At 42.8% G+C, this 56,952-nt stretch overlaps 4 protein-coding genes across 7 annotated transcripts; 2 read left to right on the top strand and 2 right to left on the bottom strand.

Moving 5' to 3' along the window:
- Nucleotides 1-494: 494 nt before the first annotated feature.
- LOC109907555 (intermediate filament family orphan 1) lies at nucleotides 495-13,381 on the top strand. Of its 2 annotated transcripts, none has more exons than XM_020505587.2 (9): nucleotides 495-1,822; nucleotides 4,093-4,153; nucleotides 5,455-5,550; nucleotides 5,773-5,913; nucleotides 6,208-6,389; nucleotides 6,696-6,816; nucleotides 7,414-7,509; nucleotides 8,068-8,255; nucleotides 8,829-13,381. In XM_020505587.2, the coding sequence occupies exons 1-9, from the start codon at nucleotides 807-809 to the stop codon at nucleotides 8,989-8,991; spliced, it is 2,064 nt and encodes a 687-aa protein (XP_020361176.1). In that variant the 5' UTR covers nucleotides 495-806; the 3' UTR covers nucleotides 8,992-13,381. The 2 variants fall into 2 exon arrangements, with proteins under 2 accessions (XP_020361176.1, XP_031649527.1); XM_031793667.1 differs by having other exon boundaries at nucleotides 496-1,822; nucleotides 8,068-8,198; nucleotides 8,829-13,034.
- A 326-nt stretch (nucleotides 13,382-13,707) lies between these two features.
- On the top strand, nucleotides 13,708-22,523 carry LOC109908669 (vesicle-associated membrane protein 2). The gene is made up of 5 exons (XM_020507322.2): nucleotides 13,708-14,331; nucleotides 15,287-15,404; nucleotides 16,843-17,001; nucleotides 19,948-19,999; nucleotides 22,124-22,523. Coding segments are annotated over exons 1-5 (348 nt in total). The 5' UTR covers nucleotides 13,708-14,329; the 3' UTR covers nucleotides 22,141-22,523.
- Nucleotides 22,524-25,610: 3,087 nt separating this feature from the next.
- On the bottom strand, nucleotides 25,611-36,017 carry LOC109907552 (uncharacterized). Of its 2 annotated transcripts, XM_020505580.2 has the most exons (8): nucleotides 35,441-36,017; nucleotides 32,536-32,738; nucleotides 31,803-31,907; nucleotides 31,629-31,721; nucleotides 31,265-31,375; nucleotides 30,994-31,117; nucleotides 27,994-29,481; nucleotides 25,611-27,797 (listed from the first exon to the last, which is right to left on the bottom strand). In XM_020505580.2, exons 1-8 carry the CDS (start codon nucleotides 35,778-35,780, stop codon nucleotides 25,915-25,917), a joined length of 4,347 nt encoding a protein of 1,448 aa, XP_020361169.1. In that variant the 5' UTR covers nucleotides 35,781-36,017; the 3' UTR covers nucleotides 25,611-25,914. The 2 variants fall into 2 exon arrangements, with proteins under 2 accessions (XP_020361169.1, XP_031649524.1); XM_031793664.1 differs by lacking the exons at nucleotides 25,611-27,797; nucleotides 27,994-29,481 and adding an exon at nucleotides 30,618-30,836 and having other exon boundaries at nucleotides 35,441-36,004.
- A 372-nt stretch (nucleotides 36,018-36,389) lies between these two features.
- On the bottom strand, nucleotides 36,390-51,647 carry LOC109887893 (zinc finger protein 133). Of its 2 annotated transcripts, none has more exons than XM_031793666.1 (8): nucleotides 49,475-51,647; nucleotides 44,324-44,526; nucleotides 43,143-43,247; nucleotides 42,969-43,061; nucleotides 41,339-41,449; nucleotides 41,068-41,191; nucleotides 39,580-40,234; nucleotides 36,390-39,445 (listed from the first exon to the last, which is right to left on the bottom strand). In XM_031793666.1, the coding sequence occupies exons 1-7, from the start codon at nucleotides 49,815-49,817 to the stop codon at nucleotides 39,951-39,953; spliced, it is 1,263 nt and encodes a 420-aa protein (XP_031649526.1). In that variant the 5' UTR covers nucleotides 49,818-51,647; the 3' UTR covers nucleotides 36,390-39,445; nucleotides 39,580-39,950. The 2 variants fall into 2 exon arrangements, with proteins under 2 accessions (XP_031649526.1, XP_031649525.1); XM_031793665.1 differs by having other exon boundaries at nucleotides 39,580-40,527; nucleotides 49,475-50,142.
- Nucleotides 51,648-56,952: the final 5,305 nt, after the last annotated feature.

The raw sequence follows: 56,952 nt of genomic DNA, 5'->3' as shown, positions 1-56,952 counted from the left end.
CAGTGAGTGAGCAATTGTTATATTACCAGTGAATAACTGGGGGGTATATGTACATGTGTAGCATATATTTCAACTAAGTGGAGGCTTACTTTTGCACAAAACACGGCCCAAAAATTCCAATAAACCAGTAGTAGCCCATAGCTTTTAGACAATATGAGCAGAGAACTTTACACACGATCTTTGCTGATGTAAACAAGCAGTCAAGACGAGGGCCAGGCAGAAATAAACAGGGTACTGCGGTTTTTAACTACCGCCATGACTGGAGTAAACCGGCAATAGACATCCTCACTTTGGATAGGCTACTGCTTGGCTTGAGTGAATTTCCCGACACTTTTAATTGATATCATGTGTGTTTAACACCAATAGCATTATTATTTGTTTCAATTATTTTGTTTCAATTCTTTATTTCAATCGAATATGGCTCACAATTTAGGAGTTTTACGGCACACTCAGCGTCACTTGAGGACGTCGGAGCACATAAGAGACTTATCTCCTACGCCAAAGTTAGTAGTTGCACTGCGGCCAGCCAGGTAGCTTACGTAGCCTTCACCGCTTGATTGCTGCGGCTCTTTCCATCACTGGCGCGTCTAATTTTAAGACCTGGAATAGGCTACTTGTCTAATAGCACCTATTTACCTATAGCCTAAAAATTATTTGATTTGTTTTCCGGTTTTCTTATTATGTCTTGGTGGAACGCATAAGCTAAGTCGTCATAGGTTAAGGCTATTTAGGGATAGTTTTAGAGCAAGTTAGCTATTATTTGCATCAGCAGTTAGCTTTCAAGCTAAATTAAGAAGTCTGTTTTGATGCCTGATTTTGAGCATTTCAGATTTTCATACTCAAGCATGAATCCATTATTGGGGGAGAACTCGTTCCTGGTTCAGCAACAGCAGCACAACCAGATGGGGAGCCATTCTGATTATTCCATGACAGGCCTAGACTCATACGGTGCAGCTGACTCAGGCTTCATCTTGGGCGAGCACAACGGGTTTGGACAAGATGGCATATCTGGCCTGGACATAAATTCGCTGCCAACTTCAGGACTCGCTTATTTGCACCAGAACAACATGCACCGTGCACCGCCGCCCCCCGCAGCGATGGCCCTGCGTAACGACTTGGGTTCCAACATCAGTGTTCTCAAAACCTTGAATTTGCGCTTCCGTTGCTTTTTGGCTAAAGTTCATGAACTGGAGCGTCGGAATAAAGCTTTGGAGAAGCAGCTTCAACAGGCTTTGGAAAACAATGAGGACAATTCAGAAGGACACGGGAAAAAGCCATTGACTAAGGAAATGGGAGTCCAGACTGGTTTCGTAGGGCCCATCGCAGTTAGGCCCGGACATATCCCACTCCAGAACGTCAATAACTCTGCATACCTGCCTGGGGGTCTTCTCTCTCCATCACTCAACAGGCCCACAACTCCCTCCTTTGAGTCCAACAGCAAATCAGTATTTAGGAACTTGACTCTGACTGACTCGAATTCCAACCTCAATTCCAACCAACTCACTCCACATATTTGCCTCAGTCCTTTATTAACCCCTACTGATACTTCCAACCCTATATCCAACATTAACGAGAAATATGTCAGTTCTGGGACTGGTATGTCTACTAACCCACCTCCCCGCTTCCTTCCCGGCACCGTTTGGTCCTACAACCACGACCGCAGGTTTGGCACGGGGAGGGAGTCGCGCGTAACTGATATGGGTGTGCCTTGTGCCCAAACGGACGGAGTAGGTGTACAAATCGACACCATCACCCCTGAGATACGGGCCCTGTACAACGTGTTGGGCAAGGTGAAACGAGAGAGGGATGAGTATAAATGCAGGTATGGATGAAGCGGTCTGGAGTATCATGGTTAAAGATCTGTGTCCTTAAGCCGATGTTATTGTCACTTGTAGAACTGATGTGTGATGTCACTTATTGTTTCTCTAGCCCATCATTATTAGGGCAACACCCCTAGCCCAGGATTGGCCAACCCTCCTCCTGGAGAGCGAAGGGGTGTGGAGGCTTTTGTTCCAGCCCTGCTCTAGTCACACATCCGGGTCTACTAATCAGTGATCCTGTTTTATAGCTACATGTCCATAACACCTCAGTGTCGTTCTGCCGACGTCTTGTCAGAATAGGAATAGAAAACTAGCAAAATGATTGCTTTAGAGTTATTTACAGTGGGTTCTCCTATAACAAATGTGGAGTGCAATGTATCTCAACTAACAGTAGCCTATTTTGAGCCCATTCAACCGTTGAGTGTTTTTGCTTTCTTCATACCAAATTACACCCCCAGAACCCAAGAAAATAACATTACATCACCATGCAAGGTCTAGATGAGCTGCATGCATATCTTGTAATATAAGGCAGAGCTTTATTACAGGCTCTGGGGTTGTCCAGCTGATGCTCATGCTGCAAAAGTACTGTGTAGCTTAGAGCTGAGTTGAAATGAAGAGACATCGGTTCTGTTGTTTTTGTCGTCATCATCCATCATCATCCTCGTCATCATCCTCCATAAAATGGCTTCTGGTTACTCTGTAAATCTTGGAAGTGTTTTAGCTGCTCTACTTGTCTTCAAATTGCCCCTGTACTCCCCAAATGATATGGCATCACAAGGCTTCACTATAGGCTTGTAGGGGATCATAGTTCAAACATAGTTGAGCACAGCATTTAAAAGAACAGCATTGGCCAATCTCTTATCCAATAGGAGGATTATCTAGAGAGGGCTGAATTGGCTAGAGTGAAGTCAGCAGTACACTTGTTTTTGTCTCTTACACCATCTCTCTCCCCCTCCTCCGCCCCTCTGCGTTTTGTCTCAGCACCTGCAATGCAGCACTGTGCTGAAAGCTGTGACCGCTAGTGGTGTCACCAAAGGCTCTCCACATTATTCTCTCTCTCTCTCTTTCACATTCTCTCTCTCTCTCTCACTCCATCTCTTTTTCACTCACCTCCCGCTCCCACTATTTCTCTCTCACACACACACAAACTCTCTTTTCTGTTGTCTCTCTCTCTCTCTCTCTCACACACCCCCTCTACCCATCCCATACGGCCACTCGCCCTCTGCAGCATCCGTGAGAAGATGCGGACATCACTAAATGACACCAGTAACCTTCCCTACAGCCTATAGTCCACTGTCTGAATGTTAATTGCGACAAGGCAGCGTCATCTCTCTGATTACAAGCCTCTATGACTTGCCAGTCGAAACACCCTCCTCTAATTCTCTTTTATGGAGAAGGTCAAATGGCTTAACAGGGAAACATTTCCAATCATTTGCCTCGGATCTCATTTAAAAGCAACTTTCTCATAACAATGCAATATCAGACAGTTGGTGTTTGTTTTTAATGAGTTTCCAGGGGGCTGTGGGAAGATGGAATAGAACTTAATTTTCCATTCAATTTATGAAGTGTATACTGTTAATGGCTTGTACAACTTGCAGTATAGGCTGCCCAAGTATACCATTAAAAACAGGCTACTGTATACACTGCATCCCCACTTGAGCAGACCGATAACAGTGCGTATAGGCAATGTGCAATATGGCACATGCGCCCTCCTGGGATAGACCACTTCTCACCTTCTGTAAGTGTCGCAGCCGCGTGCTCTACATGCATACTGCATCTGTTGCGTAACACAGCTGAGTAAGGGAGATCAGGCACACAACATGGATTCAAACACCGTCAAACTTTATTGAACCGCATGAACACAACACTGTAGCTTATAGTACATGGTATTAGGCTCTCTGTCTGATTTCTGTCTCTCTTGTATTTTTAGCAGTGTTATTATATTTGACTATTTTTGGCATTTGACAAAGTGATCTACCCTCAGTCACAGATGGTTGCAATAATTGAGGTTCTGGAGTACCCTAGTAGACAATAATGGCAATTGTGGGATTGAGCTGCTAAAATTGGGTGTCTAAGTGGAAGTTGTATCTTTGCGTCTGACACTGGCTGTCTGGAAGCAGTGTCGTTATAACAGTGAATACTTACGTCAATACTGTTCCTAAAAGAGAAGAGACAGTGATGATGGTGTGTGATGACTCCCTCATCAATCTCCATTCTCAACAATCGGGTGTGTGTGTGTGGTGTGTGTGTGTGTGTGTGTGTGTTTCAATAGATGGGAGGAAGAGTACACAGTCAGAGTGGACCTCCAGGAGAAAGTGGCTGAGCTGGAGGAGGTAAGCCCTTAGCTGTGTCAATGATAAAGGGCAATCTGCTACGTCCATTTTTTTTTTAAATTCATGATATAAAGCCATTGATTCTTGAATAATAAAACCTATAAATACCTCATGAGCTTAGTCCAACTGTCTAACCCCCTCAGAACCCAAAATACACTGAATAAAAATAGAATGCAACATGTGAACTGTTGGTCCCAGGTTTCATGAGCTGAAATAAAAGATCCCAGAAATGTTCCATATGCACAAAAAGCTTATTTCTCTCAAATGTTGGGCACAAATTTGTTAGTAAGAATTTGATCCTTTATCAAGATAATCCATCCACCTGACAGGTGTGACATATCAATAAGTTGATTAAATAGCATGATCATTACACAGGTGCACCTTATGCTGAGGACAATAAAAGCCCACTCTAAAATGTGCAGTTTAGTCACACAACACAATGCCACCGATGTCTCAAGTTTTGAGGGAGCGTGCAATTGGCATGCTGACTGCAGATATGTTGCCAGAGAATTTAATGTTCATTTCTCTACCATAAGCCACCAGACCAGGACCTCCACATCTGGCTTCTTCACCTGCGGGATCATCAGAGAGGGGAGAGCGATGGAGGTGTTGAGGAGTATTTCTGTCTGTCATAAAGCCCTTTTTGGGGAAAACATATTGGCTGGGCTGGCTCCCAAGTGGGTGGGCCTATGCCCTCCCAGGCCCAACCAGATTAGATTAGGACCTAATGAATTTATTTCAATTGACAGATTTTCTTATGTGAACTGTAACTCAGCAAAATATTAGAAATTGTTGCATGATGCGTCTTATATTTTTGTTCAGTGCATAAGCGTGTTTAACGCCATTGTTTGTAAACAATGTAATTGTAAACAACCCCTGTATAGCTTTAAAACATGGTCAAACTATCATTTTGAGCTCATGGATGGTCAGTCCTTGTGTCCATAGCGCTGTTTATGAATTTGATATTGGTTACATTTCTCCAGCCCCATCCCTAAGCTGTTTACCTAAACATGTGGCGGGTGGCTGCTTTGTTATTGTTTGAACTGCACACGATCCCTTTAATATTTCACACTAACATTATGATTCCACCTCAGATCAGCTGGGTTGATTGGAAAGCAGCAGTAGAGGGTGTATTTTGTAACTTTAGCTAGAAAGAACTACAAATGAACTATACAATACACCACCCATTTTGTTGATTTGGTGTACTTATACTCATAATCATATATGTTATGTCATAAGTGCTATGCAAATTAGGCTCTTTGTGTGTGTGTGTGTGTGTGTGTGTGTGTGTGTGTGTGCAGGACCTCCAGGAGAGTGAGGTGTGTCAGGATGAGCTGGCCCTCAGGGTGAAACAGCTGAAAGCTGAGCTGGTCCTCTTCAAAGGCCTTATGAGCAACGTGAGTCCCTCGTAGCACTGTTGGAATAGCTCACCCCAAAAGTTGTTGAGATTTGTATACTTCAAAAGTAGTCCCACCCGCTTTTGAGTTACAAAATCTTGAGCAAAATACTTTTATGGTATTGGTACAGTTTGCTTCGGAAATGTCTTCGAAAAATACAAAGAAGATTTGGGAACACATTTCCTTTTGCCAGTGTCACTCGCTCTCCGCTCTCTTTATCAGAACCTGTCGGATCTGGACAGTAAGATCCAGGAGAAAGCCATGAAGGTGGACATGGACATCTGTAGACGCATCGACATCACAGCTCGCCTGTGTGATGTGGCCCAGCAGAGGAACTGTGAAGACATGATCCAGATCTTCCAGGTCAGGACATCTCATAGGCCGCTATACTACTAACTATACTATCTGTTAAGTAGCCCCTAGACACGGATTTAAGTACAACTTAGCATTTACCACCGTAATGGTTACGTGTAGGATTTTTCCAGGGTAAGCTAATTCTAGCTAATTAGTATAATGACCGCGTGACCAAATCTTTGGAGGCAAGTCCACTCATATCTTCTAGGTCAACTCACACCTGTGTTATTACACCTTAATAACCATGTTCATTACACCTTTATTGCACTGCTATTACACAGTTGTTACACCTTTATCTAGCAGATGGCCACACCTCCTTCCACTCTGACCCGCCGGCCCCGGAAACAGGCAGCCCAATCGGTTAAAGGCGGCGACGGGGACGAACCAACCAGCATCTCTGAGAGCGAGGCGGGCAAGGATGAGGAGTCGTGTAGCACGTCAGCCAATCAGATCAACGAGGAAATGCAGAGGATGCTGAACCAGTTGTGAGTTCTCTGGCTGCTCTTTAACTATGTAGGTTATGGTCAGCAATCGTGGTCTTGCTGAAGTCTCCAACGTCACACCTGGAGAGCCACTCTGCACTAAACACACTTCAAAAGCTTGTGGTCTAAATTTCAGACCGTGGTTATTTGAATCCGGACTGTTAAGAGTTTGAGCTGGATAAAAATCCTACACACTGCTGATCTCCAGGACTAGAGTCTGTCGCTTGTAAGATGTGAGTGGACCAGAGTCGGCCAGTGAACTATAAATAGATGTACAACTGGTAAGCCATACTATTGTTGGTCTTGCAGGAGGGAGTGTGAGTTTGAGGACGACTGTGACAGCCTGGCCTGGGAGGAGACTGAGGAGACTCTGCTGCTGTGGGAGGACTTCCCAGGATACACTCTGGGGGCAGTGGAGACACAGGGGGAGGTAAGCCACTATACACTGGCTGATCTAAGATCAGTTATGTATTTACCAATGTAATGGTTCATGTTAGGAGCTGGCTAGGCTAAGCTGATCCCAGAACTGTGTTAATGGGCATGCTTTAACCAAAGCCACTGTACTTCCTGCTTGTCAATCATTCTTATGGTTGGGCTGCCGTATCTGTGTGTCTGTGTCCTACTTAACACATTGCATGTACGCCTGTGACATTGGCATGTCCTGATTCCTAGATCACAGTGTAATGTAGATAAGCTGGTAGCATACACACACACACACACACACACACACACACAATTATCTTGATTTACCCCGGTACTGTTAGTCATTCTCATTCCCAATAACAATCTGGTTAGTCATGAGTGGACAATTTAAATAATAGTGACAATTAAAAAAAAAGCTGTAGACAATATCAGAAAAAAGAGGCAGGGCAATGGATGAGAAGTGTTTTAGATTTCCATATACTGATTGAAGTTCTTTTCATCTTATTCATATTAGGCAAATTAGCACAAAACAATGTTCTCTCTCTCTCGCTCTCTCTTTCACACACACACACACACACACACATACACACAAATACAAAAACAGCAGCAGGAAGAGTCCATAGAGAAGGTAATACAGGACACAGAGTCCCTCTTCCAGACCAGAGAGAAGGAGTATCAGGAGACCATCGACCAGATCGAGGTGAGACACACATATATACACACACACACACACACACACACAAACAAAGCCCTTCTCTAAGTACCAATTTTCCCGCTGCTATTTGTACAATATGAGGACTTTGCGGCATGAGAAGGCTATTTATAAAGCCTGCAGAGAGCGATGAAGCACTGCTGTAAACAGAGCCATAAATACATAGAAGTTTCTCTGGGATTATTATATTATGGAAATTAACAAGACGGCCATTCCATATGCTTACATGAGTCACTGTTGAAATGAGTTCCTGTGCAGATGATAAGTTAAATTGAAGTAACAAATTGAAGGTAGTATAGTCTCTTTATTTTTTTAATAGAGCTCCTTTCCAGAAGCCGTCCTCTTATTCGCTAAATTGCTAAATTCATTGCTAAGTACAAATACAATCAACCAAAAAGCAAACACCGAAACATAAAAAAAGATTTATGCAAATGACTGCGGCCTTTGGTTTTGCACTTGCAAAGATCCTGGCCCTCATTACTCAAAAAAAAAATGTTCTGGTGACAATTTAAACCGGAGCGAATGTCTTACGTTGGTTCCCCGCAGTTGGAGCTGGCCACGGCTAAGAGTGACATGAACCGACACCTGCACGAGTACATGGAGATGTGTTCCATGAAGCGAGGCCTGGACGTGCAGATGGAGACGTGCAGGAGACTCATCACCCAGAGTGGAGACAGGTATCAGACACCTCCGCATGGTGCTGAACACTCTAAACGCTCAAAAAGATACCCTAGGTATGAGATATCAGTATGAGATACCTGTATGAGATATCAGTATGAGATACCTGTATGAGATATCCAAACAGTCAAAGAGTTACCCTAGAGATACCTAGAGATACGGCTGGTATTAGACACCAGAAAGAGGTGGAAGATAACAAGAGGAATGAGATCTATGCTGTAACTGAATCCTCTCGCAGGGTGATACCAAGCACCTAGTTCAATCATAATCATCTAACAATAACCCATGTAACAAAATCCAATTCTTAATTTTGTGAAATATGTGCTGGGAATGCATCTATTACACATATGTTACAGTACAGGTTAAGTCTTTAATTCTCCCAACTGTACTGATAGTGATAGAATCCATATGGCATTACATTGACCTGTCTGTGAGTATGGTAGCCTGGTCCCAGATCTGTTTGTGTCGTCTTGCCATCTCCTATGGTCATTATAACGCCAATGACCATAGGGGCTGGCAAGACGGCACAAACAGCTTTGGGACCAGGCTATGAGCACGGACTGTTCGGGTCGTCTTGTCTCAAGGTTATTGGCAGTTGTATTGACTCTGCCTCGCCGTCTCCCTTTCAGGAAGTCTCCCCCTCTCGTTACTGCGGCCATGGAGGACTCTGATGATGGAGGGAAGGAGAGGAGTAAGGTGTCCCCACCCGCAGACTCTGAAAGTGATGAACCCTACTGTGACACCAAGGTTAATAGTGGTACGGTCCCTCACTTACCATGGAGGAAGTCCTAATCCTTACTGATGATGCCCTGTAGATGTACCATAGTCTGGATAGTGCTGTTGTTTACATTCTTTTTGCCATAAATGATGTAAAGCCAGCAGACTCTTTCCAGGGCCATAAATCACCACTGCCCTCTTGTGGTTCAGGTTATTACAACACCTAATCTGATAGGACTAAATGGCATTTAGAAAAGGAAATCAATTGGATTTCTTAACATTGTGATATTTCTATGATATGAACGATCAAAATATATACAATTTTGTTAAGTTTGCCCATTGATCTTGCTATATGTATCAAGATTCAACCGAAAACAATTTGCACACGGTTTTTGTGGAATAAAGGCCTTATGTTACATTGCAGTTACAGATTTGAAACATCAGCAGAATTTTTGAAGGCAAACAACAACAAAAAATGCACCATTGGCGAAAAATTGTCACAGCATAAGTCATTATCTAGCAGTCTGTCACATTTGAACAAAATGAACATTTGCAGTTTGCTAAAGGGAAAGGGCCTAGCTGTTGATAGCCATCGATGAAAATCTATTTTCTTTATAGTTAATATCCTTCTCATTCCATTTTCCCCATTTTGAAAGTATGGATACAATTTCTGAGAAGCATATAGAAAGATTCAAGGATGTAAAGCCTTTTTAATCAATCTCACAACATTCATATGTACACATGTTATTAACAGAGGTTCACAACATTCGTATGGACACAACATGTTATTATCAGAGAGGTTCACAACATTCGTATGGACACAACATGTTATTATCAGAGAGGTTCACAACATTCGTATGGACACAACATGTTATTATCAGAGAGGTTCACAACATTCGTATGGACACAACATGTTATTATCAGAGAGGTTCACAACATTCGTATGGACACAACATGTTATTATCAGAGAGGTTCACAACATTCGTATGGACACAACATGTTATTATCAGAGAGGTTCACAACATTCGTATGGACACAACATGTTATTATCAGAGAGGTTCACAACATTCGTATGGGCACAACATGTTATTATCAGAGAAGTTCACAACATTCGTATGGACACATGTTATTAACAGAGAGGTTCACAACTTTGTTATTTACTTTGCTTGGTTACATATTCATGCACTTTATTTATTTCAGCCCTTTTTCATTCCTCATTGAAATTCAGATAGCTACAGTATTTTTTTTAAAATTAATAAATAACTTATTTTTATTGCTATTTGTTTTCTATTACAATTGCAACAATGAAAGTTGATATTTTTTTTATTTTTTTTATGAAATGCCCAGCATAATATTATGTCGTTTTGCAAAGACAATTCACAAAAGCCATCGATATAATTATTCTCAAAAGTTTAGAGTTAAAAGAAAACCATTGGGACCATTAGCTTTGTACAGTCATGCACATTGCTGTAATCCCAAACTAGAACCAAACATAGGAGCATACTGCATGTGGATAGTGTTGATATCACAACCCACATAAACGCGTCCTATAAAAGCACTCACTCAATGCAAGTGAAAACATACCCAGTCAGCAGTGAATTCATCTTCACCTGCAATGGGGGGAAAAAAGCTCTCTGATTAACCAACGGTGAATCAGACTGCCGTTTGGTGCGCTTTTTTTAAATGGAGAGCCTAAGAGGTATGAGTTTAAAGGCCTCGGAAAAAGGGACAAGCTAGTATACCTGTTGGTGTGATATTAATCCTATTCAGGTCGATAAAACATACTGCTAGCAGGCGAATAACTGCTTTAGGAGCTTGTTCAAGGTCACTCGGGAACGGTGACAAGTTTAACGTAGCGCGCAACCTTCATTTATCTGAGCCTGGGTAGACCACCGAGAGTGTGTTTAACCATTTGCTTTGTGAGATCTGTGGTGCTGTGGTTGTAGCAACATTTCATTGCACTTGAACATGCTCAATGTTTACAGTTGGAGGAAAACGTAAACAACAATCTAAGGGCTCGATTCAATCAGCGCAGAAGATCGGCCTTTATCGCACGATTGACATTCAAAGGTTTCTGTGTTCGCGGAGACCGCACATTCACCGTAAACGCTACTCATGTCGGCTCAATTGAAAATGACCTTTAAATTTCAACCACACGATTCAATCGGGCCGCTCCTTTGTTTATTGATGTCTGAACGCGTCTTGTAAAAAAAAAATCCCCCTACTTTGTACAGTTTTGTAAATCTCCACATCTAAAGTTGCACAAAATGATCTGTGTTGAACAGTAATTGTGACGCTGTGTACAAATGCTCAAATATAACATCTTCACTAGCTGTTAGCCTACTGAATGTAAATAACATGTAAGTGTACGCTGTGAAGACGAAGCCATGTAAGAGATTTCAGACAGTATGGCTGAAAAGGTGTCCCATTGTATTGAGAGTGTCTTTGGGTGTTCTCATGGATACACAAACAGCTAGTATACCTGTTGGTGTGCATGTATGTAGGTTACCTCTGGATATTATTTTGTGCAGGGTTTAAAATGACACATTGTGAGTTTCTGAGATACACTGCTTTGCGCAGAATCTAATTCATGGGTTATAATTGATGGGTCTAATTGATGGGTTATATACTACTTCTGGCAGTATGAATATTTGTCTTGTGTATCTTAAACATTCACATTGACTCTTGGGAATGCCTTAGCAGTAGGCTAGACCATCTATACACTATATATACAAATGTATGTGGACACCCCTTCAAATTAGTAGATTCGGCTATTTCAGCCACACATGTTGCTGACAGGTGTATAAAATCGAGCACACAGCAATTCAATCTCCATAAACAAACATTGGCAGTAGAATGGCCCGTACTGAAGAGTTCAGTGACTTTCAACGTGGCTCCGTCATAGGATGCCACCTTTCCAACAAGTCAGTTCATCACATTTCTGCCCTGCTAGAGCTGCCCAGGTCAACTGTATTGTGAAGTGGAAACCGTCTAGGATCAACACAGTTGATCGTCTGTCCTCGGTTGCAACTCTCACTACCGAGTTCCAAACTGCCTCTGGAAGCAACTTCAGCACAAGATTTATTTGTCGGGAGCTTCATGAAATGGGTTTCTATGGCCGACCAGCCTAATATCACCATGCACAATGCCGGCTGGAGTGGTGTAAAGCTCGCCGCCATTAGACTCTGGAGCAGTGGAAAGGCGTTCTCTGGAGTGATGAATCACGCTTCACCATCTAGCAGTCCGACGGATGAATCTGGGTCTGGCGGATGCCAGGAGAATGCTACCTGCCCCAATACATAGTGCCAACTGTAAAGTTTGGTGGAGGAGGAATAATGGTCTGGGGCTGCTTTTCATGGTTCGGGCTAGGCCCCTTAGTTCAAGGGAAATCTTAACACTACAGCATACAATGACATTCTACACGATTCTGTGCTTCCAACTTTGTGGCAACAGTTTGGGGAAGGCCCTATCCTGTTTCAGCATGACAATTCCCCCGTGCACAAAGCGAGGTCCGTACAGAAATGGTTTGTCAAGATCGGTGTTGAACAACTTGACTGGCCTGCACAAGGCCCTGACCTCAACCCTATCGAACACCTCTGGGATGAAGTTTAACACTGACTGCGAGCCAACTCCATGTAACTGGCCATTATTTCAGAATGAGATGTTCGACGAGCAGGTGTCCACATACTTTTGGTCATTTAGTGTAGCATCTGCAAGTAGTGCACAAAAGGCACAAATCTGGTAGCCAAAGTTCCAGAAATGCATGACAAAAGGAGACATCTATTGGCCTACACGTGATGATAATAATAAACAGAGATATCCACATACTGCACCTTTGGCCATGTAGTGTATGTCTGTCTATAACAATTGCAGGAATTGTTTCAGAGTTTACTTGTTCAACCTCTCTGGGGATTCAAAACATATCTTTCATATGATAAAAACATGAATGTCTGCCTAGTCATTTCTCTAATCTTTACCGCAAAAAACGTAAACATAGACGAATGTACAGAAAGAAGCAAACCACACAGCAAAAGCAGTCTGAAGACTTCTATCACTATAGCGACCAATAGACTACCATACCTCTTCATGCAACTGTGTACAGAAGCTCAGCAAGTAAACTTTTGAAAAAAAATCTAAATGTAAATAAATCCATCTGTTGAAATGTGAATATTAGTAACAGCTGTGAAATAACACGATTGTATGTCGTCAAAGAGTTAAACATGACATGTCCAGTCTCAACATTATTTGAAACGCAGGTGATTTTTTCCCCAATATGAATTTGTCAAACAGCAGTATTGTAAAGGAAGATTAGAATGATATAAGGGGTTGCAAACTATGATCTGGGACTGTGTGTACACTGTATCTGTGTTACTGATCAACCTCTAGGTTTCTGGAAACAATCTGTCAATGTATTAATGGAAGTGGTGTACAGAATAAAATGTCTTGAAGGAGACTGTGGTCCCTGGAGTTTGTTTGTTTCTATTCATTTCCATGACAGAATCACCCCCCCCCCCCCCCCCCAGGCCCATACTCCCAAATTATTTTATAATTCGCTTTCCATTTAGATTTTCCTAAAAGCAAACAAGAAACGAATGACTCTACTTTGAAGTCATTGCTGGAGAGGCTTTCTGCTACGTGACCACTACAGATGACCTCAACTTCATAATGATCTGCTGCCTAAACGGGATTTCTTGCTTATGCATAAGCTCGAAGCAACCAGCACACAGGCGCACTCACTCCCATGTACGCACACTCACTCACTTTATGTTGAGCTAGTTCCATTTCTGTTTTGCAGTGGATTTACTCTTAGAAGCTGACATGAGTTACTTTCAAGCATCATTGGTCTGAGATAACCGAAACAAAGCAGTAGGCTCTCCCTAGAGGTTCACACAATCAAGACAAAGCAGCTGTAGTTTTTCTGATGGAATTATACATTCTGAGAGAGCGCACTTTTCTCAGACCTTTTCTCAGAAGCAAGTGATCATTTCCATTGGCTATATTTTTCAATAGTCGACTATATCGCTCCAAAACTTTGGATCTAGAGTTTTGACTTCAAATATAAGTGTTTTTACAACCATCGATTGGAACGGTCACATACACAAGGGAACCTGCTGCATCACTCCGTGTGCCTGCCGACTGCGAGTCGTGCGTCAAAGGCTCAACGACATTATCCACAGGCGGCGCATCGCAGTTGTTTCAGTAGAAAGTTTGGAATAAATTGGACCAAAGTGACAGAAGACGTCTGGATTCCTACGGAGTACTGAACCAGTCGTTCCCTTGTCTGTGGATAGTACTACTTTCACAAACATAGCTATAGTCGCTCTCTCTCTCTCTCTCTCACTGTGCGAGCCCGCCCTCCCTCTCCTCTCACCCTTGAAAGCGGATTATTTATTATAAAGCAGCTACCATCGACATGTGAGTAAACTGAATTGTATCCTGTTTTTAAATCCAGCTAAATGTATACGATGTATTTCTAAAATAGTGTCTGATACGGTGTGTTAAACAATCATTTTAGGACGTTAGAGAAAGTGTTTGTTTTGGTATTGTCAACTAAATGGAATTATGGGTTAAGGTCCTGCTAAGCTAAAGCGCTATTAAAATAGTTGTTGTTGTTGTATATTTATTTTAGTATTCCAATAGTCTACTCGAAACAATCAAATACATTACAATACAATACAGAGCAGGCCTATTACAATGAAACGTTAAGCCTACATGTCTCTCAATATATTGTCAGTCTCACCATATCAATGGTAGAATGCCTCATTCATCAATGACTCAGTCAATATTCATCACTGTGCTCAACTTCATATGGGCTTTTATTGAAGTGTTGTAGTGTTTAAAATATATATATATATATATATATATAGTTTTTTTTTTTATCTACTCGGTCACTAGCCTACCGCACTCTGCCTGGCTTGTTTATCTGAAACAAGATGCATCCATCTTTGTTAAGAGCAGCCTTCATGGCTTTTTCCCCCACTAATCCCTCTCCATTTTGCCAGTGGAAATCAAGCCTGTCTAATACAGGCTCTGTCTGTACCAAATCAAAACCAGAGTGGTTGTTTGGTCAGAGTTTGCTCAGACATGATGATGATGATTTGCTTTTATAGTTTAAACACGATATGGACAATTGTATACCATAGTAGATATATAAAAACAACTGACAAAAACTGCTTATTAATAGTTAGTGTTTGAAGAGGCCCACTTCAGTTATTCTTCACTTAGATGCTAATGCTAGTATAGCCTACTTACTAAATGGCTTAGCAAGATCAGATAAAAATGATATGATATTAGTTCCTAACTAGCAGTAAAAATGTCAAACAGGTACACAGTTGCTGTTGTTAGGAACATAATGCCTCTCTCTCCGCAGGTCGACCCCAGACGCAGGAACCTCGGGAGCCGCTGAGGGAGAGGGGGGGCCTTCTGCCGCAGCACCCAACCTCACCAGTAACAGACGGCTACAGCAGACACAGGCACAGGTGGACGAGGTAAGACTCGGAGAATAGGGCCGTTTTTAAAAAAGTGTTGCCCTTTTGATATGTCAGTGCGATTCATTTATTTAGACGATCATGTAAGCAACCTTTATCTGTCAGGGATGTACAGAAGGCGTATATGTGAAGCAAACTATTATAAAGACCAGGTGGAAGGTGCGATGAGACGATAATGAAGGGTATGAATAGAGGGAAGGAGGAAAGGATGAAGCCAGGGGAAAGAAGAGATGAAAGAATGAAAGGATAAAGGGTACTCTCTTTACTGTAGTACGGCGTAAGATGACAATTGTTTCCTGAGAAAATCAAAGTCGAGAACGATGGGAGGACGGGGGTCCTAGGTGGAGAAGATGGGCAAGGTGATGGGAGGCAGGAAGGGATTAAAGGATGAGTGGTCCATAAAAGGAAGAATAATCGAAGAAAAGAGGGACGAGTCTGTGAGAGGGGGCCGAAAACATTGATCACAGAGACGACCTGACGCATTCTCTAGCCATCTGTGTGAGTCACATCAACATTTGAAAGTTTAGGTTTACACATCCTTTGTGATCCCCCATAATGAGGATGAAGAGGGCCCACAGAGGTAAAAAAGTTGCTATTGAAATACCGTAGCGTTCAACCAACGATTCACAACATCCGTTCTGATCAGGCGTGATTGATTACCTGGTCATTGGGTAATGTCGACTCTGTCCTGTCCTTACCGTCTACCGTACATCACTGACGTTAGCAGCTAAAAGTTCACATTACTTCTGCTCTGTCAGAATTGATTTCCTGACCATTCGGGGCAATGCTATCCTCCACTGCAGACGTTCTACAGGTAACTGACAAAATAATGGAAACACTTGAGTAAATGAGGACTACAAAGTATATTGAAAGAAGGTGCTTCCCCACCGGTGTGGTTGAGGAGTTAATTAAGCAATTAACATCCCATCGTGCTTAGGCTCATGTATAAATACATGTTGGGCAGGCTATTATTTTGGCTGCCATGGCTATGCCCCCATAGGATGACAATGCCCCCCACAGGGAACTCTTGGTCACTAATGGTTTGATGAGCATGAAAACGATGTAAACCATCTGCCACGGGCGTCTCAGTCACCAGATCTCAACCCAACTGAACACTTATGGGAGATTCTGGAGCGGCGCCTGAGACAGCGTTTTCCACCACCATCAACAAAACACCAAATGGTGGAGTTTCTTGTGGAAGAATGGTGTCACATCCCTCCAATTCCAGACACGTATAGAATCTATACCAAGGTGCATTGAAGCTGTTCTGCCTCGTGGTGCCCCAACGCCCTATTAAGACACTTTATGTTGGTGTTTCCTTTATTTTGGCAGATACCTGTACGTTTCTTCATCAACAAGAATACAGTGTTGAGGTCTGGGTAAAGACAAACTAGCATGATGCCGACTGTCCACTCCTTTCTACTCCTGTCTCCTATAGGTTGTGGACATCATGCGTGTGAACGTGGACAAGGTGTTGGAGAGGGATCAGAGACTGTCGGAGCTGGACGACAGGGCCGACGCGCTGCAAGCCGGGGCCTCACAGTTCGAGAGCAGTGCTGCCAAGCTGAAGAACAAGTACTGGTGGAAAAACCTCAAGGTTCGTGTTTGTGCGTGTGCGTATGTGACCGACTGGGGTCAAACCCGGTTCTCCTGCGCACCACAGGTCTGTATTAGCCCTCTGAGTTAACGCCTAGGCATTATTTCAGGGGGCTAATATAAGTCTTCAGGTCTCATGCAACTCTTCACACAAGCAGGAGTCATTTGTAAAATAACCTTCACATAGGTCACTCTTTAATTATAAAGTGAGTTTGCTGTTTTATGCTTAGGCTTGCATAGTGCAGGCTACCATAGCATGGCAGTCACACACTAACTGTATATCATGATAAGGTATTGGGGTATTTCCAGTGCTCAGCCATTTTATACAAATGATGTCCCTATACAGAGAGCACTCTCTCTCCAACATATCAGACCTAGGTTCACATAGTATTTCGAATCCTTCACTTTAGCTGCGCTTGACTGAGTTTACCTGGAACCAACAGAATATGAAACCAACAGAACATTCCCAAAAGTGCAAATCCTGCCAGTCTATGTGACCCTTTGCCCCTACAACTACCATCTTAGGCCTTTGTTTTCTCCTTTCCCCTGTGACCTCACTTAGGGCTCTATTCACTGTGTATCGCTGAAGTGTTACAGATTGCACGATAGAAATGTAACGGGAATTCCCAGTTGAGCCGACATATGCAACGTTTTTTTTATTGTGAATGCAGCCACTAACATGGGAACATTGCCTTGAAATTTCAATCACACTATAACGTTGAACTTTGGTGATACGGATTGAATAGAGCCCTTACTAGACACAAAATGTAGATCCTTCTATCAACCATGCTTCAATCCACCTTCCTCACAGCATGAATTTATAAACCCTCAACCAACCCCCAACCACCCCCTTCTGCTTTTGAGCACAGATGGCTGTCCCGTCGCCTGTCCAATCACGTGTGTCCATTGAGGAAGGGGAGTGGTTAGAAAACCCAATCTGGATTACAGTGTGGTGCAGGATTATAAACTCAGCTGTGGCTCGACTCGTGATGTAACCCCTACAGCTCATCCCTTTCTCCCTCTCACTCTAATGCTCCCTCTATTCCTCTCTTCCTCTGTTATGTACTAACCCTCGCTTCCTCTCTCTCTCTCTCTTTTGCCCTCTTGCTCACGATCCCCTTGTATAATCTCAGTCATCCAGTCTCCGCCCCAATAGTTTATTTGTATTTTTCTCCTCTCTTATGCTCTACAGAGCCGGCTCTAATATAATATTCATCACGGCTAACCTCTCTCTGAAGTTGAATTATTATTTGCCATACAGGCATAAACCACATCACACCGGTGTACCTGTTTAGGTCATTGCTGATGTAAAAAGGTCTTTAGAAAGGAATGTGATTTGATGATTGGCTTGCAGTAGTGTCATAGTCATGCTTACGTCTTCTTGGCATATAATCCACATGGGACGTGCTGCAGCAGTATTATAGTGCTTTTGTTTCTAAACTCAGCAACACCCCTGGTGAGACAAAAACTAAACTCGTCAGTGAAGAGCACTTTCTGCCAGTCCTGTCTGGTCCAGCGATGGTGGGTTTGTGCCCATAGGTGATGTTGTTGCCGGTGATGTCTGGTGAGGACCTGCCTTACAACAGACTACAAGCCCTCAGTTCAGCCTCTCTCAGCCTATTGTGGACAGTCTGAGCACTGATGGAGGGATTGTGCGTTCCTGGTGTAACTCGTGCAGTTGTTGTTGCCATCCTGTCCTGCAGGTGTGATGTTGGGCTGTACCGATCCTGTGCAGGTGTTGTTACACGTGGTCTGCCACTGCGAAGATGATCAGCTGCCTTTAAAAAGGTCGGCTTTCCAGTCCGTTGCTCTTGGATTGAATCCCGGCCTATGTGACGCACTACAGTTTGATCTGTTTATAATCAGTAGCTGATCTACTGTACATTGTAAATAACCATGAGAGAGATGGAGAGAAGCAACAGCAAGCAATGTACACTATATATACAAAGTATGTGGATGCCACTTCAAATTAGTGGATTTGGCTATTTCAGCCACACCCGCTGCTGACAGGTGTACAAAATCGAGCACACTGCCATGCAATCTCCATAGACAAACATTGGCAGTAGACTGGCCTTACTGAACAACTCAGTGACTTTCAACATGGCACCATCGTAGGAGGCCACCTTTCCAACAAGTCAGTTTGTCAGATTTCTGCCCTGCTAGAGCTGCCCCGCTCAACTGTAAGTGCTGTTATTGTGAAGTGGAAAAGTCTAGGAGCAACAATGGCTCAGCCGCGGAGTGGTAGGTCACACAAGCTCACAGAATGGGACCGGTGAGTGCTGAAGCGTCGGGAGCTTCATCAAATGGGTTTCCATGGCCAAGCATAGTTTTTGCTAGGCCCGTAGTTCAAGTGAAGGGAAATCTTAACGCTAAAGCATACAATTACATTCTAGACAATTCTGTGCTTCCAACTTTTTGGCCATGGAAACCCAACAGTTTGCTCCATACAGAAATGTTTTGTCGAGATCTGTGTGGAAGAACTTGACTGGCCTGCACAGAGTCCTGACCTCAACCCCATCAAACATCTTTGGGATGAATTGTAACGGGAACTGCGAGCCAGGCCTAATCGCACAACATCAGTGCCCGACCTCACTAATGCTCTTGTGGCTGAATGGAAGCAAGTCCTCGCAGCAACGTCCAACATCTAGTGGAAAGCCTTCCCAGAAGAGTGGAGGCTGTCATAGCAGCAAAGGGGGGACCAACTCTATATTAATGCCCATGATTTTGGAATGAGTTGTTCGATGAGCAAGTGTCCACATACTTTTGGTCATGTAGTGTATATGCAAAGAGCAAGGTTACAGCTGTCATGATGAGAGAGTAAGTAACATTGAAGGGAATTTAGATTCACCCCTCTCCAGATTAAACATGATACAGAAATGTGTTAGAGATAATATAGAAGTGTTCATATTTGAAGGTTTTATATCGTTTTTTTTGTGTTTTTTTTCAGATGATGATAATAATGGGAATCATAGGAGTCATATGTGTTGGAGTTGTCTTCTGTAAGTACCATATATATATATATCTATACTGAATCAAAATATAAACGCAACATGTAAAGTGATGGTCCCCATGTTTCATGAGCTGAGATAAAAGATCCCTGATTTCCCATACACACAAAAAGCTTTTCTATAAAATGTTGTGTACTAATTTGTTTACATCCCTGTTAGTGAGCAGTTCTCCTTTGCCAAGATAATCCATCCACTTGACATGTGGCATATCAAGATGATGATTAAACAGCATGAAATGCCACTCAAATCTGCAGTTTTGCAACAACACAATGCCACAGATGTCTCAAGTTTTGAGACGTTTTAGCAAATTTGAGTAGTTTTAAATTTGTCAGTTCGTCCAACCGACCTCACAACCGCAGACCACATGTAACCACACCAGCCTAGGACCTCCACATCATGCTTCTTTACCAGCCACCTGGACAGCTGATGAAACAGTGTATTTATATCTGTAATAAAGCCCTTTTGTAGGGAAAAAAATAATTATGATTGGCTGGGCCTGGCTCCCAAGTGGGTGGGCCTCTCCAGGCCCACCCACAGCTGTGCCCCTGCCCAGTCGTGTGAAATCCATAGATTTGGGCCTAATTTATTTATTTCAATTGACTGATTTCCTTATATCAACTGTAACTTAGTAAAATCGTTGCCATTGTTTTATGTTGCGTTTATATTTTTTGATCAGTATACATTTTCACTTACAGACGAAGTCTGCTTCACTTGAGTTTGTGAAATTGTGAAACACATGCACATTTATTTTTGTATCGCTATAGCCTGTAGTCTGAAAACAACTGTTTACTCTGTGATATTTATAGTGCATTCGGGAAGTAGTCAGACCCCTTTACTTTCCCCACATTTTGTTACGTTACAGCCTTATTCTAAAATGGATCAAATATTTTTTTCCCCTCATCAATCTACACACAATACCCCATAATGACAACGCAAAATCATGTTTTTAGACATTTTTGCAAACATATGAAAAAAACTGTCACATTTACATAAGTATTCGGAACCTTTACGTTGGCAGCGATTACATCCTTGAGGTTTCGAGTATGATGCTACAAGCTTGGCACACCTGTATTTGGGTAGTTTCTACCATTCTTCTCTGCAGATCCTCTCAAGCTCTGTCAGGTTGGATGGGGAGCGTCGCTGCACAGCTATTTTCAGGTCTCTCCAGAGATGTTAGATGCTGCCACCATCATGCTTCACCGTAGGGATGGTGCTAGGTTTCCTCCATTTTGTGACCCTTGGCATTCAGGCCAAAGAGTTATGGTTTCCTCAGGCCAGAGAATTTTGTTTCTCATGGTCTGAGAGTCCTTTAGGTGCCTTTTGGCAAATTCCAAGCGGGCTGTCCTGTGCCTTTTACTGAGGAGTGGCTTCCGTCTGGTCACTCTATCATAAAGGCCTGATTGGTAGAGTGCCGCAGAGATGGTTGTCCTTCTGGAAGGTTCTCCCATCTCCACAAAGGAACTCTGTCAGAGAGACCATCGGGTTCTTGGTCACCTCCCTGTCCAAGGCCCTTCTCCCCCGATTGCTCAGTTTGGCCAGGTAGCCAGCTCTAGGAACAGTCTTGGTGGTTCCAAACATCTTCCATTTAAGAATGATGGAGGCCACTGTGTCCTTGGGGACCTTCAATGCTGCCGAAATGTTTTGGTACCCCTTCCCTAGATCTGTGCCTCGACACAATCCTGTCTTGCAGCTCTACAGACAATTCCTTCAATCTCATTGCTTGGTTTTTGCTCTGACATCCAGTCAACTGTGGGACCTTATATAGACCGGTGTGTGCCTTTCCATATCATGTCCATTCAATTGAATTTACCACAGGTGGACTCCAAGTTGTAGAAACAGGAAACAGGATGCACCCGAGCTCAATTTCAAGTCTCGTAAAGTCTTTGAATACTTATGTAAATAAGGCATTTGTTTTTATTTTTAATACACTTGCAAAACATTTGACATTATGGGGTATTGTGTTGTGTATAGATTTTATTGTGTGTAGATTGAGAAAAAAATATTTAATCCACTTTTAGAATAAGGCTGTAACGTAACAAAATGTGGAAGAGGTGAAGGGGTCTGAATACTTTCCGAAGGCTCTGTACATGGTCTCTTTCATCTTCTCCCTTGCAGTGTATTTCTATTATTGAGCTGGCCTCTTCAGGGACGGACAGCAAGCGCAAGACGAGATACTGAAATGCCGCCAAATCCACGTGTGAATCCTGCCTTCCCTTGACCCCTCCTTCATCCCTCTCTTCTTACCAATGCCTTCCATCTGAAAACCACCATGCACTCGTAGACGTCGGCGCAGTGCCTCTCCCTCTTCTATCCTCACGGTTGTTCTCTGCCGCTGTGTCCTTGAGCAAGGCACTTAATCCCTACAATTGCTCTGGCGGCACTGCTCGGTGGCTGACGCTGTGCTTCCCCGGACCTTGTGGGTGTGCGTGTGTAAGGTTGGGTATTGTGACAGAAAATCAATCAACTTCTGTTGTAAAATGGACAATAAAGTATCTATTCTATTTTTGGCGCTCTCTCCAAGTCTTTTGTCTTTTCTTCACCCCCCATTTGTGCGTTCTCCCTTCAAGGGACAATTTGTGATTGCACAAGGCTTATAACATTTAAATGACTGCATGGACTTCTCTGGTATATTGAGGGGGAAAAGGCAGGGGGACCACATGGACAAAAGTTATAGAGCTGGAACAAAGGGGGAGAATTAATCCTGTTTCAAAAACGAACCCCCATCGCTCCATGTTGAATGAGATTCCCTCCATTTTTTCCAATCAATGATTGTCTCTTCTGTTTTTCAAATTAATATGCACATCTTGTGAACTAACTTGTTAGGTATTATAGTGGTCTTTTGATATCCACATATCCTTTGTTTCTCTCCTTTAAGACCCTCCCTCCAATGTAACGTCACTGTAAAAAGATACAGTAATAGTAAAGACGGACAACAGGATATGAGAAATTGAGTTTCACTTTGACTACACTGTACTAAACACACCCCCATGTAGGTTTATGACAGTAAACACAGGGAAATATAGTTCACCCAATTTACTTTAGTGGACAATCTGCACGGATGTAAAATATCATACTTAATGGAATGGTTCAGATTTACGTACAGAACAATAAGAAATGGTCTGAGACCAGGTAGCCATAGATGACTAACAAATCAACCAATATTTGGATATTGCCACCTAGTTTATCCCCTGAAAGTAAGTTAGCTGATTAAAACTAATGCCATCCTGAACTACCCAGCAACAGATCATTTTAGCCAAAAAAAATGGTTGCCTCTGCCAGGATGCTGAAACTTGGCCGCAAGTGATTTTCCAGCAAGAACTCAAGCACACATATAAACCAACAATCTTATCTGCTTATTTGTGGGTTCTATCCATAGAGATCCTATTATATTACTAGAGGGCGTGTGTCATATATCCTCAAAGTTCCATAATGGGACCAAAATGGCAGCCATCTTGGTCAGGGAGAAATTCAAAACCAGTCTAATTGGAATGAATGGCAGTAAAGGCATAGGTGACGCATTTCCTGCTTTTACATATGTAGGAAAATAAAAAGCATGTGATGTCATAAATTGTGTCATGGGATTTTAGTCACCCTAAAATATTGTCATCTAATAAATACAGTTTATATGAATTTTATACACATTTTCTGTATAAATATCAGATTTGTTCTTGGAAAGCTGTGAGTGCCATTATATGATACAATATCAGTAGGTGTTGCATTTACTACCCAAATCAAGCGAAAATCATTTTTATTTTTTTACAAGCAGGAATGAGAGAATACAGAGTCGCGAGCGTCAACGGCATCATGTGCTTCAACTTAGAAAGCACGTGAATTTTTCTCGCGGCTACACAAAGCAATGCTGGTAAAGTGAGCAGATAAATTGCCAGAAAATAAACAATGTGCATTATGTCAGGAATTAACATTTATAGTCAAGTGTCTATTTTGTGTTAAGTTTAGCTGCCAGTGTCAATAATACATATTTGAAAACAATAACTTTATGCCTACCTGTTAATTTCAACACAAGCACATAGCCTAGGCAGGCAGGCTATGGCTGGGAAACTGAAGGAACTCTGTCCAAGAGAGAATACTGTTATGTAGAAAGAATGAGACTAGCTAAATTCTTTATATAAACCGCTACAGCAGGGTAGCTACAACTCTCCTTGTGACCCAACATAACAGGTGGCCGATACAGTGGCTCCCGTAGGACATATAACGTGAGTCAAAAAGTAACACAACAAGAATTGACAAGGGCTACATAGCGAACATAAAAATACAACCGTTTATTATGGAATTCACGCGCTCTACTCTCGCAAGCAAACTGACACCGTCGCTCTGTCTGGTTTCGGCTTAAATCCTATCAACTGATTCGAGACAGTGTATGGCTGTGGATTGACTAAATTGTTTGAATGGAATGTTGGCATATTTACGGTTAATAAAAAAAAATAAAAAAATGGAGTCATTCCTCTAAAACTGTCTTGCTAGCTTACAAAAATACAGTGCAGGTAAATTCTTCACAATATCTTACCACAGCACTGGCAAACCATGTTGACAAACTCCCTGACCAATATGACTGACCTTTGGACCATCATAAGGAGGTTCATGAACATTCTAGTATTCAAATTCCTAATTATATAAATGTAATTATTTGCATAATTTCTAATCCCCTTTAATTTATTCCCCCACCACCACTCCTGATTGCACTAAACTAATGGACAACCATAATTCTACTAACAGCTATTTTTACTCACATGTACAGTACATGCAGTTAAATAATTATACATACAGTACCAGTCAAAAGTTTGGACACACCTACTCATTCAAGGATTTTTCTTTATTTTTCCTATTTCTACATTGTAAGACATGAAAACTATGAAATAACATATATGGAATCATGTAGTAACCAAAAAAAGTGTTAAACAAATCTAAATATATTTTATTTTTTAGATCCTTCAAAGTAGCCACCCTTTGCTTTGCACTCTTGGCTGGTTACTACATGATTCCATATGTGTTATTTCATAGTTGATGTCAATGTCTAGTTTTACAATGTAGAAAATAGTTCAAAAAAAGAAAAACCCTTGATTGTGTAGGTGTGTCCAAACTTTTGACTGGTACTGTACATTCCTAATTTTCTCTTTCTGCAAATGCTGGATTATCACCCGCAGTGGCCAATACATCAATCATTCTTCAAGCCTCAAATGTCCACAGATTAAACCATCTTTCCAAGTATGATGCCATTTTGCAATTGAAACCCATTGAAAACCTAACCTTTGAACTGAAGAGGACGGTCCATAAACGCAGACAAAGGATATCAAGGATCTGGAATGAACGTGAGGCATTCATTTTGACCCCTCCCTTTAAAAAAAATAAAATAATTGTTCAACAAAATCTCTTCATCTGAGCAATTGTATTAGTAGAAAATAATATTTCCCTTTTTTTTTAAACATACAATATAGCTCAGTATTTCAAATATTTATTTGTGATATTTTTGCTCCTCTTTATCAAGGGTGTCAATAATTTCAGACCTCACTGTAGTTTGAATTTCTCATTACCCTGTTTTAGGAGGACTTATCATAATTCCACCCCCCCCCCCCCCCCCCCCCCCCCCGCCCTTCCTTCACCCGACAGTTGACTAATGGCAGATCAAAACTAATTTCACACATATAATAGATGTCGACTACAGACCAGATTAAAATCACAATAGTCTGATGGGTGACAATTATTAGGCTATCAATTGCCAATTGTGAATGAAGGATTCAGCACCGAGCATAGCGCCTCGGTGGGGCTTCGTTCATATGATGACGAGTAATATGTAAAGTAACAATTACTTTTCTCAAATGTAATGAGCAATATATAACAGATTACTTTAATGAATCCAAACACTGATCGAGGACCACAAATCCCCAACATTACAATGATGTGTAATGTAGGGGGGTATAATGTAGGGGACTTGTATGGCTATATAAACACAACTTGTTTTTTTGGTGTACCCTCAAAAGTGTTCTACGGTTGAAAGCCATGCCACACACTTGACATTTAAACGGCTTCTCTCCAGTATGGATGAGCATATGTCGTTTTCTATCTTTGCTGACATAAAAGCGTTTATCGCATACGGGGCACGGATACGGCCGCTCCCCTGTGTGTCTCCGTAGATGCTCCTGCAGCTCACTCTTCTGCCTACAACCTTTTCCACACTCTTGGCACTTGAATGGCCGTTCTCCAGTGTGTGTCCGGGTGTGTATCCTCAATTCAGCTGTAGATTTGAAACCTTTCCCACAGAGATCACAGAGGAACGGTCTCTCGCCAGTGTGGATTAACATATGCCTTCTTAACCATACCAACTGAAAAAACTTCTTCCCACAGTCTGGGCAGATGAAAGCCGCATCTTTGTGATGTAACATGTGTTGTTTCAATAGCTCTCTCCTCTGAAACCTTTTCCCACAAGTGGAGCAAGAGTGGGGTTTTCCCTCAACATGACTCTTAGAGTGTGATTGTAGTAGTTTTTCACTCCGGAAACCCTTTCCACACTCGGCGCAGAGGAATGGTTTCTCCCCTGTGTGAATTCGCTCGTGAATAGTCAGGGTATACTGTGTTCGGAATAATCGCTGGCACACAGAGCATTGGTAAGGAGTGGACTCATTTCTCTGATGTAAGCGCAGCTCAGTTAACGAAACAAAAGTCTTCTGACAAGAAGGGCATGGGAACGGTCCCGTAAATTGATGAGTACGACTGTAGTGGCTCTTCAGGTCCATGCCCTGAGAAAAGATCTCTTCACAAAAGGTGCACTTCAAGATGTCAGGGCACTTGTTGAGACTTTCCTTTTGGTGAGAAGCAATGTGCCTTACCATGGTTGCTTCAAATTTAAAAGTCTTCTGGCATACGGGACATGCTTTGGGAATTGTCTTTTTATTAGAGGACTGTGCTGTAGTGGTGGGAACTTGAGAGATTGTTGGTTCCTGGGTTGCTGTACTGGACGGCTGAGAAATCTCATTTTTCTTTTCCCTAAGAGTCGTCGACCATGCTGGCCTACTCCCATTTTTGTGACTTCTATCTAACCGACAACCTCTTTTGCTCTGCTGGTGTCTCTTCCTTTGACTGTGGGATACAAAAGCCTTCAAACATCGGGGACACTTGAAGCGGCTTTTGTCTGGGGCATGATGGTAAAAATAGTGGCTTTTCAAACTAGACGTTTGTGAAAAAGTTGCATGGCATACAGGGCACGTTTTGGAATTATTTGTATTTAAGGGACGTCCTGGAGTTATGCGTGCAGAAGGGTTATTTGACCCCAACTCCTTCCCTTTTTTGACGGCTTCACTTGTAGGACAACCTCTTTTGTTACTCTGGTGTTTCTTCAAAGCACTAAGGAAGGCAAAAGCCTTCAGACAAAGAGGACACTTAAAAAGTCTTCTGCCTTTGTGAAACACAATAAGATGCCTTCTCAACATATACTGAACTTGAAAAGTCTCATGGCTTAGATGGCGTGTGTTTGGATCAGTACTTGCATTACTGGACTCCCCCGAGATCCTGTCCTTTCCATGCTGATGTTCATTGACCTCCTGTTTCATCATCTCCTCACAATCATTCTGCCAATGTTTTTGTAAATCGTCCGGATGTTCAAAGCCTTCCCCACACTGGGTGCACTGGTGAGGGCTCTGCTCAGTGTGAGATCTCATGTGTGTTGTCAAATCCTTTGCTTCAACAAAACTTTTCCCACATAAGGAGCATATTTTGGCACGTTTGCTTCTTTTAGAAGACTGCCCTGTAGTATGGGAAGCAGGACGAGGATCACCACCTGGTGTTGAGAGGAGAGAAGTACCATTGTTAAAGAACACAGATGTCACTCTCAACCCAGTTATTTCACACACACACACACACACACACACACACACACACACACAACTGCCATACCCCTAACTTAAACCATAGAATGAATTCTACACACACGTCATAAATATATTGTTTAAAAATATACAAATGTTTTAAATCACCCGTCACAAGACCGTTGTCATCAACTTGGGTTTGCGGCACTACGGGCTGAAGTTCCAAATCAGACACATCTTCAACTGCCCGTTTTCTTCCAATATTAATTTGGCTGTCACTTTCATCCCTCTTTCTCTCTTCCGTTGGCTCTCTGGTGGGCGTCTCGTCTTTCCCTTTTCTAGAAACCATTTCCTCATTTAGATGCTCCGACTCGACATCCACAGAAGGCCCTTCATCCTGATCTGATGACATGACTCCATCTGAAACCTTGACAGTTTCCTTGGAACCAGGCATGTCAGGCATGGCGGCGAGAAAGGTGTGCAGTTCAGAAAAGAACGGACAGGTCGCTCGGCCACTACTGCTCGGGTTCCTCAGTGCTTGTCTGTAGCTGTGCTTCATGTGCTTCATCTTTGATTGGCACTGCTTCCACGTCCTTTTGATGCCAATGTTCTTTAGCCGCTCCGAAACTTCACTGTACGCGTGTTTCTTTCTGTAACTCTGCTCCATCATCTGAAGAACCTGTTTGTTTGACCATACAGAGATAAGTGCTTTCGTCCCCTCCAGGGTCCAGGTCCGTGTATCATTGTCTACCAATGTTGTTGAGGACATATCTTCAACCAACTGTTTGCGAAGTTTTCTGGGGGGGATTTTCATCTTGCTGTCACTTTGAGGGCTGCAAAAAGCATCATCCCTCTTTCCCTCTTCTGTTTGTGTTTTGGTGAGGGTCTCGTCTTTCCCTTTTCTAGAAACCAGTTCCTCATTTAGATGCTCCGACTCGACATCCACGGGCCCTTCATCCTGATTCAAAGACACGACTTCATCCGAAACCTTGACAGTTTCCTTGGGCCCAGGCATGTCAGGCATGTCAGGCATGGCGGCGAGAAATTTGTGCAGTTGAGAAAAGAACGGACACGGTCGGCTGCTCGGGTTCCTCAGTGTTTCTCTGTATCTCCACTTCAAGGCTTTTATCTTATTGTGGCACTGCTTCGTTGTCTTTTTGACACCAAGCTCTTTTAAACACTCCGAAATTTCTCTGTACACATGTTTTTTTCTATAACTTTGCTCCATTTTATGAAGAATCTGTTCATCTGACCATACAGAGATGAGCACAGTTGTCTCATCGGGGGTCCAGCAGGTCCATCCGACGTCGTCGGCTGTCATCGATGACGTTGAGGACATGTCTTCTCCATCTACAATCTCGACCTGTAAAACATTATAAGCCAACTGATGCTGCAGGCTCTCCTCATAGTTCTCCTCTCGCCATTCTTCGTTCCTTCTATCCGTCATTTCCACTGTCTTCTTAACCGTGTCCAAACTCATCCCCAGCGGCTTCTCTGCATGATCTTTCTCTATCAAAGTGTCCCTTTCTTTTCTGGGTGCACATGTGGCTACAGACTGGCTATGTGAGCGTGCTTCATCAATGTCAATTTCCACCCTCTCCGAGAACGTGTGAGACAGTGAAGAGAGGATGCGATCATCAGCACAAGATGAATGACCTGAAACATTGAAAAAAAAGAAAACAATCAAATATTTTGTCTTCCTGTGACTTTAATGATATATAGTCATTGATTCTTGAAGAATATACATTGCACTCGGAAGGTATTCAGACCCCTTGACTTTCTTTCCCTCATCAATCTAAAACACAATACCAAAATATGACAAAGCAAAAACAGGTTTTTAGACATTTCTGCAAGCATATAAAAAAAAAACTAAAAACTGAAATATTACATTTACATAAGTATTCAGACCATTTACTCAGTACTTTGTTGAAGCACCTTTGGCAGTGATTACAGCCTCAAGTCTTCTTGGGTGTTATGCTACAAGCTTGGCACACCTGTATTTGGAGAATTTCTCCCATTCTTCTCTGCAGATCCTCTCAAGCTGTCAGGTTGGATGGGGAGCATTGCTGCACAGTTATTTTCAGGTCTCTCAAGAGATGTTCAAGTCTGGGCTCTGGCTGGGCCACTCAAGAACATTTAGAGACTTGTCCTGAAGCCACTCCTGTGTAGTCTTGGCTGTGTACTTAGGATCACTGTCCTGTTGGAAGGTGAACTTCACCCCAGCCTGAGGTCCTGAGCAGGTTAACATCAAGGATTTCTCTGGAGTTTGCTCTGTTCATCTTTCCCTTGATACGGACCAGTCTCCCAGTCCATGCAGCTGAAAAAAAGGGTGCAAGGTTTCCTCCAGATGTGACACCTAGTATTCAGGCCAAAGAGTTCAAACTTGGTTTCATCAGGCCAGATAATTTGGTTTCTCATAGTCAGAGTCTTTAGGTGACTTTTGGCAAACTCCAAGCGGGCTGTCCTGTGCCTTTTACTGAGGAGTGGCTTCCGTCTGGCCACTCTACCATAAAGGCCTGATTGGTGGAGTGCTGCAGAGGTGGTTGTCCTTCTAGATGGTTCTCCCATCTCCACAGAGGAACTCTGTCAGAGAGACCATCGGGTTCTTGGTCACCTCCCTGTCCAAGGCCCTTCTCCCCCGATTGCTCAGTTTGGCCGGGCGGCCAGCTCTAGGAAGAGTCTAAAGGTATGTTATTGCTTTGTCATTATGGGGTATTGTGTGTAGATTGATGAGAAAAAAACGATTCAATACATTTTAGAATACGGCTGTAAAGTAACAAAATGCCTTAAAAAGTCAAGGGGTCTGAATACTTCCCGAATGCACTGTATATGCTTGTTTTAATCCATCATCTGTAAACATACTTGTAAACAAACACTTTATAGCCTCAACATGGTTAAAATTATCATTTTAGAATCATGGATGGTCAGTCCTTGCATCCATAGCGTCGTGTACGAATATAAGTGGTTACATTTCTCCAGCCCTATCCCTCAGATGTTTACCAAATCGATACCTTGAAAATAGAAACAGAGCGTCACCCATAGCATATGCCCAGGTTTCCTGTCAAACAATGGGAGCATCTCTGCAAAAGTTCCTGTCCAGTGTAGCAGGTTTAAATGTAATACGTTTATTTTCCACTTATGAAAACAGAGCTGGGAAAAAAAGCCTACCATTAGCGAACAAATGGCCATGCCATCTGTGGTGTTGGAGGAGAGTCTTCAAAGGCTGAGGTTGAGTCACAGACTGTGCACACTCCTTCAGCATAGAGGGGGCAGGTCTGAGCCAGGATGCTGTCTGAGAACGGGAGGTGGTTTTAAAATGTGCAACAAATTCAATTGACCAAATAACAACAAGAATGTATGGTACACTCAGCAATATGACAACATCAATTCGAACATCGGCCAAGGCTGACACCGCCGGCTCATCCCAAATTGCTCATACCTGTTGAAATGTTGGTGTTGGGAGCAGTTTCTCCAGCCTGGAGAGGAACTCCCACATCAGAGTCTGCAGTGCCGTGTCATACATGGGGCCAAATTCCTCTGGAAAAACTTCCTAGAAGAGTCGAGTATAACAGATTAAATAAATGCATTCTTAATTGAGTGTGAGGCATCCTATTGACATAATTAGCAACTATACAAGTCAACTCAATATTAGCTAATGCAAGCTGAGGTTCAGCAGTACGGAGTAAGCCAGTAACAAGGATTTCAATGGAATAGGATATGGAATAGATTGTGCATGCACTGCTGTTCAGTTTAACTCCTAGATTTCAATGTCAGTTTAGCAGAAAAATTGTTCTCACACCAACCTGGAAGAAGTGTTCCCTCTCAAGTGGGTCATCTAGAAGAGTTTGGACAAGTTCCAAGAAGTTTGACTCTGATGCCTCCACCTCTGTATCTATCTACAGAAAGTATACATAACACAGTAGGTCAATTAACCTGGCCGGCAGAGTTACAAGTCTTGATCACAGACTGGCACTCACCTCCTTTTCTCTATGAGTGATGATGCAGGTCCTCATCCTGCTCAGGTGTGGCTGGATGGTCTCCGGGTCAGCTGAATGATCAGAGCGACACAACTCCAGAACCAGCTGTCAACAAACAGGTAACACTGAAACATTTTGGACGCAAACCAATCTGGCAGTGAGTACGATATAGGAATGTTCTAGTATGTGCTATATACTATAAATTCAAAGCCTGTATCAAGTGAAGCCATGTCACTCAGTCGCCATACTGGCTACGCCCACAGGGGCGCTTGTTTTCGTGAAAAGACCATAGCTGTTTGGCTAACACAGAAACTGTGACAGAGGGCATGATCAGAGAAAGCAGCAAAAATGATTGGTTACGTGGAACCTTCCTGCTGCAGAACCCATTGTAAATCAGTTATATGGCATACCTCCACTTAGTACCAAAAAATATGGTCTAGTTTTAGGGGCCCTTACTGTAGAGGACTCAACAATGATCATGTGTGTGAAATATAACAAACATTGATTGATTAGACATGATTCCATTTGAATTATTTGTGTACTTGTTTGTCATTTTATTGCATCGAGTAAGTAACATACTGTATGCAATTCGCTGCACCCGCTATAACATCTTCTAAACTATGGACGCGACCAATAAACTGATGCGATTCTCTATTTTTACCAAGGTCTCTTTTACAAGGGAACCCTACATGCGGACAATGTCACCCAACCACACCCCCTCTTAATTTCTCACCTGTGCCCGCAGTCCCATGACGAGCTGGACTTTCTCTCTGTAACTCATCAGATCAGGGGTTATCTCCAACACAGTGGTCACAAACTCCTCCACCAACCCGTAGTCCATTGTGTCTCTGCGCTGAACAACTTGCCATAGAGCTGCGGACACCAGCTGCAGTGGAGGAACCAGAAGACGCAGAGACGACAGAGGAAGAGGACGACCTGGTAGGAAAGAAACGCTTTGTTGATGTTCCAAGCCACCTTTATTGCGATTGCGGACGATCGGACTTTTACACATCATGTGGTTTTGTTGCTGGGTAGCCTAAAGTGGGTGGCAGTAGTATGGAGCGAAATACCTGCCAAAAGGTTGAGCGTATGTATCATTACGATCGTAAGAAAAGCCATGCGTGAAACGTAAACGCTACATTTTTATCTGTGAACATGCAAACACCATGTTACGATTACAGACTAACGTTGCAGGCTTGAACAAATCTTGTGTTGCAATTCTGACATATACAATAATACCTTTCAGAGTTTGGGCAGTTTCGTCTCACCAACAACAACAAAAAACGTACACCAAACGGTCTGTGAGGGGTGCTACGCGAACAAACATAACACACGCGAACAAGCATAACACCGTATTAAAAAATTACGTAGACATACCCATGCATGCACCTTATCAAAATATGACTAATTCGGTATTGCACCACCCCATTCTCTGGGCTCTGTTTGCAATCATAACCAGTAGTATCTACCAGGAATAATGAATCATAACCAGTAGTATCTACCAGAAAATAATGAATCATAACCAGTAGTATCTACCAGGAATAATAAAACATGGAACAATAATAGATGTTTGGTGAATCTATGAATTATGTATGGCCACTGGAGTCTTTGCTACTCAAAATATATTAGAATATTTTTTATATTGATTTCATCACTAAATTGACATTTTGCCAAAGCATATTCTGTAGGAGGGGTTAATATGAAGTTAAAATAATTTGACATGATTTATATGAATCGGGTAATGAACACACAGACTTTGAAAATAACGCGCGAGAGGTTAAACGTAGTCTGGCATAGGTTTATTCCCACACTTTACAATAACTCTGTTGCAGTGGTCTTAGGTAGTCACCGTATAGGCTACTCCCCCCATCGACACACTGCTGCCCAGTTGAAGAGCTTGTGATCTCCATGCAGCACCACGCGCCTTAGGAAAAGCACCCCTTCTGGAGGCATGCAGTCATAGAGTCATTATAGCCTCATGTAGGACTATTTGCCTACTAGCCAAATAAAGTGTAGCGCATGCGATCTTCAGTTTCTTGGCAATTTCTCGCATGGAATAGCCTTCATTTCTCAGAGCAAGAATAGACTACCGAGTTTCAGAAGAGCGTTCTTTTTGAGCCTGTTATCAAACCCACAAAGTGCTGATGCTCCAGATACTCAACTAGTCTAAAGACCAGTTTTATTGTTTTTTAAAATTAGAACAGTTTTCAGCTGTGCTAACATAATTGCAAAAGGGTTTTCTAATGATCAATTAGCCTTTTAAAATGCTAAACTTGGATTATCTAACACAACATGCCATTGGAACACAGGAGTGATGGTTGCTGATAATGGGCCTCTACACCTATATAGATATTCCATAAAAAAATCTGCTGTTTCAATCAAATGTATTTATAAAGCCCTTCTTACATCAGCTGATATCTAAAAGTGCTGTACAGAAACACAGCCTAAAACCCCAAACAGCAAGCAATGCAGGTGTAGAACTACGGTGGCTAGGAAAAACTCCCAAGAAAGGCCAGAACCTAGGAAGAAACCTAGAGAGGAACCAGGCTATGAGGGGTGTCCAGTCCTCTTCTGGCTGTGCCGGGTGGAGATTAACAGAACATGGCCAAGATGTTCAAACGTTCATAGATGACCAGCAGGGTCAAATAATAATAATCACAGTGGATGTCGAGGGTCAGCTACAATAGTAATTTACAACATCAACAATGTCTACACTGTATTACTGTTAAATTTGATGTTATTTTAAATGGAGAAAAAAAATGCTTTTCTTTCAAAAACAAGGACATTTCTAAGTGACCCCAAACTTTTGAACAGTAGTGTATGTTCAACCTTTTGGCAGCTATCTCACTCCATACAGTAGCCTAGAAGCTCGCCATCTATTGGACAGTTTGTTACTACTTCTACACTGTCAGTGAAACAGAAATGAGTAAACTACATGAATGAAGGTAACTAAGATGATTTATTTTTTTAAATAATAGCTTACATGCATTTATTTGACACTCCTCAATATAACAACTAACCTATACTACAGTCAATTTAACATAATGAAGCTTTGATTTTCAGACAGTTTTTTATTTATTTTTTAAACCTTCCCACCTTGCCCAAATCCGATCAGAATTTTTTTTTCTTGAGCAAGGCACTTAAACTCCCCCAGCTGTTCTCCATCCAGGGGTGCTGCACACTGTGCCTCTCAACGTGTGTGTGTGTTGTCTGGGGGATATTGGGAAAGAGAGGACGAATTCCCATTTCAACTAAGCTTGTCCTCCAGCCAGCGCTCTGCTCTCTTTTGAACCTTTTTCTGGTCGCAATTAAGCCTGGTTACAATCTCTAGACAGGCAGCCCAATTCTGATCTTATTTTTCACTAATTGGTCTTTTAACCAATCAGATCAGTTCTGTAAAAGAGTTGCTGTGAGAAGAGCTGATGTGATTTGTCAAAATATCAATTAGTGGGGGAAAAAAATAACTGAATTGGGCTGCCCATCAAACTCCATCCTTAAACTCTTGAAAACGATGATCTGTGTACTGGGTTTAGACGGGCAACCAACTTTATTTTACACCAATTGGTCTTTTGACCAATCACATCAGATATTTTCACATCAATAGCGACACTGAAAACTATTAATTTCAATTTGCTTACCATTATCTTCCTCATCGTCGGTTTCCTTAGACTCGGGCATGTCAGGCATGGCGGCGAGAAATTCGTGCAGTTCAGAAAAGAACGGACACGGTCGGCTGCTGCTCGGGTTCCTCAGTGTTTCTCTGTATCTCCACTTCAATGCCTTCATCTTATTTTGACACTGCTTCCACGTCCGTTTGACACCAAGGTCCTTTAGCCGCTCCGAAATTTCGCTGTAAACATGTTTGTTTCTGTACGTTTGCTCCATCTTCAGAAGAATCTGTTCGTTTGACCATACGGAGATCAGCGCCTTTGTCTCCTCCGGGGACCATGTCCATCCGACATCGTCTGCCAATGACATTGTTGAGTTGATAATCGCCTACAGCAGCTAGTAAGTTAGATAGTACAAGGTTAATATTAGTGGTAGTACCTAGCTAAATTCAAACGCTTCAGTCGCCTGAACAGTGGACTACTCCCTCTTTGGCTGGCTACTTCCAGGCGTGACGTATTGACGTCATCTACAAGGACCCGTGGTCGAGTTCCAGGTGGTCTTCTTTGCAGTCGTGCTGCGTGTCTGAATAGTGCCAAAGATGTAAGAAATGGAAAGGAATACGGACTAATTTAACGAATCAAGTTTGATTTAAATGTCTCTGTAAAACAGTCCAGATGATTGTATCAATGTCTGCACACGGAGTTCAATTTGATCATAATACATGTATTCTATAGAAGTGGCGAGGTCTGACATAATTCCATATTTCAGAGATTACAGAAAAGCATGTCTTATTTAATTAGGCAATACATTTTACATTTATGAAGTACTTTGAAAACTTGAATGAAAGAGTGCCTTCATGTTCCATCATAGACCTATGAATTAAAATGTTTACTGCTGAAAATGGACTTTAACATTGAATTAGATCATAAAACATTGAATCATACTCCCCCCCTCTTCCTCCCAATAACAAGAAACACACCCCTTTATTATCATTTTATTTCGTTCACCCCAAAAAATGTATGTTGAGGTGGTGTTGAACAATTGAAGCACCCTATCGATATGACTTGAGTCTGATAATCTGTGCAATATGACTGAAATGCAGGCCAGAAACATCAGGGTCATTCCTACAATGTGGTGCTTTTTCTGTTCCCAGGAACTATCACTTCTTATTTAGTGTAAAATGTTGATTCCAAAAAGCTTTAAATATAAAAAGGTCAAGTGTCTTACCGTGAAAACACAAAAATGTGGATCTTGAAAGGTAATTGTATGCATTTTGCACACTTTTTTTCAGTGGATGTAGGTGTTTTTTGCCATGAACTCGAGTGTTATCCATCAACGTCCATGAGAAAAAGAACCCATTAAAATATTTAAAAGCTTTCTTAATTATTTTATAGTCCTAGTTCATTTCTCTCTCTTCAAAAGTTTTTCTCATGATTATTGTATTCATTATTTTATTTAAGATATTCTGTGTGTCCCTGATGCCACTTCCCACCCTGTTATTGTTGTACTGCTCCTTTAAAAACAGCCCCTTCCTACAAAGACACCACATAGAGCTTGCCAGCTTGTAGTCCTTTAAAGCAGACATTCCTATGGGGGAAAATTCAAATGGGGAAAGAATAGGGTTTTTGGGTTAAATGCCGATAATAAGGTCGGAGGTTAACACAGGCTTAGGAGATCTTATATACGTTTGGTTTATTATTACATAAATGTTTCAAACCTCAAAGTCTAGTTAGCTGACGAAGATTATCTCATAGAACAAAAACAGGTCAGATCTCCTAAGCCTGTGTTTACCACAGACCTTATTTTCGGCGTTTATCCAAAACCCCTACAAAAGACGCCATTAATTTCCCCCCATAGGCTTTGTCCAACGAACCATGGAGTTAGTGCCTACAAAACAACACCAATATTTACTATTTCTCTCTATTCAGGAAGTGTCATACTTTTTTTGGGTGGGAAAACAATGGTGCAAAGCTAAATAAATAAACACTTATCTATTTTTCCATGTTGTTATTCTGTATGTCCCACTCAAATTCCTCAAAATGCTAAAACGTTTGATAGGGAAGTTAAAATCCGGTTCAAGTGTTCACCATTATGCTACCTCAATCTTGCTCTCTCAGAGCTATGGCTAATTTAGGCTCCAAATTTCCAGTTATGTTGACACTGTTAGGATTATGTACCTAACCGGTTGGAAAATGCACCTAAACATTTAAGTGCCCGAGCTTGACCAATATGTTTTTCAAAAAGTCAAACGTGTCATTTTTCTGATAGAATACAACAAAAAAATCTAAAGATACTTTTCCCTCAAAAGTTAGAAGGTCCAAAAGGCACCGCAGACTAGGAATGACCCAACTAAATAACTAAAATAACCAAACGCTATGCCCGTGCCTTTAAAAAACAATTTAATAACAGTCCTTTTAAGTTTTTGTTTTTTACAAAATCCATCATTGTAACAAAAAACAAACATAGGCTACTACTCCATGGTTTATATTGTTGTTGTCACTTTGTAAAGTACTTTTTCTTAACTTCATATTATTACTTGACGGGACGCACATCTTAAAATGTGGCTTACAGGAACAGGTATAGTTCTGTCAGTCAGGAAACCACTTATTATAATGATGTGTTACGTAGGGGACTTGTGTGCCTATATGAACACCTCTTGGTTTGTTGGTGTACCCTCAAATGCCCTTTACGGTTGAACGCCATGCCACACACTTGACATTTAAACGGCTTCTCTCCAGTATGGATGAGCATATGTCGTTTTCTATCTTTGCTGACATAAAAGCGTTTATCGCACATGGTGCACGGATACGGCCGCTCCCCTGTGTGTGTCCGCCGATGTATCTGCAGATGACACTTTTGCTTAAAACTTGTTCCACATTCTGGACACTTGAATGGCCGTTCTCCAGTGTGTGTCCGGGTGTGCAATCTCAATTCAACTGTAGATTTGAAACCTTTCCCGCAGAGATCACAGAGGAACGGTCTCTCGCCAGTGTGGATTAACATATGCCTTCTTAACCATACCAACCGAAAAAACTTCTTCCCACAGTCTGGGCAGATGAAAGCGGCATCTCTGTGATTTAACATGTGTTGTTTCAATAGTTCTTTTCGCTTGAAACTTTTCCCACAATGGGAGCAGGTGTGGAGTTCTCCCTCAACATGAATCTTAGAGTGTTCTTCCAGGGTTTTTGCATCCCGGAAACCTTTTCCACACTCAGCACAGAGGTATGGTTTTTCCCCTGTGTGAATTCTCTCATGAACAGTCAGCTTGTCGAGTGATAAGAATGAGCGCTGGCACAAAGAGCACTGGTAAGGAGTGGACTCATTTCTCTGATGTAAGCGCAGCTCAGTTAACGAAACAAAAGTCGTCTGACAAGAAGGGCAGGGGAACGGGCCAGTAAATTGATGAGTACGACTGTAGTGGCTCTTCAGGTCCATGCACCGAGAAAAGATCTCTTCACAAAAGGAGCACTTGAAGACGTCAGGGCACTTGTTGGGGGTCGAGTTCAGTCCGGCAACATTTCCATTTTCCCCAAACTCCTTCCTTTTTTTGACGGCACCACTTGTAGGACAACCTCTTTTTTTACTCTGGTCTTTCTCCAAATTACGGAGGTACCCAAAACCCTTCATACACAGAGGACACTTATAAAGGCTTTTGCCTTTGTGAAACACAATAAGACGGTTTTTCAACACACACTGAATTTCAAAGGTCTCGTGGCATAGATGGCATGTTTTAGGATCAGTACTTGCATAACTGGACTCTCCCGAGATCCTGTCCTTTCCATGCTGATGTTCATTGACCTGTTTCATCATCTCCTCACAATCATTCTGCCAATGTTTTCGTAAGTCGTCCGGATGGTCAAAGCCTTCCCCACACTGGGTGCACTGGTGAGGGCTCTGCTCTGTGTGAGATCTCATGTGTGTTGTCAAATCCTTTGCTTCAACAAAACTCTTCCCACAAAAGGAGCATATTTTGGCGCGCTTGCTTCTTTTCGAAGACTGCCCCGTAGTATGGGAAGCAGGACGAGGATCACCACCTGGTGTTGAGAGGAGGATACAGAAGGTTGTCACTCACCCCTAACTTGAGACTTGGAATGACATTTTCCACACACGTAAAACGTCCATAAATGAATATATTATTTTAAGTGATATATCAAAATGTTTTACTCACCGGTCATCAGAAGGGTCTCATCAAGTTGCGTCAACATCACTACGGGCTGAAGGTCCAAATCTGATGCGTCTTCGACCATCTGTTCGCAACGGTGGGATATTCCTCCGATTTTCACCCTGCTGTCACTCTGAGGGCTGTGAAAAGCCTCGCCCCCTTTCCTAGCGTCTGCTCTCACCCCGGAAGCCATTTCCTCATGTAGATTCTCTAACTTGACATCCACAGAAGGCCCTTCATCCTGATCGCAGAACATGACTTCTGGATCCGAAACCTTGACCGTTTCCTTCGACTCAGCCAACTGGGTATCAGTTGCATCAGGCGTGGCAGCGAGAAAGGTGTGCAGTTCAGAAAAGAACGGACAGGTCGCTCGGCCACTACTGCTTGGGTTCTTCAGTGCTCGTCTGTAGCTGTGCTTCATGTCCTTTATCTTTGTTTGACACTGCTTCCGAGTCCTTTTGACGCCAAGCTCCTTCACCTGCTCTGAAATGTCGCCGTACACATGTTTTTTTCTGTAACTCCGTTCCATCTCCTGAAGAATCGGTTTCTTTGACCATACAGAGATCAGCGCTTCCGTTTCCTTTGGGGTCCAGATCTGTCCGACGTTGTCGGCTGTCGTCGATGACGTTGAGGACATGTCTTCTCCATCGACAACCTCGACCTGTAAAACATTATAAGCCAACTGATGCTGCAGTCTCTCCTCATAGTTCTCCTCTCCCCATTCTTCGTTCCTTCTATCCGTCATTTCCACTGTCTTCTTAACCGTGTCCAAACTCATCCCCAGCTCCTTCTCTGCATTATCTTGCTCTATCAAAGTGTCCCTTTCTTTTCTGGGTGCCCATGTGGCTACAGACTGGCTATGTGAGCGTGCTTCATCAATGTCCATTTCCACCTTCTCTGAGAACTTGTGAGACAGTGAAGAGAGGATGAAATCATCAGCACAAGATGAATGAGCTGAAAGTGGAAAAGAGATTAAATAAAATGTCTTATTGTGATTGCTACGTTTTCTTTTTATACCTTTAAATCCATTACATACCCATTGATTCTTGAAGAATATAACTTATAAATGCTTCATGAGCTTAGTTCATCAGAACCCCAAATATTAGATTGTTTGTAAAAAACGCAATTGTAAAACACTGTATAGCCTCAAAACATGGTTAAATCTATTTTGGTATCACGGATGGTCAGTCCTTGCATCCGTAACTCTGTTTAGGAATATGAATGATTTAATCTTTCCAGCCCCATGCCTCAGCTCTTTACCAAATCGTTATCTTGAAAAGAACATATCAAGCGTAAATGAATGCAGAACCACGCTGCTTCCGCCCAGGTTTCCTTTCAAACACCAGGAACATCTCACGCTCTGCAAACGTTACACGTCCAGTGTAGCAGGCCTGTTCGTCTCTGAGCAGGTGGTTACAAACATGATTTAAAAATGTTACAAAACATTTATTTTCTACTGTTATGAAAACAGAGCTGGGGAAAAAAAAAGCATACCATTAGCGAACAAATGGCCATGCCATCTGTGGTGTTGGAGGAGAGTCTTCAAAGGCTGAGGTTGAGTCACAGACTGTGCACACTCCTTCAGCATAGAGGGGGCAGGTCTGAGCCAGGATGCTGTCTGAGAACGGGAGGTGGTTTTAAAATGTGCAACAAATTCAATTGGCCAAATAACAACAAGAATGTATGGTACACTCAGCAATATAACAACATCAATTCAAACATCGGCCAAGGCTGACACCGCCGGCTCTTCCCAAATTGCTCATACCTGTTGAAATGTTGGTGTTGGGAGCAGTTTCTCCAGCCTTGAGAGGAACTCCCACATCAGAGTCTGCAGTGCCGTGTCATACATGGGGCCAAATTCCTCTGGAAAAACTTCCTAGAAGACACATTAAAGTGCATCTGAGTGGTGTGCAACAGATGAAATGCATTATTAATTGAGTGTGAGGCATCCTATTGACATCATTAGAAGCTGTACGTTGTTGGATTCCAGCTTGAAATATACTTCTTCATGTTTCCATACTAGAACTTATTGATTGAACTTCTTGTTTCTAAGGAGGGAGGCAAAGGGCAATAGTTAAGACTGATAAGGCAGGCCAGCTGCGGGAGGAGCGAAGATTGTCAAGTCAACTGATGAAGTGAGAGGAAATGTCTGGGGGGGGGGCAGAGGGGCCCACCACAACAACCCTCCTACTACAGTCCTCTCACATACCTTCACGCACACGACGGTTCTAGCGTCCGGCAGTGAGAGGACCCAATTAAGGTCCTGCCTAGCAACAGAGAAGTATTGGCTGTCTAGACGTGCAAAGAGTTGACCCCGCCTATTATAAGGTTATAAATACATGTGCTTGTGTAATCATGCCTCGTCTTCGCAGCTGTATGACCCAGTGGGTGAATAAACTTGGTTTGAGATTTTTCCAAGTTGTCCGTTTGAGTTTTTAACTCCGTTTGTCCAGAACCTAACAACATCAACTCAATATTAGCTACAAGTTGCAATCCGGCAGTACTGAGTAGTGGGAGTGATGAGGATTTCAATGGAATACCATTTTTGGTATTTTATTAGGATCCTCATTAGCTGTTGAAACGTGACATAATACAGAACATTAATAGACAAGAACAGCTCAAGGACAGAACTACATACATCTTAAAAACGGCACACGTAGCCTACATATCAATACATACACACAAACTATCGAGGTCCAATAGGGGAGAGGCGTTGCGCCGCGAGGTGTTGCTTTAGCTGGGTTTTTTTTTTAACCAGGTTTGCTGTTCATTTAAGCAATATGAGATGGAAGGGAGCTCCATGCAATAATGGCTCTATATAACACTGTCCGCTTTCCTGAATTTGTTCTGGATTTGGGGAGTGTGAAAAGACACCTGGTGACATGTCTGGTGGGGGAACTGTGCGTGTCAGTGCTGTTGATTATGTTAACATTAATGTTCAACACAAGCGATTCAGTCAGTCTCTCCTCAACTCTTAGCCAAGAGAGACTGGCATGAATAGTATTTATATTAGCCCTCTGACGTACCTAAGACGTATCGCTCTGTTCTGGGACAGCTGCAGCTTAACGAGGTCTTTCTTTGCAGCAGTTGACCATATGACTGGACAATAATCACGTTAAGACAAAACTAGAGCCTGCAGGACTTGCTTTTTGGAGTGTGGTGTCAAAAAAGCAGAGCACCTCTTTATTACGGACAGACCCCTCCCCAGCTTTACAACCATTGAATCTATATGTTTTGACCATGACAGTTTAAAATCTAAGATAACAACAAGTCATTTAGTCTCAACTTGTTCAACAGCCACACCGGTTCAGTGTGTTCAACAGCCACACACTGCGGTTCAGTTTACCTCCTTGATTTCAATGTGAGTTTAGCAGAAATATTGTTCTCACACCAACCTGGAAGAAGTGTTCCCTCTCAAGTGGGTCATCTAGAAGAGTTTGGACAAGTTCCAAGAAGTTTGACTCTGATGCCTCCACCTCTGTATCTATCTACAGAAAGTATACATAACACAGTAGGTCAATTAACCTGGCCGGCAGAGTTACAAGTCTTGATCACAGACTGGCACTCACCTCCTTTTCTCTATGAGTGATGATGCAGGTCCTCATCCTGCTCAGGTGTGGCTGGATGGTCTCCGGGTCGGCTGAATGATCAAAGCGACACAATTCCAGAACCAGCTGTCAACAAACAGGTGTTAGGGTTAACACTGAAACATTTTGGACGCAAACCAATCTGGGTGAGTACGATGTAGGAATATTACAGTCGGTGGTATATACTAAAGTACAGCCGAAGCCTGTATTAAGAGAAGCCACATCACTCCGTCGTCATATTGGCTACGCCCACAAGGTGCTTATTTTCATTGAGAAGACCACAGCTGTTTGGCTAGCAGGGGCACCTAGCGTGCAAGCTAAATCAAAACGTCAATACAATACAGCATAGAAAGCTTCTGTTTAGTGTCTTGCAACAATTCATGTTGTTGTTATTTGATAAAATGACTTATCCGACTAGTCCTTCTCCTGCGCCTATCCATCCAGACCTTGACAACAGGCGGCATGATCAGAGTGTGCGGCTAATATGATTGGCCATGTGGGACTAGCGCAACCTGCCTCGCCTCCTGCAAAGCCCATTGTAAATCAGTTATACGGCGTACCTTCACATAGAAATATGGTAGTGTTGTAAGGGCCCTTACTTTAGTCAGCAGCATACTACCCTGCATACCACTGCTGGCTTGCTTCTGAAGCTAAGCAGGGTTGGTCCTGGTCAGTCCCTGGATGGGAGACCAGATGCTGCTGGAAGTGGTGTTGGAGGGCCAGTAGGAGGAACTCTTTCCCCTGGTCTAAAAAAAATCCCAATCCTCCAGGACACTGCCCTGTGTAGGGTGCAGTCTTTCTGATGGAACGTTAAACGGGTGTCCTGACTCTCTGAGGTCATTAAAGATCCCATGGCACTTATCGTAAGAGTAGGGGTGTTAACCCCGGTGTCCTGGCTAAATACCCAATCTGGCCCTTAAACCATCACGGTCACCTAATAATCCCCAGTTTACAATTGGCTCATTCATCCCCCTCCTCTCCACTTGAACTATTCCCCAGGTCGTTGCTGCAAATGAGACCGTGTTCTCAGTCAGCTTACCTGGTAAAATAATGAATAATAAATACTGTAGAGGACGAAACAAACATCGATTTCTGTAGGGGGATTTTGACAACACAAGGTCACCCAATTTTCTACCTCAACTACACCCCTCTTAATTTCTCACCTGTGCTTGCAGTCCCATAACGAGCTGGGCTTTCTCTCTGTAACTCATCAGATCAGGGGTTATCTCCAACACAGTGGTCACAAACTCCTCCACCAACCCGTAGTCCATTGTGTCTCTGCGCTGAACAACTTGCCATAGAGCTGCGGACACCAGCCGCAGTGGAGGAACCAGAAGACGCAGAGACGACAGAGGAAGAGGACGACCTGGTAGGAAAGAAATGCTTTGTTGACGTTCCAGGTCACACTTTTTTGAAATTGCAGCGTACAGATGAGCAGATCTCACACATCCCCGTGATGTTTTGTTGCTGGCTAGCTAAATGTGGGTGGCAGTAGCCTAGAGATTTACCTTCCACTGGACAGGTTATTTACTACTTCTCCACTTTCATAGTGAAACAGACTTGAGCCTACATGAATATAGGTAACTAAGATTTTTTTGTTTGTTTAAATAGAGCCTGCATTCCACTTACATGTAAGTACATGCCTTTATTTGATACTTCTCAATATAACAACTGACCACATACTGTACCTATACTGCAGTAAATTTAACATAATGAAGCTTTGGTTTTCAGATGAAGAAAAAAAAATAATAATAATCAAAACCTCCCACCCTTCGTTAAATTGAAAATATCTTGCTTGTGGTGCCATTCAACTTTCTAAATCCATGCTGTAGCCACCCTTCCAGCAGGATCAAGATTAACGGCATCAAAACAATCCTAATCTCAGCCTTTGGGTTTTGAAAAATGCAAAAACAACATTTATTCCTGAATAAAAGGTCAGATTGGACTACCAAATATGAATCCCTATTCTGAGAATCAGCATCACATTTTTCTGTGTTGAAATACCCCATTCTAACATTTAATTAAATTCGATTTCTAAAACTAGTTTTGAAAAACTGGGCCCTGCTGTTGTGTTCTTGAGCAAGGCACTTAGCCGCCCCCCCCCCCCCCCCCCACAACTGCTCTCAATCCAGAGGCGCTGGACTATTGGATATTCTTATAGGCACTTTAGTATTGCCAGTGTAATAGTATAGCTTCCATCCCTCTCCTTGCCCCTACCTGGGCTCGAACCAGGAACACATCGACAACAGCCACACTCGAAGCAGCGTTACCCATCGCTCCACAAAAGCCGCGGCCTTTGCAGAGCAAGGGGAACAACTACTCCAAGTCTCAGAGCGAGTGACGTTTGAAATGCTATTAGCACGCACCCCGCTAACTAGCTAGCCATTTCACATCGGTTACACCAGCCTAATCTCGGGAGTTGATAGGCTTGAAGTCATAAACAGCGCAATGCTTGAAGCATTGCGAAGAGCTGCTGGCAAACGCAGGAAAATGCTGTTTGAATGAGTGCTTACGAGCCTGCTGCTGCTCAGTCAGACTGCTCTATCAAATATCAAATCATAGACGTAATTATCACATAATAATACACAGAAATACGAGCCTTAGGTCATTAACATGGTCAAATCCGGAAACTATCATTTAAAAAATAAAACGCTTATTCTTTCAGTGAAATACGGAACCATTCCGTATTTTATCTAGTCTAAGTCTAAATATTGCTCTTACATTGTACAACCTTCAATGTTATGTCATAATTATATACAATTCTGGCAAATTAATTACGGCCTTTGTTAGGAATAAATGGACTTCACACAGTTCGCAATGAGCCAGGCGGCCGAAAATGCTGCATCTACCCTTAAAAATATATACTTGTGTATTGATTTTAAAGAAAGGCATTGATGTTTATGGTTAGATACATTGGTGCAACGACAGTGCTTTTTTCGCTAATGCGCTTGTTAAATCATCACCCGTTTGTCAAAGTAGGCTGTGATTCGATGAGAAATTAACTGGCACCGCATCGATTATATGCAATGCAGGACACGCTAGATAAACTAGTAATATCATCAACCATGTGTAGTTAACTTGTGATTATGTTAAGATTGATTGTTTTAAAAAAAGATAAGTTTAATGCTAGCTAGCAACTTACCTTGGCTTCTTGCTGCCCTCGCGTAACAGTTAGTCAGCCTGCCACGCAGGCTCCTTGTGGAGTGCAATGTAACACAGGTGGTTAGAGAGTTGGACTAGTAATTGGAAGGTTGCAAAAACGAATCCCCGAGCTGACAAGGTAAAAATCTGTCGTTCTGCCCCTGAACAAGGCAGTTAACCCACCGTTATTGAAAATAAGAATGTGTTCTTAATTGACTTGCCTAGTTAAATAAAGGTGTAATATATTTTTTTTTAATAATAAATAAATAGGCAAATCGGTGTCCAAAAATACCGATTACCAATTGTTATGAAAACTTGAAATTGGCCCTAATTAATCGGCCGACCTCTACCACGGACAGCTGATAAAACTGATGAGTATTGCTGTCTGTAATGAAGCACATTTGTGGGGAACAACACAGTAAATCTCATGAAATTGTTGCATGTTGCGTTTATATTTTTGTTCAGTATATCAAACATTAAGAACACCTTCCTAATATTGATGCACCATTCTTGATACACAAGGGAAACTGTTGAGTGTGAAAAACCCAGCAACATTGCAGTTCTTGACACAAACCGAAGCGCCTGGCACCTACTACCATACCCCGTTCAAAGGCACTTCAATCTTTTGTCTTGCCCATGGCCCACATATACAATCCATGTCTCAATTGTCACAAGGCTTAAACCAAAAGAAAAGTGGATTAAACAAGTGACATCATTTAGGGATCATAGCTTTCACCTGGTCAGTCTGTCATGGAATGAGCAAGTGTTCTTAATGTTTTGTATCCTCAGTGTATATTTCTACACTATGAGGTAGGAATAATACTGTGACAATGTGAAAATTATGATAATGCCCTTTAGTGTAAAAGCTGTATGAAAATAACACCTGAAATTTCAGCCTGTTTTGGTGGGATGGAATTTTGGTCACCATGATATACTCATTTCTTGACAATGGCTCACCACTCTTCGTACTCGGCGACTTCAACCTCCCAACGTCTGGCTTCAATTAATTTCTTTCAATGCTCTCTTTCCCATCCTTGCCTCTTTTGACCTCACCCTTTCCACGTCCCTTCCCACTCACAAGGCAGGCAATACTTTTGCCTACTAATCTCACTGAAACCCACCCCCAGATACCCAGATGGTAATGCACTGTCACAATCTTCGCTCGCTCTCTCTCTCCCACTACTATCTCCTCTTCTATCCTATCATATCTACCTTTTGGTAAATCCTTCTCCCTCCTGTATCCTGATTCTGCCTCTTCCACCCTACTCCCCTCCCTTTCCGCATCCTATGACTCGCACTCAGTGGAGACTGGTGGGAGGAGCTATAGGGGGATGGGCTCATTGTATTGGCTGGAGTGGAATAAATGGAACGGTATCAAACATATGGAAACCACGTGCTTGACTTCGTTCCTTTTATTCCATTCCAGCCAAAAGAAAGAGCCCATCCTCCTACAGCTCCTCCCACCAGCCTCCACTGCTCACACTGTCCCCTTTCCTCCCAGCCAGCTTGGCCCTCCCCTCTGTGGCTGAGTGACTCATTGCAAGCTTACAGAACAGGGCGGTTGGCAGCTGAGTGAAAATGGTGGAAAACTAAACTTACAGAGGACCGGTCATTCTTTCCCTCCCTCCTCTCTAGCTTCTCTTCCTCTGTATCCATTGCTAAAGCCACTTTCTATTTTCAAAATGTCAAGCTTCTGCCTCTAACCCTAGGATACTCTTTTCCACCTTCTCCTGTTTCCTTAATCATCACCCCCCCCCCCCCCCCCTTTCTGCGGACAACATGGTCAATCCCTTTGAAAAGGTTGACACGACATCCGCTCCTCACGAAACCAACACTCGGCTCCTCTGACTTAAAAAACTACAGACAGGTATCCCTTCTTTCTTTTCCTTCCAAAACACTTAAGCATACTTTCTCTAACCAACTCTCTCGCCATCTCTCTCTCAGAACGATCTTCCCGACCCGAAGCGGTCAAACTTCAAGGAGTCATTCAACCGGAGACAGCTCTTCTCTGTGTAACAGAGGCTCTCAGCGCTGCCAAAGCTGACTCTCTCTCCTCTGTTCTCATCCTCCTAGATGTATCCTCTGCCTTTGACACTGTGGACCACCAGGGCTGGGCGTCTCAGGCTCTTTGATTGCATCCTACATGGCAGGCCGCTCCTATCAGGTGACCAGGGCTTGGTTCTAGGCCCTCTCCTCTTCTCTCTATACACCAAGTCACTTGGCTCAGTCATATTGTCACACGGTCTCTCCTTTCATTGCTATGCGGATGACACTAGGTCTTTTCTCCCCCCCCCCCCCTTCTAACATCCAGGTGGCAACACGTTGAGTGCCTGGAAGATATCTCAGCTTGGAAGTCGGACACCCACCTCAATCTCAACTAGATGGAGCTGCTCTTCCTCCTGGGGAAGGCCTGCCCTCTTCAAGACCTCTCCATCACGATTGACAACTCCACAGTGTCCCCCACCCAGAGTGCAAAGAACCTGGACAACACCCTGTTGTTCACTGCAAACATAAAAGCAGTAATTCGCTGCTGCAGGTTCATGCTCTACAACATGGGTTGAGTATGACTATACCTAACACAAGAAGCAGCGCAGGTCCTAATCCAGGCACTTTGATATTTCGATTTAAAAAAACGGCAGTATTGGACCTGTGTGTCCGGGGTGTTGGGAAAGGCTGAAGACGAATTTCCATTCTAACCAAGTGACAAGGGTGGGTATAATTTGTGGAACGTTCCAAAAACTAAGTAAATACAAAGTTGTATAGCGGCAGAATAACATACCGGGTAGTGAGTGGGCTATTGAATTACGTGTTTCACTCGCCACGTTTATTCCTAAAACTTTCTGTCCTCACTCTGGACAAACGTTAAAAAATAAGCTAAGCTAAGCTAAGCTTATCTAGGTGAATTGATCAAGCTACGTTGTATGCGTTGTTTGTTGGCAACCTTGTACTTTAGACGTTCTACAAATTATACCCACCCATATCCTGGCCTAAATTGTGACATCGCTCACACACTATAATTCAGACACTTACCCGGCCAAACAAAACTCTTGAAAATCTTGATGAAATATAAAATAATATTATTCCATTTTGTCATTTATATCCATACATAGTTCAAGAAAGCAATTAGCGATGATGGTGTGTCACTGAAAACTACACATTTAACCTTTGCTTACCATGTTCCTCGTCGCCAGTTTCCTTGGACTCAGTCAGATCAGGCATGGCGGCGAGGAATTCGTCCAGTTCGGAAAATAATGGAAAGGTTGTTCGGTCACTACTGCTTGGGACTATGCGGGTTTGTCTGTATCTCCACTTCAAGGCCTTCATCTTATTTTGACACTGCTTCCACGTCCGTTTGACACCAAGGTCATTTAGCCGCTCCGAAATTTCCCTGTAAACATGTTTGTTTCTACACGTTTGCTCCATTTTCAGAATATTCTGTTCGTCTGACCATACGGAGATCAGCGCCTTTGTCTCCTCCGGCGACCATGGCCATTCGACATCGTCCGCCAGTGCCATTGTCGACAATGTTGAATTAGTTTTGTTGATGGTAGCCTACAGAATCTAGTAAGTTAGCACATGGTTAATATCAGTGTTAGTAGCTACGTTCAATACCTTTGGTCGCCTAAACAAAGTGGTGGGCTACTTCCAAACATGACGTCATCTACAAGAAGCAATGGTCGAGTTCCAGGTGGTCCTCTTTGAAGTCGTCCTCTTTGAAGTCGTCCTGCGTATCTGAATATTGCCATATCGAAAGATGTTAGGAAATAGATCGAAAGGAATACAAACGGACTTGCCGAAGGACAGCATCCGTTGGCCGTTTCTCTGTAAAACAGCCAAGTAGATAGTATCAATCCAATCATAGCAAATGTATTCTGTAGAACAAGTGATGTCTGACATAATTCCACATTACCGGGAAGCATTTCTGCTCCACATTTTATGTATATTATGTACTTTGAAAACTTCTCTGAAGGAGTGCCTTCTGAAAACCTTGACACTGAGGTGTGTTACCGGGGCGAGCTCCCTGACATCCAGGACCTATATGTCAGAGGGAGGCCCGAAGAATCCACCCAAGCCATACACTGTTCACTCTGCTACCTTCCGGCACATAGCCGCAGGAAGTAGGGGTGCTGCAGTAGTGTACTGGGCCTTTACTAGTCCTGTATAATCGGGCCGAGATAGCCATCTGTAGTGCAGGCGGGGAAAAAAGTTGCAGCACCCCCAAACTGCTTCCTGTGGCTATGGTCCCAGAGCGTCGGCTCTTGGACCAACAGGCTCCAAGACAACTTCTAACCCCAAGCCATAAGACTGCTAAATAGCCATACTGCTATATAGTCAATGAATGGTACACAAACTATTTGCACTGACTATCTTGTACTGATCCTATGCACACTTACTAGACTTTACTTGATATTCACACACACACTACATTGACACTCCCACACATTACACTCATCATTTGCTGTTTTTATTTTATTTGACTTGTATTATTATCTATCCTGATGCCTAGTCACTTTACCCCGACTTCATGTACATATCTACCTCAAATACCTCGTACCTCTCTGCACATGGATCTGGTACTGGTATTCCCTGTATATCGCTCCATTCTTGTGTTTAATTGGAGCCTAATGGGAGGGACATGTAATCTGATGTATAGCTATTATTGGCAGGTGGGCAAACTTTTTGTTGGTCTGTTAACTTATACCGTCTGGTGATGTCACCAGGCAGTCCAAACCCGCTGCCTTGCAAAACAAGACATTTCAGGTGGTCTTTTTAAAACAGCTCTTACACTAAAAGGGCATTATCATTTTCACAAGTTCAGTATTATTCCAACCTCATACTGTAGAAACAAATAGAGTATATATGAACAACAGGAAAATCACGTTTTGGGCTGCACTGCCCCTTTAAGAGGATCAACTGACCTTATGGTCACTGAGCTGAGATTCTTTATCATGTGTGCCTCTGCTTGAGAATGAGCTAAACTCTGAAAATCTAAATGTGGTCAAGAAGTGTCAAAACCGGACGTGTATCATTTCTCAATTATATACACATTCGGATATTCTGGATTGTATCATATGATTTTCGGATTGTGCATCCATTGATTTGGAAAAGTGGAAAATACGCAGAAATTGCCACACCTGAAATGGTCAGTACAGATACAAAACCGGTTAATATCGATACAATATTGTATTTTGTTGAGATAGTGACACTTTTGATATTAAACAAACTGCTGTATTGTTGTATATTGTGCATTCGGAAAGTATTCAGACCTTGACTTTTTCTACATTTTGTAACGTTAGTTGTATTGTAAAATTGATCAAATTATTTATTTATCCCCATCAATCTAAAAAACACAATACCCAGTAATGACAAAGCAAAAACAGGTTTAGAAATTGTTGTAAAGTTAAACAGAAATACCTTATTTACATAAGTATTCAGACCTTTTCCGATGAGACTCGAAATTGAGCTCAGGTGCATCCTGTTTCCATTGATCATCCTTGAGGTGTTTCTACAACTTGATTGGAGTCCACCTGTAGTAAATGAAATTGATTGGACATGATTTGGAAAGGCACACACCTGTCTATATATGGTACCACAGTTGAGAGTGCATGTCAGAGCAAAAAACCAAGCCACGCGGTCGAAGGGATTGTCTGTAGAGCTCCGAGACAGGATTGTGTCGAGGCACCGATCTGGGGAAGGGTACCACAACATTTCTGCAGCATTGAAGGTCCCCAATAACACCGTGGCCTCCATCATTCTTAAATGGAAGAAGTTTGGAACCACCAAGACTCTTCCTAGAGCTGGTCACACGGCCAAACTGAGCAATCGGGGGAGAAGGGCCTCGGTCAGGGAGGTGACCAAGAACCCAATGGTCACTCTGACAGAGTTCCAGCGTTCCTCTGTGTAGATTGGAGAACCTTCCAGAAGCCACTCCTCAGTAAAAGGCATGACAGCCCGCTTGGAGTTTGCCAACATTCACCTAAAGGACTCTCAGACCATGAGAAACAAGATTCTCTGGTCTGATGAAACCAAGGCTGAACTCTTTGGCCTGAATGCCAAGCGTCACATCTGGAGGAAACATGCTGTGGGGATGTTTTTCAGTGGCAGGGACTGCGAGCGGCAGGGACTGTGGTTCTATGTTTTATGGGAAAGATTAACGGAGAAAACTACAGAGAGATACAGTTGAAGTCGGAGGTTTACATACACTTAGGTTGGAGTCATTAAAACTCATTTTTCAACCACCACAAATTTCTTGGCAACAAACTATAGTTTTGGCAAGTTGGTTAGGACATCTACTTTGTGCATGACACAAGTCATTTTCCCAACAATTGTTTACAGACAGATTATTTCACTTATAATTCACTGTATCACAATTCCAGTGGGTCAGAAGTTTACATACACTAAGTTGACTGCTCCTTTAAACAGCTTGGAAAATTCCAGAAAATGATGTCATGGTTTTAGAAGCTTCTGATAAGCTAATTGACATTATTTGAGTCAATTGGAGGTGTACCTGTGGATGTATTTCAAGGCCTACCTTCAAACTCAGTGCCTCTTTGCTTGACATCATGGGAAAATAAAAAGAAACCTGCCAAGACCTCAGAAAACAAAATGTAGACCTCCACAAGTCTGGTTTATCATTGGGAGCAATTTCCAAACGCCTGAAGGTACCACGTTCATCTGTACAAACAATAGTATGCAAGTATAAACACCATGGGACCATGCAGCCGTCATACTGCTCAGGAAGGAGAAGTGTTTTGTCTCCTAGAGATGAACGTACTTTGGTGTGAAAAGTGTAAATCAATCCCAGAACACCAGCAAAGGACCTTGTGAAGATGCTGGAGGAAACGGGTACAAAAATATCTATATCCACAGTAAAACGAGTCCTATATCGGCACAACCTGAAAGGCCGCTCAGCAAGGAAGAAGCCACTGCTCCAAAACCGCCATAAAAAATCCAGACTACGGTTTGCAACTGCACATGGGGACAAAGATTGTACTTTTTGGAGAAATGTCATCAGAACATTGTCATCCCGTCATCAGAACATTGTCATCAAGTTGGGTCAGCAGCACTACGGGCTTAAGGTCTAAATCACACGTTGTCAACCACCTGTTGGCAACAGTGTTTTTTCCTTCCAATATTCATACTGTGACGTTGAGGACTGTGAAACACCTCATGGACCTTTCTTTCTACCGTTTGCTCCCTGGTGAGTGTCTTGAGTTTCCCTTTTCTCGAAACCATTTCCTCATATAGATGCTCCGACTCGACATCCACAGAAGGCCCTTCATCCTGATCTGAAGACATGACTCCATCTAAAACCTTGACAGTTTCTTTGGAACCAGGCATATTAGGAATGCCACTACTGCTAGGGTTCCTCAGTGTTTGTCTGTAGCTGTTCTTCATGTCCTCTATTGTAATTTGACACTTCCACCCTCTGAGAGCGAGTGAGACAGAGAAGAGAGGAAGCAATCATCGACACAAGATGAATGACCTGAAAGGAAAAAGAAAACATACACAATCAAATATTTGTCTTTTCTTTTTATTATTTTTAATCTTTACCCCCTTTTTCTGACCAATTGTCTCCTCGCTGCAACTCCCCAATGGACTCGGGAGGCAAAGGTCGAGTCATGCGTCCCTCGAAACTTTACCCGCCAAACCGCGCCTCTTAACACCCGCCCGCTTAACTCGGAAGCCAGCCACACCAAGGTGTCGGAGGACACACTGTTCACCTGATGACCAGGGTCAGCCTGCAGGCGCCCGGCCTGCCACAAGGAGTCGCTAGAGCATGATAAGCCAGGTAAAGCACTCCCGGCCAAACCGTCACCTAACATGGACGAAGCTGGGCCAATTGTGCGCCGCCCTATGTGACTCCCGATCACGGCTGGTTGTGCTAAAGCCTGGGATCGAACCCGGGTCTGTAGTGATGCCTCTAGCGCTGTGAGGCAGTGCCTTAGATTGCTGCACCACTCGGGAGGCCCAATATTGGTATTTTCTAAACTAAAACAAAAACATAATTGCCTAATTTCTCTGAAAAGGAATGCAACTACACTCTCCACGCTGTCAAATGTCCATTGTGGTAATTGTTTGACTGCTAACATTAACAGAGGCACGTCTTACAGATCAAAACCACTCCATCAGTCTTCCAGACATGTTGTCTGCAGCCGGTATAACAAGTGTCATTGATTAGTGGGAGCTTTTCAACTGTGGCTGACATGTGTGAGTCTCTAGCAGGTGGTATGCAAATCAAATCAAATCAAATTTATTTATATAGCCCTTCGTACATCAGCTGATATCTCAAAGTGCTGTACAGAAACCCAGCCTAAAACCCCAAACAGCAAGCAATGCAGGTGTAGAAGCACGGTGGCTAGGAAAAACTCCCTAGAAAGGCCAATACCTAGGAAGAAACCTAGAGAGGAACCAGGCTATGTGGGGTGGCCAGTCCTCTTCTGGCTGTGCCGGGTGGAGATTATAACAGAACATGGCCAAGATGTTCAAATGTTCATAAATGACCAGCATGGTCGAATAATAATAAGGCAGAACAGTTGAAACTGGAGCAGCAGCACAGTCAGGTGGAAGTTGAAACTGGAGCAGCAGCATGGCCAGGTGGACTGGGGACAGCAAGGAGTCATCATGTCAGGTAGTCCTGGGGCATGGTCCTAGGGCTCAGGTCAGTTGAAACTGGAACAGCAGCATGGCCAGGTGGACTGGGGACAGCAAGGAGTCATCATGTCAGGTAGTCCTGGGGCATGGTCCTAGGGCTCAGGTCCTCCGAGAGAGAGAAAGAAAGAGAGGAGAGAATTAGAGAACGCACACTTAGATTCACACAGGACACCGAATAGGACAGGAGAAGTACTCCAGATATAACAAACTGACCCCAGCCCCCCGACACATAAACTACTGCAGCATAAATACTGGAGGCTGAGACAGGAGGGGTCAGGAGACACTGTGGCCCCATCCGAGGACACCCCCGGACAGGGCCAAACAGGAAGGATATAACCCCACCCACTTTGCCAAAGCACAGCCCCCACACCACTAGAGGGATATCTTCAACCACCAACTTACCATCCTGAGACAAGGCTGAGTATAGCCCACAAAGATCTCCGCCACGGCACAACCCAAGGGGGGGGCGCCAACCCAGACAGGATGACCACAACAGTGAATCAACCCACTCAGGTGACGCACCCCCTCCAGGGACGGCATGAGAGAGCCCCAGCAAGCCAGTGACTCAGCCCCTGTAATAGGGTATAGGGTATGCAACTATGATTCAAATGTAATACATCTTATTTGCCACTTATGAAAACAGAGCTGGGACAAAAAGCCTACCATTAGCAAACAAATGGCCATGGCATCTGTGGTGTTGGAGGAGAGTCTTCAAAGGCTGAGGTTGAGTCACAGACTGTGCACACTCCTTCAGCATAGAGGGGGCAGGTCTGAGCCATGATGCTGTCTGAGAACGGGAGGTGGTTTTAAAATGTGCCACAAATTCAATTGACCAAGTAACAAGAATTTATGGTACACTCAGCAATATGACAACATAATACACAGTGGGGCAACTTCCTGTTAGTACCAACAGACAAAGACATCAGAAATTCAAGACTGCCACAAATTCTCTCTTCCCAAATTGAACCTACCTGTTGAAATGTTGGTGTTGGAAGCAGCTTCTCCAGTCTGGAGAGGAACTCCCACATCAGGGATGTGTCAAACATGGGGCCGGATTCCTCTGAAAACATCCTCGAAGACAGAACATCAAATTACAACTGGTGTTTTGGTCAGAAGCAATCACCCGCTGTCGTTATGGCACGTTTCCTCTGTAATGCATACAAGTTGAGGTTCAGCAGTACTGAGTAAGATTTCAGTGGAATAGACTGCGCATGCACTGCGGTTTAGTTTACCTCCTTGATTTAAATGTCTGTTTTAGAAATATTGTTCTCACACCAACCTGGATGAAGTGTTCCCTCTTTTTTGGGTCATCTAGAAGAGTTTGGACAAGTTCCAAGTAGTTTGACTCTGATGCCTCCACCTCTGTATCTAGAACACAGTTAATAAATTAACCTAGCCAGCAGAGTTACAGTGGCAAGGGAACATTTTGTGAACCCTTTAGGATTTTCTGTATTTCTGCATTAATGGGATCAGATTTTAATCAAATTTCTAATAATAAAGTGAACCCGATTAACAAGTCAAACTCTGAGCGGTTGTTTTGAAAATAGAAAGTTACATATTATTTGAAAGCTACAGGCATTGTTTTTTGGGAAATCGATAGCAAATCCTACTACTGTCATAAGAAACCCCCATGCTGAGAAATAAGTTCAGACATTTTGGGACAGTGACTCACGCAAACCAGATGCAGCTGGTTTCAAGTGGCCAAGAGACATGTGATCTCCTATTGCTATCTAGTGGACGAACTGGGAATCGGCTAGAGGATATATTTACATCAATGGATTGATGGAGCTTTCAGCTTTCTCCTCACATATATATGCTTCCTGTGAGATGAAGGTGTGGCACTTTGCACAAGCCCTGCACTTTTAAAGTGGCTGTGTTCCAATGGGAATTTGTGCATGTTTAGAGCACCACTATTAGGTAAAAGATCTGACATTCTAATTTATTTTGGAACAGCAATTGGTGACATATTTGATCTCAAACTTAGACTTTAAAATCT

Source organism: Oncorhynchus kisutch, linkage group LG17, assembly GCF_002021735.2.
Source record: "Oncorhynchus kisutch isolate 150728-3 linkage group LG17, Okis_V2, whole genome shotgun sequence".
Lineage (NCBI taxonomy): Eukaryota > Metazoa > Chordata > Actinopteri > Salmoniformes > Salmonidae > Oncorhynchus > Oncorhynchus kisutch.
Note: the sequence above shows the minus strand (reverse complement) of the source record. Positions and strands in the feature narration are given on the sequence as shown.

Bases quoted from the DNA above. Each gene is read 5' to 3' on its own strand.
- LOC109907555 (XM_020505587.2), top strand. From the start codon at position 807: ATGCCTGATTTTGAGCATTTCAGATTTTCATACTCAAGCATGAATCCA. The intron at 4,154-5,454 runs GTAAGCCCTTAG...GTGTGTGTGCAG, and splicing joins AAGTGGCTGAGCTGGAGGAG to GACCTCCAGGAGAGTGAGGT. The intron at 6,390-6,695 runs GTGAGTTCTCTG...TTGGTCTTGCAG, and splicing joins CAGAGGATGCTGAACCAGTT to GAGGGAGTGTGAGTTTGAGG.
- LOC109908669 (XM_020507322.2), top strand. The intron at 15,405-16,842 runs GTAAGACTCGGA...TGTCTCCTATAG, and splicing joins CACAGGCACAGGTGGACGAG to GTTGTGGACATCATGCGTGT. The intron at 17,002-19,947 runs GTTCGTGTTTGT...GTTTTTTTTCAG, and splicing joins ACTGGTGGAAAAACCTCAAG to ATGATGATAATAATGGGAAT.
- LOC109907552 (XM_020505580.2), bottom strand. From the start codon at position 35,780: ATGTCATTGGCAGACGATGTCGGATGGACATGGTCCCCGGAGGAGACA. The intron at 31,376-31,628 runs GTTGGTGTGAGA...CGACTCTTCTAG, and splicing joins AGAGGGAACACTTCTTCCAG to GAAGTTTTTCCAGAGGAATT. The intron at 29,482-30,993 runs GTAGGCTTTTTT...TCAATGTTTCAG, and splicing joins TGGCCATTTGTTCGCTAATG to GTCATTCATCTTGTGCTGAT.
- LOC109887893 (XM_031793665.1), bottom strand. From the start codon at position 49,817: ATGGCACTGGCGGACGATGTCGAATGGCCATGGTCGCCGGAGGAGACA. The intron at 40,528-41,067 runs GTATGCTTTTTT...TTCCACTTTCAG, and splicing joins TGGCCATTTGTTCGCTAATG to CTCATTCATCTTGTGCTGAT. The intron at 39,446-39,579 runs GTGAGTAAAACA...TCTCAACACCAG, and splicing joins TGAGACCCTTCTGATGACCG to GTGGTGATCCTCGTCCTGCT.